Here is a 67,620-nt window from a genome sequence, read left to right as displayed (position 1 = left end):
AAAATTCGTCAAAAACTGCTAATATGAACCTTCATAAGAAAATACATGGGATTTTGGCGTGATACGCCCATAGCATATCTACTATGTAGATATAATGTACTTATAATGTGTATATGTGTATATCTTACACATCTACTTACATCTTGGATCCGCCATTTTGAATTTTGCAAAATTGACCTCGGATCCGTGATCAACGACCCCTAAAACACCTGTATACCAAACGCGAATCTGTTATTTTTTGAAAATGCGTGATATCTGACCCGTTTTTTTATGTTAGAAAAAGAACCATCAATTTCGACAGCGGATTCAAGTTCGGCGGGGTCTTAACCATATAAATAAACATTTGAATATAGAAAAAACATTTTTTCTACTTTTCCTAGCACTTTTTCGTGAATTTTTGCTATTTTTGATATTTTTTTTAGGCTAGGAAATTCCTGTGATGTGATAGCTCAATCCTGACACCGAATTCGTAATCAGGATACCATACGTTGCATGAAAAGAACAGACAACTTTTTTTTGTGTGGCTGTGTAATGGTCGTATCGAGAAAAAAAAGAAGCATCTTGAAGCTTGAAGATTCTAGTTCTGAAATCTTGAGATGAAAAATTTTTTTGAGCATTACTCTCGCCGCAATTAAAAGAAATAATGCAAGACAAAAATTAAAAATTTTTTTTTTCGAAACTGCACATGGAAATTTGTTTCAAAAATAATTTTTAGCGTTATGATTTCTCACAATTTCGAGTTAAATACTCATCAAAAATCGAAAAAATTCTAATTTTTGAAAAAAAATCAAATTTTGCAAAAATTTTTTGCGTCCACTTTTTTGCAATTTATATTGAATATTTCAAATGTCGAAAAAAAAAAATTTAATTCAAAATAAAAGTTTTGAAAAAATTTTTTTTTTCATTTCAAGACATCAAAACTAGAATCTTTAAGCTTCAAAATCGACACGACCATAATTCACGAAGTTACAACTTTTCAAAAATCACTTAAAAAATTTGGAAATTCTTATGCTCCTTTAACTTATTTACTGAGTTTAACATCAAAACAAAAATCCTGTAGTTGCTATTCAGTTCAGGTATCAAAATTGAATGTATTCAAACGTAAATTGCAGATATGCTTGCATTGACTGGTTGGATTTTACCTTGAAAATAAATTAAAGGATGAGTTGGCACTTGACAGTCTGAAAACGATGATGAAACATGGCTTCGCGGTATATTTTTCTGACAGCGTGATGATATATCACCTCATAAATATGAATTAGTACTTAGCAAATCAAGAAAGCAGCATAGGTGTTATCAAAACTGAAAAAAATGTATCAAGTTCCATCAATTTTATATAGGTACTTACAAAAAAATAGATATGCTGTAATTATTTATGAATATCTATCATAAAATCATATATTTTCCAACAAACAAATCATTTGTCAATCAATTTAACCTCTCGTTTCAACAAATTCAATTTAAGTTTTCCCATAAAAGTTATGTTGCAGAAAAGAATAAAAAATATTTACAGGGTGGTAGAACAAACAAAAATTAAACATTTTGTCCTCATTTTGTTTTTGAGATACAGGCAGTCAAGAATACTTTTTTAAAATCCATCTGCTAGAGGTCGCTAGTTACTATCTCTTCTAGTGACATTTAATGACATAACTTTTTTAAGGTTAGAATTTTTAGAGAGTAGGTATATGTTATAATATAATGAAAAATTTCATTTTGCACCAAAAAGATAACATTGTTCAAATTATTGAAAACACAGTTTTTTTTGAGAAAAACAATTGGCCGTCCCAGAATCAATCAGCTTCTGTTTCATAATATACGAATGGCTATATTTCTTTCGATGAAAATAAAACGAATTAAGACAAAGTTGCCTTAATATAATTTTGTTTCCTTAACAAGCAGGTCTTCAAAAAAGTTTTGATTTCATTAAAGAAGCAAAAAAAATCGGTTTGTTTTCATTCAAAGAATTGTATTATCTCTCAGACACTGTATATTATTATTTAGGACAGTTGATCACGTTTTTCTCAAAATAAAACGGTGCGTATTCACGATTTTTGCAAGAGTACCTTTTTGTGTAAGATGAAGTGCTCATTCTAATACAAGACACACGTATTAAAAACCTAACCTCAAAATGTTATGTCATAAAATGTCACTAAGATAGAGCCAGCTTTAATAGATGGTCAAAAAACTAAAAACACTGACGCAGGTACCCTCAAAAACTTACCTATACCAAATTTCAACAGGTTTTATTTCTTTTTGAAAACTATATGGCTAAAATTTTGGATCCTGTATCACTCACTTTCGCATAATGAATTTTGTCGAATGCCAAGATCTTATTTTAAGTGGTTTCATAGAGGGTAAATGTTAAAAATAAAAGTTACATTTTTGAACGTTTACTGACGCCAACAACTTATCAGAATGCAATTTTGAAATCTATACTTACTGTGTATAAACAAACTAATAAACTCATTATCATTTTGGAAGAGTTTCATGAAACAATATGCTTATATTGACGATTTTAAATGCATATTAACTATGCAGGGTGCAAACATAGCGTTACAATAAATAATTTTTTTAAATAAGATAACGTAAGATGTATATATCCTAGGACAATTTCAATTTTAGCTGTTAGTTGTTGAGGAAATTACTTTAGTGTAGTGGGAAATCCAAACTTTTTATTCTTTTTCGTTTATTTGTGTACGTCTCCCATAATGAAAATATCCATAAATTTAGACATGCAGATACCTACATATGATTAAATTATTTCTGGTATTAATTTATTTATCCGATCTCATTTTTGAAAAACAAAATCAAAAAATTCGATTCATCTGAAGACTAATAAATTTCAAAACAGAATTCTTATTATTTTTGTGACTAGTGATTTCTTACTCACTAAAAACTATATTGAAGCTGTTATCTCAACTTTGAGGCACTGTACAATGTACAATGACTGATAACACGATTTTGTACATAAATAAATAGGCAAATCAAAACTATAGGATGTAAGCAATTTAGGAAATATAATAAATAATTACAATAAAGTATTTCTGCCAAATAATATGTTGGGTAGGTAAAACAAGAGAGATGTACAAGTACTATTGCTTTACATTCATTATTTTTAAACAGTTTTTACATTTGATTTGGGGCTACTTTGGAGGAACTTACAACACTACGTGTTAGTAACAAAAATAATCATAAAATGTTGTGTGTTCAAATTTTTTACAATGCATATCAACGTGAGTATATGCAATACATCGACACTGCCCAATTTTTCATATTTTGGAAACATTATTTGCAAGGTATGTGTTTTAGTACGTCTAAGCAAGCTGCAATTATGTAATTTTTTATAGGTTTGATATGAAATTTATATAGGTATACTCGTATATATGATTTCCTTCCAAAGTGTAAAATTTCATATCAGAAATATTTCAAAGTTCTCTTGTAAAAACATAAAAAGGTATATTATATCATACGCGAAATTATGAAATTTTTCATCTTCTGTAGTAGATACTCTTAGAAAAATTGTATATTTCACATTTAATGATGAAAGATAAATATGTTAATCCAAGAAAATCAATGAACTTGAAAAGAGATATATACACTGAACGAAATATTATCTTGAATCAAGAATAGATTAATTATTTATGTATGCATCACCATACCTATAATCTGAAACCAAATGAAATTTATTCACCAAAAGAAACGCATTCTCGTCAGAAAGGATTTTTATTTAATTGAAAATTATGGTATTACAATAAATATATCCTTGATTCGGGACATTATTTTTGACTTTGTGCGTCGTAAGCAGCGATTGTTAAATTTGTTTCTAATCACAATGACAACGTAAAATTCTATAAATGTGAAACACAAACAGAATTTTAATGTTACGAAAGAAAAAAATGTGATTGTTTTATTACCTGAGTTATAGTTAGATGACTGATATTAATGCACTAAAAAAATATTGAATTGTCTTCCATTTACTTTTGGTACCTCTTTTTTCTTTTCTGTTATTGTTTACTGACACTTTGAGTAGAAAAATTAATTGATATTTCTGTAACACTGAAAGAAAGAGAAATTTTAAATATATAAAAACACATTAAATGTTTTTTAGTTATAAAGAACTGAAATTTTGTTTCTTTTCGCTGTTTGATCATGAAAAATTAAGATTTTGTTTCTATTTGTTCTCTTAATTTGTACTAGAACTCTACTAATTTGAAATTTGAAAGCTCTTGAATATATAAATGTTATTAAAAAATGTTATTTTCACACTCATAGAGTTTATTGCAGCAAAATATATCTGCAAAAATATCACTCAGTCCTTTACATTTTCTCTTTCTTTTTAATTCAAAATTTATAAAATGAACCTACTTTTGACGCGAAGATTTATTTATATAAATGTTCTTTTTCTTTCCAGTATGACAGAAATACCCATCAAGTAAAAATATAACAAAATAATGTCCAGAAATAAATAATTATCTGGTTTATGGGGCTGTCAGTACTGAGCCGCGGGACATAGGCGTGCGTATTATTTATTAAAAAGCAACAAATTAAATGTAAAATAAACCACCATAAACACCAACGGATAGGAATTAATTACGCAACATACACACGATAAGAAAGCAACAGTATACTGATGTGACGTGAACGTGAAAAGCATTCTGAGGCAGCGGCTTACGCATGTCTCGGTTGACCCGCTTGGCACGCCATTGAATTGCGGCTCTCTCTGACAGTTCTATTTATAAAGGATTTTTAGTATAGAACTGATATGGTCGTTTATAGATATAAAAATGGCAAGATTAAACTTAACAATCGCTGCTTTATGTAAATAATGTATTATTTTTGTAGAGGAATTCATAGTAGTTTTGTGCATTAGTTGGTCAGGTGCCCTGACAATAAAGTAGATTTCTTTAAGCTGAACAATAATTCCTATATTAAATAGAAAAATGAGAATTTTGTTACAAATAAAGAGAGATGATTTATTACAGAAATGTGTTGTGACTGTTGTAAAAATAAATTATTTTGAAAATTTCGTTTTGTCTTGTCTTCCTATTTGCTACTCATTCAATACATTGATGTATTTGCTAAAGATTCCTTTGCTGCTTGATGCTCTACTAATGTTATTGTATGTTTTAGCCTTCTATAATAAACATAATATGATTGCAAAGAGAATTTAATAAAACACTGCTTTTTTCAATCTGAAAAAGTTGATGTATAATTATTACTATAAGAATCTATGTAGTTGCTGATGAAAAAATATTTGTTTAGAAAAATTAACTGAATCCCCACATCCAAAGCATTTTCTTTGTTACGTAACTTCCTTAATAATGTCTTCACCGGTAAATAAATTATTAATAATATTTATATAGTAACGCATAATTCATTTAAACAATCGTAAATCAGTCTTAAATGAAATCATGTGATCTTGACGCTAACAAGGTGAATCTCGTACACTACTGTATTCCCAGTTGCATATCCTAGCACAAATCCTGGGAGCGATTTCTACTGTATCTAAAGGACACCATACATTAGACAGTTTTAGTTGTACCAATCAAAACCGTATAAACAAAAGAAATAGGTCAGGGTTAAAGTTAAAACTATTAGGTCGTCAATGTAAAAGAAAATGGAGACATATTTTTTTTCAAAAGCATTCTTCGGTGCAACATTTTTCTCAAAAAAAAACAACAAATAAATTATAGAAAAGGAATAACTGTTTCTGAGACTTTTAGCAACTTCTATGTTACATATTTTTTACTTTACTTTAAAAGTATCAAGTCAATCCAAAAATTTTTGTATTTTTTTTCCTAAAAAAATCTTGTTCTTTGATACCAGAAATTTAGGTGTGCAAAAGATACCTAAACCCCCAGACAAGATTCATAACTGCTGATACCGTAAGAAGCAACCATTCTATAGATTACATGTCTCAACCAACATTGAGTTACAATACCTAGTAAACAGCTTCGCAACTGAAATAATCGCAAATGCGCGAAATATTTGGAAATATGTAGATGTGGCATGAGATGAAATCAATATCGTAAAAAAATTTTTGCAAACCGAGAAAAAAATATTGAAGTTGTAGTACTTTCAACCAATACACAGCTGGACAACTGTAGTCTCTAGCGTCATTCGTAATACGCGTGGAGAGACACATAGCCTCAGCGATTCCGAATACTGAAATCCGATTTTACAATCGTCGTTGCGATAGTATTTACAATAGTTTTTTAGTAGTTAGTGTCAAAAATGGCTTGCGTGTATAACAACTGGGAGTTGATGGATGGATATCGTTTTAATTTATGTTGAAGCAAGACAACATTTGTGTTAGTTCGTAGAAACTGTGTAAGACGGGTCCAAATGTGTTTACACGTCGGTGGACAAAATTTTGAACAGTTGTTATAACATCTGGTATGTCATATTATTTTATTAAGTAAATCCACAAATTAATTTTATTAATTAATAGTAACAATAGCGGCAAAAGCAGTTGAAATTGTTGATATAAAATAGGTGCTATAAAATTTATTTCTTTCCTTGCGAAATTCTTGTCCATTTTATCACACTTTGCCGCCATGCTGGTCGCATTGTGCAAGGTCAGGTTTTACAATGGACCACTTTCCAGTGCCGTGCAGAAGTGTATTTTTAAATCATTTTCGAACTGCCCTTTTTGATTTTTTCTTTACAAAATTGTATTTCATATCATAATTTTTTTTCTTTTTGATAAGTTCTGAATCACCCTAAATTCCAGCTGAAAAGATAGGTACATTATTTATAGTCAATACATCGATATCCCACGTATGATTGGAATGTAATGTATGGGATCCATAAGCTCGGTTTGCTGGTCCTGGCTCGAATACATGACCGAATAGACCGGAAGACTAGTCCATAACTCACTAGGGTACACAAGACAAAAAATTAAATATGTACAAACCGAAATGACTCATATACAGAGAAGTGGACGGTAAAAAACCATGCCCGCATCATACGAATGGAACACCAACTTACCAAGGAGCATGCGCATACTTTCTAATTTAGAATTAGTCAGTCTAAAGCCGGCTCGTTGTTGAGTAACACGTACGTCAGCAGGAATAACCTCAGTTATCATTTTTCGCCATGGGAAAATCGGTAAAGTTCTATTCCTAAACCATATTTGAATAAATATCAATTGGTACTTTCTTCTTCAGCCAACAGTTCGTCCTTACGAAAACTTCGATGACGAAGAAGACGCCAAGGCACTAAAAGAAGCATTCAAAGGTTTTGGTACCGATGAGGATGCAGTTATTGAAATTATTACCAGGAGAACCAATGAACAAAGACGACAAATTGCAACCAGGTTTAAGACCATGTATGGCAAGGTATGTCCAACATTAACAATTTTCTTATTAGTGTAGAACAATGATATGCAAATTTTAGGAAATGGGTAATAACTTATCTTAATCATAGCATTTTAAATTGTTTAAATATTACTGATTCTGAGTACTTTTTAATTGCGTTAGCTTATGATGTGGTTTTAATTCACAATTCACATAACGAATTATTGTAAATCCTTTAAATTTAGAAAATTTGTATAGGTATGTCAAAAAATATTTACTTTTTTTTGGTGCTTTAAAAACTTTTAATTGATTGCTGCACGGAAGCTGCTAAAAAATTCGCCCCTTTCAATTCATTGATACGTCAAACACATCATAATTATACGTTTTCAATAATAAATTCCCTTTTTAATAATTTTGCGTGAAATGTGTGGATTATACAATTTTTTTACGTTAAACTCTGGATAAAAAACAGCAGAGGATTACGTATCGTGTACACTAATTATCATTTGACAGGATTAAAATTCTACGTTTTTATTAAAAAATATGTGTACTATATATCATTTCAGCGTTAACGTCAACTGATAATAGCTTTAATTAGAAAATATATGGTTGCATTGTGTAACCGAGAAAGGTTGTTTTCATAATTTTCTTGGTTGCTTAAAATAATTCTCCTCAATACATTATCAATCAAGTAATATCTTTAAAAAATAAAATAAAAGGAAACTGTTTTATCACGTGCAAATATATTATTAAATACAAATACTTGCGTTTCTTATTAATTGAAACAATGAGTTCATTTCTTGTGTGATTAATACATTTTTCTTGGTTGTACTACCATGATTCATGGTAAATATATTATAAAATATGGTGGATAAATAAACTAGTCGTGTAACGTTAAAAGTAACGAAATACTTTTCTTTAAGACTTAATTTTATGGATCAAAAACTTTGCTTATTACAAGCTTTTAACAGGAATGGGAATTTGCAAAAATACAGTTGAAAATAGTTTCGCCGAGAATGAAGAATCACTAATTAATTTACTGAAAAGTTATGAATTCTTAATTCCATTTATACAGGTATTTACATATTTATGAGAATTATTTACTATAGTACAATTTTATATAGCTATTAGATAATCGCATCTTAGTTTTGGGTTTATTGACCTTTGCCTCTGCCTTTCCAGTTCTGTTCAGTGTTCCGTCGTGTCTACCTCAGTGCGTAACTATGTAAATACAAGCAAATTTCTCTTTAAAAATCGAGTCGTTTCTGTTTTGGTTCTCTCAAAGATTATCTTATTCTTAGATCGAATTTGGTAGCCTGCATAGAACATGGAACATGACCTTCGTGTTCAAAATCTTGGAAATTCATGAATACATTGCAACGGAATTAAGTCAAGTTCCTTTTTCCATTATGTCTGGATTTTTATCCAAAGAATAAGTTCTACGAATTGTGGTCAATGCGATTTTGAATCATTTTTTGAAACGCCCCAACTTATGTGGCGCCTACAGTTGACCTTCAAAAAGTGGCGCTTTTTCGCTGCAATCAATAATTCACAATGAAACCCAGGACATTTGATTTAAATAATACGAGCTACTAAATACAAGCTTTCTGGCTGGATAAGGCCTCTTAAATAACAACATATAGGTAATGTGTCTGTGAGTTTACTTATTTTGAAATTCAAAACATAGTTAATTCTTTGCATTCAGCATTCTCATAAATTAAAATTCATACCAATTAAGCTGTAAATTGGTCACTTGATTTAAACGAATTGCTATTATTTTCGGACTTTCCATTGAAATACTTATTTCAAAACTTAATTAAATTTTTGTATAACAAAGTTTTATACTTTTTTAAACACTAATAAATTCGACATTATGTCAACACTCACTTTTACGTGATTTGAACTAATTCCAAGATATATTGTCAAATACTTATTTTTGATATATTCGAAACATTTTTGTATATTAGATGTTTGGGCATGCATTCTCATAATTCGAAATTAACAGTTAACAGTTAAATTTTTGCATAACAGATTTTCTTTATATCCTTCAGTCAGTTCTAAATTATACCAACACATTCGTTTAATTTAAACGAATTTCTGTTATTTTAGAACTTTTCTATCCATGAATATTGTCGAATACTTATTTTTTAGATATTGGAAACATAGTTAAATTTTTGCCCAACAGATTTTCGGTCTATCTCATATATTCGAAATTGTAAACCAACATTGACTTGATTTAAACTATTCCTTATTTAAAACATATTTATCCAAGAATATTGCCAATTACTTATTTTTGAGATATTGGAAACATAGTTAAATTTTTGGATACAATTTTTGAAGCATCTGCATAAATTCGACAGTATGCCAATGTCACTTGATTTGAACGAGTCCATGTTATTTTAGGACCTAATAAAGGAACTGAAAAGCGAGCTCAGGGGGAACTTTGAAGACTTGATAATAGCCTTAATGACTGAACCAATCGAATTCCAAGCTAAGCAGTTGCATAAGGCCATAAGTGGCCTGGGAACTGACGAGAGTACCATTGTGGAGATTTTAGCTGTGTACGACAACGAAGACGTGATCAGAATTGCCAACGCGTATGAAGGGCGTAAGTTATTGATAATTCATCTAATAAAAAAAATTCAACATGTTGCTTTTTTTTGTTTAGAAATTCTACAACACTGAAACTTGGCTACCGCAAGTAGCTGATTTCATTATTTTTCAAGAGCTTATTAATATTTCATATGATTTTTTCATTGTAAACAAACCAACAGGAAACAATACTTTGTTTAAATATAGACTGTGATATATTATCTGCGGTTTTCTAATCAGTTTTCCGAGGGCAGGGAAAAGTATTAGAAAAAGTTAAGGAACGTAATATGACGTCATGTTGATCACATGCTTCTATTAGCTTGTATGTATATATGTATTAATTTTTTGGTGTAGTATGGTGTAGTATTCCTAAATAAACATTATAAGTAACATCGTTCATCATATACATGTTTACAGTTGAATTTAGCGAAAAGAAAGGTAAATAAATTAATTGCGTACTACAAATTCCTTTCTGTTAACCTTTTTTAGATTCGTAAATTTCAAGAATCATAAAAAATTTACTGTATACTGTGCATTGTGATATTATGTATTGAGTACATGGCTATTGTTTTTTTATTATCTGAATTTAATTTTTATGCAAGGAGTTAAAACAGAATTAAAAAATTAATAGTTGTAACACCAAATAAAAATGAGTTGCATAATGAAGTAAATAAATATCGTGGTTTGTAAGTCAGTTATAAATACTATTAGGCTATTGATTATATCCAAAAAAAGGGTTAAAAGGAACTATGACGTTCAAGCAATTTTATTGCATGAATCGTTCAGTCATTTTAGATGAAAAACTCAAAAAACTCAAGTTGTGAAAATCTTTATTTATTATTAACAAATAAAACTTTTGTAGTATATTTTTATTAAGTAAAGAACCAATTTGTTGTATCTAAAAAATATTGAAGTTTGACCGGTTATATAACTCAGTCAATATTAGTCCAAAATCTTTTGAAGACACATCATTTGGAAGGGAATCTTATCTAGTTTCTTTGTACAGCAATTTTCTTTGCCTACTTTCTTTGCAATTGCCTACTTTGCCTACTTTCTTTGCAATTTTCTTTGCCTACTGCAATTATTACTTCGACATTTCCATCAGCTTGGAAGCATTCCACTATTTTACCGCTTGCAAAAATATCTACTCCATCAGAAATTTCTCATTTACGTCCTATAAGCATACTGCCGGTTATGTCAAAGATCTTGGAAATGGTTATATATAAACAGATCAATGAATATGTTTTAGCACATAATATTATTCCTCCAATTCAATCAGGGTTTAGATCAAATCACAGCACTGTTACAGCTTTATCTCAAGTAGTCGATGATATACTTCGTAATACTGATAACTGCAAAGTCACCTGTTTAATTTTGTTAGATTTCAGTAAGGCGTTCGATACTTTGGACCATAATCTATTATGTAAGAAATTAAACTATTTTGGGTTTGATACACAGTCCACCGCTCTCATAGAAAATTTTCTTTATTCTAGAACTCAAAGGGTACATCTAAAATCCAAAGTATCTAAACCATTACCTGTTCAATATGGAGTCCCACAGGGATCTATTTTAAGCCCGTTGCTATTTTCTATTTATATTTCAGATTTTTATGAAGCTGTTTCTTTTTGTAATATACATCACTATGCAGACGATACTCAATTATATTCTGGTTTTAGTTTGGACGATCGCAGAGATGCTAATACTAGAATCAATCAAGACTTAAGCTCACTTTATAAGCTATCTCTTGAGCACAGATTAAAATTAAACCCAAATAAGTCGCATGTTTTATTGTTTGGCCCTAAACAAAGGAGATTGGCAGTGGAAAATTCCTTAAAAATTATTTTAAACAATGATACATTGGATATAATTGAAGAATGCAAAAATTTAGGACTTTGGTTCGATTCAGATCTACGTTTCACTAAGCACATAAATCAGTTGTTAAAAACATGTTATAATACTTTAAAACAACTATACCCACAAAGACAAGTGATGAATCAAAATTTAAAACTACAATTATGTGAATCATTAATTATTTCTAAATTATCTTATTGTGATGTTGTGTATGGTCCAAATCTATTACAGATTGATAGATCCAGACTCCAGAGGTTGCAAAATTCATGTTTACGTTTTTCTTATGGTATCAGGAAATTTGATCACATAAGTCACAAGTATAAAGATGCTGGGTGGTTAAAAATCGTTGATATGTTCAAATATCATTTTATATGCTTTACACATAAAATACTCACCACTAGTACACCTACTTACTTATATAATAAATTAATTAAATTTGGTAATGTAAACAATAAGAGATCTTCACGTAATAGAAATACCCTGGTAACCCCCAAACATAAAACTGCCACCTTTACTCGTAGTTTTTCATATTTAGCCCCAAAGTTGTATAATCAGTTACCAAATGGGATTAAAAATTTTGCTTTAATTAACTTCAAAAAAAGATTAAAATCACTTTTTGGAGACTTACACCTTTAATATACGTTGTATTTTATCACCGAAATTTTGATATCAATGACTTATCTGGCTAATTTAAGATGGGCAAATATATAATTTGTGTAACAGGAGCACAGGACTTAGAGGCAAATACATTTATTGTTGTGTAATATTCTTAAGGTTAAGTTGAAAAGCAGCTGTAGCTGAACTTCACCTGTCATTCCACTTGTTCTTTTATTTTTGTATGTTTGTATGTAATGTTTGTTATCAACTTTGTAATGGAATGAATAAAGACGATTATTATTATTATTATTACTTCTACTGAAAAAAAAATAGAGTAAAAAAAGTAAAAAAAAATCGAGAAATCTTATTTGTTGCTTTTTTAAAATTGTTTATTAACGATTTTTTGCATAAAATTTCTCTTTTAAATTTTTTAAATAAGCCATTTCGATGGAAAATTCAATTCTCTACAAAATTTTTCCTATGAACTACCGAAATTTTCGTGCTATCTTTAAAAAGCTGCAAAGTGCATTTTCACCCCTGTCTTCAATTTTAACCCTCTAATATCACACCCCGCGGTTTTTTCATTTTTAATTACCCTTGAACGTCTTATTTCCTTTTATGTAAAAAATGAGAATTAAAACGTATAAGGATCGAAAAATTGGCTAATTGTAAGTTTGAGCGGCCATATATCAGTCAATTTTCATCCAAAAATACTTTACAACCTCTTATTTTGAAGGAAATTTTATCTACTTTTTTTATGAAGCAATGCCTAAGAGTAACTTATCTTTACTCAAAAAAACTAGCTGCAAAAATGTAAAAAAACGATCAAAAAATCTATTTTTATTTCAAATTGTTTATTAACGATTTTTTGCATAAAATTTTCCTTTTCAATTTTTTAAATAAGCCATTTGGGAAATTCTCTAAATAATTTTTCCTATGAACTATAGCGAAATTTTGCTTCGTTTTCGAGTTACAATTAAAAAACTGAAAGGGGCGCATTTTCACCCCTATCTCCAATTTCCATCCTCTAATTTAATAGCACTCCGCGGTTTTTTTCATTTAAAATGACCATTTGAACGATTCGTGCCTATAGATTTTATGTTCAGTATTATACTTATTTGAAGTACTGTCTATTTAAGATTCTATCGAAGATACTTGCTGATTCATAATATAAATTTCTTTCAGTTTATCAAACTTCTTTGGAAGCTGATATTAAAAGTGATACATCTGGTACTCTGAAGAGACTATTAGTTTCACTATCAACCGTAAGTACAATTCATAGATTTTTAACATGGTCGTACTATTTTTATATGAACTGGAAGGTTTTGGAAATAAAAATTTTTATCATCATTTTAAATTAATTTGTTGCAACTATAAAGTGTTCAAAAACTTGCTATTTTCTACTGGTATTGTGATACTAGTTAGTTAGATATTGATCATAATAAAAATCAATATTTATTACCCAAAACTAAACTAAACTAAATGTTTGATACTGATAAATATATAAGAACATAAATTCATAAAACTAGTTTATGACTTGTTGATTGAATTATGATGGCAAAATAGATTATTTCTATCATTAAATTGAACTTAGGCTTTTTTAATACTAGGTTAATCGTGTATTTTACATACTTATACAGGATAAGGGAGAACTATTTTCCTATCAACTCATTTTAGGGATAGCTAGTGGCTAATTAAATAAATAAATATATATTTGGTATGAATATTTGAACAATTTCCCAATTGGTTGCCACGTCATCCGTTAGAATTTTAGACGTTTTTAGAGATATATCGGACTCTTCAGAAGAAAAACAAGGAAAACCATCTGGAATATTTAAAAACTTTTGTAATGAGATAAGGCGATTCTGTCTTTTTGAGAAATGTAATTTGGTTTTTGTTAAGGATCCTAGATTTATTAGTGTGCAAATTTCTAGTATTAGAATTTCGTTTTATTGACGTTAATGCAAGTGTTTTATTTGGAACAGATATCTTATGTTTTGAAAATATTTGACGATATTTCGAATTTCGTCATGTGCACCAACAAAACATTAACTAAATCGGCAAGTACTTGTTTTGAAAATGTTTAACTATGTTTCCATTTTTTTCACGTGCACTGACAAAACTTTTAACTGAATCAGCAAGTACAGGAGCTTCTATCAATAATATGAGAAAATAATATTATGTACAATGAACTTTCAGACTATTCAGAACCAAAATAAAATAAGAAATTAGTACGTCGTGCAAGAACTTAACAAAACTGAATATTTAAGGGCAACCGCGACGAATCCAACGAGGTGAACCCAGAAGCCGCCTTCAAAGACGCCCAAGCGCTCCTCCAAGCGGGAGAACTCCTCTTCGCCGGTACCGACGAGTCGGTCTTCAACGCCGTCATGTGCCAGAGGAACAGACCCCAACTGAGACTCGTCTTCGACGAGTACGAGAAGCTCGTGGGCCACACCGTAGAAACGGCCATCGAAAACGAGTTTTCTGGCAACATAAAGGACGCCCTACTGCAGCTGATCCACTGCGTCAAAGACAGAAGCGACTACTTGGCCACCAGGTTGCACGACAGCATGGCCGGCATCGGCACCGACGACAGGACTCTGGTAAGGCTAGTTGTGGCGAGGTCCGAGATCGACTTGGAGGAGATTAAGGAGGTCTACGAGGCCAAGTATGGAAAGAGCCTTGCCGAAAGGATTGCGGTTAGTATATATTTTTAATTTGAAGTTTTTCATTATTGTTGTTTCGTCCGCATAGCATGGAATTCACTTACGTTTGATTGGTTTGAAAGATTTCAGTCATTTTTATACAGAATGTCCCAAAAATTAAATGTCAAGCCGGCAAGCTAGAATAACTAAATTCTGCCTTAGCATTTTTTTGTTTCGAAATATTGGCATTTTTTATATACAGGGTGGTCCAGATTTTAATAGACAAACTTCAGGAACGTACTAAACAACAAAAATTAACATCACTTTGCTCTATGATCATAGGGGCAGAAAGTCACCGTTTATGAGATACAGGGCGTTGAAATCATCAAACACAAAACAATTTTTTTAAATATCTGGAAAACCGCTTCATCAAATTTATCCAAATTTGGTACACATTTTTTTTCGAATATTTCTCCTAGTTCTGTATGCGCACAGTTCAAATCCAATAACCAGTGGCGGAGAAACAAGGACGTTGTTTCCTTATTTAGAGTAAAACTTCTACGCCACTGAATTAATTGGTAATATGAGTACATTTTACAACGGTCTGAAATATTCCGGATGAAAAAACATTCTTTTATTTTTGTCGAAAAGTGGTTGGTTTACGAGTTATGAGACATATTATCCAAGTAAATAAAGCGTTGAAGTAGGGAAAAATAAAACGAATTTGGGTGGTCCAGATTTTTAATAGACAAACTTCGGGAAAGTACTAAACAACAAAAATTAACATCACTTTGCTCTATGAACATAGGCGCAGAAAGCCACCGTTTATGAGATACAGGGCGTTGAAATGAACAAAAATAAAACAATTTTTTTAAATATCTGGGAAATCGCTTCGTCAAATTTAACCAAATTTGGTACAAACTTTTTTTTCAAATATTTGTCCTAGTTCTGTATGCACACAGTCCAAATCCAAAAACCAGTGGCGGAGAAACAAGGACGTTGTTTCCTTATTTAGAGTAAAACTTCTACGCCACTGAATTAATTGGTAATATGAGTACATTTTACAACGGTCTGAAATATTCCGGATGAAAAAACATTCTTTTATTTGTATCGAAAAGTGGTTGGTTTACGAGTTATGAGACATATTATCCAAGTAAATAAAGCGTTGAAGTAGGGAAAAATAAAACGAATTTGGGTGGTCCAGATTTTAATAGACAAACTTCAGGAACGTACTAAACAACAAAAATTAACATCACTTTGCTCTATGAACATAGGCACAGAAAGCCACCGTTTATGAGATACAGGGCGTTGAAATCATCAAACACAAAACAATTTTTTTAAATATCTGGAAAACCGCTTCATCAAATTTATCCAAATTTGGTACACATTTTTTTTCGAATATTTCTCCTAGTTCTGTATGCGCACAGTCCAAATCCAATAACCAGTGGCGGAGAAACAAGGACGTTGTTTCCTTATTTAGAGTAAAACTTCTACGCCACTGAATTAATTGGTAATATGAATACATTTTACAACGGCCTGAAATATTCCGGATGAAAAAACACTCTTTTATTTTTGTCGAAAAGTGAATGGTTTAAGAGTTATGAGACATATTATGATGCGGTTTTCCGGATATTTAAAAAAATTGTTTTATTTTTGATAATTTCAACGCCCTGTATCTCATAAACGGTGGCTTTCTGCGCCTATGTTCATAGAGCAATGTGTGTTAATTTATATTGTTTAGTAGTTTCCCGAAGTTTGTCTATTAAAATCTGGACCACCCTGTATATTTTGGATGTCACAGGTAACAAAATTAGGAGTTCGCGAATCTTGTTATTATGAAATGTTGCAAAACAATCCGACTGTCGAGCGTACGCAAAAATTTTTATTACTACTGGTATTTTTGCAGTTCTAAAGTCTTCTAAATTGATCATCACTCTACACGGCGTTTGTTGTAAAAAAATGTACTACCCCTTTTGTCTTAAAAAATGCGCATTTTGTCCAGATTTTTAAATTGTATTAGACGAAATTCGAGAGTATTTAAAGATTTTACTACACTTCATCTAATGTACACTGAGGAAAAGGTTCAGAAAGGGATCTTTAAACTGGGAGTATTCGGTTTCTACCTGCTAGAGGAATACCAAAGAATATATTTTTTTTACCGCCAAACATCAAATGTTCTACTATTTCTTTTTAAATTCACTTTATTACTATCTCGGATTTTTTGTTAACTTGCTTAAATTTGAAGTCCCGAGATCTAACAGTCGACTTTACAGTGTATTTATGATATGTCGAGCTTGTTCTAATATATTAATTCAATTACCACCACATCAAATATTAAATAGATAATTATCATGCTGTTGAAGATACTTTAGACAAATTATCATGTACAATGTACATTTCGCGATACCACAGCGTTGTCAGTAATCTATTCTGTCATATTGTTTTTATTATCCATTATCTGTTTGTATTAGGTACATATTCTCGTGTTTTGTTGTTTAATCTTGTTTTGTTAATTGTTTATTTGTTTTTTGCGTACTTTATTGTTACTTGATTTTGCAATTTTCTTTGTTTAAATTATCGTATGTTTCAGTTTTTTGCATTGTAATATGTTCTGCAATTAAGCTTTGCCCGTTGGATATATTACTGTAACAATAAAAAAAAAATAAAAATTCGAAAACAGAAAGTATCTTTATTACATTTTGTTTTCTGTCATGGGGATGTATTTTTAGTAATTATTACTTACATATACATGAACAAAACAGTGGCATTTTTTAAATTTTACAAAAGGGTCTAGTTACTGTAATAGTATGCATTAGCAGATGATCAACTTTGAACTAAAATAATGGAACTTTTCTAATGTCACTTTTCATTTCGTATCCCCATTTTCAAAATACAGGGTGTCAAAATTAAAATGATTGTTATTAATAACTCGGGTGATTGTAGATATTTATTTGAAATTTAGGACAAATTTTGATCTTAAATTGGCACACTTTTTGTGTAATTTTGGTTTAAAATATCAAAGTGCGAACGGAGGGGACGGGAGTTGAAAAAAGTCTCATTACTTTAGTCCAAAGAATATGCGGTTAACTGCATGACCTACTAATTTGTAACACCCTGTATAATTTGCCCAACTTTCATAGTTCCGTCTCTATATTTCAACAACCCTGTATATGAGGAGAAAAGATAGTATTTTTGTTCATTCTTGCAAAAACGTCATTTTCTAGTTGCAAAATATGTATGTTATTTTATTTTCTTTTTGGGGCATTCCCTAGAGCATTTCTAATTAATAACCGCTATTAAAAGTAGAGGACAAATTTTGATCTTAAATTGGCACACTTTTTGTGTAATTTTAGTTTAAAATATCAAAGTGTGAACGGAGGGGACGGGAGTTGAAAAGAGTCTCATTACTTTAGTCCAAAGAATATGCGGTTAACTGCATGACCTACTAATTTGTAACACCCTGTATAATTTGCCCAACTTTCATAGTTCCGTCTCTATATTTCAACAACCCTGTATATGAGGAGAAAAGATAGTATTTTTGTTCATTCTTGCAAAAACGTCATTTTCTAGTTGCAAAATATGTATGTTATTTTATTTTCTTTTTGGGGCATTTCCTAGAGCATTTCTAATTAATAACCGCTATTAAAAGTAGTGTTCTATAACCAGTAAAAAGTAAAAGATTTCCATGATCTATGCGTATTTTCCAGTTGGGTTATGTAGTGCACGAAAAAACTCTATTTATCTTCTGCTGAAAGAACCTACAGTTTGCCCAAAAATCGATATCAAGAACAGTAATGTTCCAACGACATCCTTTGCATATTTTTTATTAAATATGTCAATGTCCTAATTACTTACAATTTTTCTCTTGTCATCATGTCTATTTTTTCCGTTTGATATGACTTCTAGTGTTTCTTCTTTGTCTTTGCCATTTTTCAAAATATATTGTCCTAGTTACTGTTCTATTATAATATTCTTTAAGGGACATTTTCAGATCATACTGCTTATTAGGTTATTTTCAAAAATGAATGCTTTGTTTGATTCTTTCAGCTTCTACCATCTGTTATTTCGAAATTGTATCCATTTTCCAAACTTTGACTAGATTTTGTCTTTTCAGACTGTAAACTAATAAAATTTTGAATATATTTTTGTTCATTTTCTTCGAGTTTAACAAATTTTTAATTATTTGTAGTTTCTTAACTCAAAACGTTTGACTTGTAATAATGTGAAAACATTTTTTTACTTTCCAAATCTCGTAACCAAACAAATTGTCAACGAAATAAATGTTTTGCCAACTTGTTTTGCTTATGCATGCACTGCTACCTGATGATTTATCAACAGTGAGCTGTGATTCGTTTGTTTCTGTGTTATCAATATTATGACTACACTGTGGTGTCGAGCTTACATCGCAAATTTTTAACAGTAGTTACTTTACTAACATGGGCTGTACTGGTTTACGAACCACAACGATTGAATCTTATTCCTTTTTATATTTTTTCAGGATGATACCTCAGGAGACTACAAAAAAGCTTTGCTTGCGGTAGTTGGTTAACCCGAAATAAATCAAAATTTAGCCAAGACTTGAAAATTTTAAATCTCATTGTTCGATTTTATCATTAGTTTAGTCGCCGAAAAAAATGTCGCCTTGATATTATTTTTTTATATTCTTTTTCAGGATGAGAATTCAGGAGAAGTCAAAAAAATTTTGCTTGCCCTTGTTGGTTAATGTGAACTAGTTTTAAATTTACTCTAAGATTTTTTAATTATTGTATGTTGTATGTATTCTTCCTATACCAAATTTAAAAATAAATACATTTTTACATAATAGGAATTGTTTTATTTTCTTCAATTACAGAGTTTAAAATACGGTAAATTATTTATCAATGTTTTTAGTAGCATAACCAGATAAATAAAATATGTCATGATTTTAAAAATTCAGTTTAAATCAGTAGGTATCAAAATTATATTTTTTTAAATATTAACTTGCTAACATTTTCTGAAATACACTAATGCAAACAATTAAAGGGGCAAAAGAATGTCCGAAATTTATCCATGATTTTTTACAGTCTGTATTTAGGAGAAAAATGGTCGTATCGGGAATTAAAAAAAAGCATTTTGAAGCTCTAAGATTCTAGTTTTTAGACCTTTCGGTCAAAAATTTTTAGGAGTGACGGTTTTCATGCAAATCTAAGAAATAGCGCGACAAAAAAATTTTGCAATTTTTTTTCTGAGCACGGACTTGAAAAATTTTTTTTCAGCAAAGCCATTGCATGGACCAGGTAGCTTGTCTATTCAGCTTCAATTTCCTTTTTTTAAATTTCGATACAACCATTTTTCATCGAAATATCGGAAAAGGATTCTTTTGTCTTCAATCATCGATACCTTGGCAATAAATGGTCGTACACAGAATTGAAGGGCAGTTTCAAAAACGAATAAATTTCCTATCTTTTACACAAATTTAAAAAACAGGAAAAAATGGTAATTTGTGGTTTTTTAGAAAATTGACGGCTAAATTGAAAATATTCACGCAATGACTAATGTTAAGCATGACTTTTACAGTTCGATATACCCAGAAAAAAGAACCCTGTGAAGTTTCATCTCGATCTAGCGAACCGTTTCTTTGTTTCAAACTTTTGAAAAAAATTAAAAGGTCACGTTTTTTGAGCTTAAACACTTCATAATCATGATTGAAATGGAAAAAAATATTTTTTTTCAGGTTTTCTCACACTTTTACAGCAAATAACGTTTAAATTGATGAAAAAAAAAAATTGAGGTTTTCTCACATTTTTACAGCAAATAACGTAATAAATTTTCGAATTTTTTTTTTTGGAAAACCTTCTGGACATTGAAGAAAAAAAAATTCAATCGTTTCCAGCACGATTCGGCTTTTCCGTCCTATGGTTCTGTTCAACAACTTTTAATTAAATTAAAATTAAAGTTGATGACCCAAAATAGATTTCGACCCCGATTCATACCGTTTTTTGAGACAAATTTTTAATTAATTTTTGTTTAGAATCACTTAAAAACAGTTTTTTCAAAACTACCCTTTTTCTTCTCTGAAAAAAATTTTCGAAAACAATTTTTTTTTCATTTGGCAAAATTTTTTTGTCGCGCTATTTCTTAGAATTGCATGATAACCGTAGCTCCTAAAAATTTTCGACCGAAAGATCTAAAAACTAGAATCTCAGCTTCAAAAAGCTTTTTTTTTAATTCACTAAACTACAGTCAAAAATCACGGAAAAATTTCGGAAATTCTTTTGACCCTTTAATTGTTTGCATTAGTGTATATTAGCTATTTCTCTTAAAATAGATAATGAAAATGGAAGCTAGTGTAAATTTTTCAAGTAATGAGAAAATCCAGTCTAGAATATTCGACGAAATGTTCAAGGAAAAACTGAATTAGAAATTAATTACGAAACCTTAAAATTTACTTCGTAATGACAATTTAATTTCAATCAAGTTTTATCTGTTAATGAACATAGTACGACGAGAAAATGACTAAATAATGTTTCATTTATCAACAGAAAATTAAAATCGTTTTTAATAAACTAAAGAAAATGGCACTACATAAATATAGTATTGTAAAATAGATGCTGTACTTGGTTAATACTGGTGCTTCGATAATAGTCAAACTGATCTCTAGTAAAATGCAGAATTAACAAAAAAAAACAAAAGTTACAATATTTATATTGCCTGTTAGAAAATTAAATAAAAAAGTATATATCCTTGACTAGTTCTAAATATCGCCAGTTGTTAAAGTAACATAAAAAAAGGTCTTCTCATTCATTATTTAATAATCTGTAACCGAAAACTGGTCTATGTATAAAACCTTAGCAGCAACTTAGCTTAGAAGTCGAACAATATTGTTAAAGAAACGGAGGCACGAAATACAATAACCAAAACGTCTACTTTTTATACATTGTTTGCTGTCTGTTACTCGTATTTGCAAAGATTCATCTCACTCTACCATGCTGAATACACTAAAATGATTTAAGAACTGAAAAATAATGTGAATTTAAAACGGATGTCACTAATCTTGATTGCCACTGTTACTTCCGTCGACTTTGATAAGCTAAAAAGCCACGTTGTCAAATACACTCGTACTTTGGTCACCTACATAAGTTTATATGCCAATATGTATGTAAATACAATATTTATTTGCATATGATTAAATTAACGTTGTTCTGTATTTGATGTTGATCATAGTTGCGATAAGCAAAAATCAGTTCAGGTACCTTAATTTTCCTTCTTCGCAAAATCCAAAGATCAGTAATTGCAACATTTTTGCATTTTTGTACGACCAGATATGGAAGTTTGTAAACAATCGTCCTAAACTAATGTTGCAATAACTGTGTTTTATTGATAACGATATAATAAACAGAATAAGTCTAAACAAATAATAAATAGGATAGAGTGAGTAAGCAAGATATGTTAAAATGTTAAATCTGAAACGTTAGACACTATGCATAACATTTCAAATACAGTTGGGCACTAAAATTTAGTAAACTTCACAGTTTTCTATGAAGAATTAATAAAAATTCCATTTCCTTCAGATGACAACATAAATTGAGTGGAATAAATGGATAAATACTCAAAAGATTTTTTTTCATTTTAATTCAATTAATATCATGTAAGTACATTAATTTAAATTTCATGTTTATTAATGTATTTTTAAATAATAATAGTCAAGAAATAAGGTGATCAAAACAGAAGTCTCTATATCGCCTATGTTATCTTAATTTGTATTCGGAAAAAATCTGATTGTTTTTTCAAGTCTCAAATTAATGAAAACGAAGCGCGGGAAAATGCACGGAAGCCATGTTGTGACGTCACGGCACATAATATCTCTAGCTATGGGAGCAGACGAAATCAAACAAACCTAGCTAAAATTATTTTAACTTTTACAGATTAAAAAAAAATACTTATTCCCTTATTGCACCAGTATTCAGTTGAAGTTCGTGCTATCCTATTTTTACTTGTTTGCTTTTTTCAGTGTGAAATTTTTGATTAGGTAAAAGGTTTATTAAAATTAACACTGGATGGAAAAATACCAACAGTGAAAAACTGAAACAATACCACAAATAAGTAACTTGAGTCTATAGCCATGAATACATTCAGTTTTGAAGTATATTGCAAAGCACCGGCTCTGCAAAATATCTTAACCATTGTATCTTATGGGTTTTGAGGGGTGTAATTCACACTATACGCGCAGCGACTTGGCAAGCAACAGACTTTGCACGCGACGTTCTTCCGAAAGAATATTTGCAGGGCATGTGCCGTGCATGTTCCGGCAAGTGTGAATACTCTCCAGGCAGTCAACTTGCAACCATAGGATTTTTAGTTACGTTTCGTCAGAACAAGATGAAATTCTTATTGAATATGTCAGAGAAAATGAGGTTATTTACGATTTTTCTCACAAAAAATACTCAAGACAGTGTACAAAAACATATGGAAAAAAATTGGCGAGAAATTGCAACAAGGTAGGTATTTATTAAACATGTATTAATCTATACAGATATATTAAATCAAACACAATTTCATAACAATAAAATTTTGTAATTTAAAAAAACGTCTTTTTCTTTTTCGGGAATTTTTATTTTCTTGCTCTTCTTCATCTAAAAAGATTAGAACAATTTTTACCAAAATGGAAGTCGCGAACAATATTTCACAAAGCTAGGGAACTACTACCTGCGAACCTGCGGCATGTCGCAGTGTGAATTGTCTCTGAAAACTGGGCCCATGCCGAGTATGTGCCCTGCCGTTGCCGATCCGGTTTCTTGCTGGTCTAATGAGAATCGGCCTTTATTTAACGATTACATAGAACGCCGTGCTGATTTGATAATCAGTTTTGAAGTAATTTAAAATATAACTAACTACTGTTTTTAGCTTCTAGCATTTTAAAACAATTTGAAAATAATTTTTCGTGGAAAAATAAAAACGCTAGATAGGTATTTATAAATACTTATCAGACTTGTATATTACCTTTCAACGTCTATCGAGGAAAATAATGTATATTATTATTCACAGTACACTTCTTTGAATTCTATTAGTGTACTACAACAGTACAACATCGAAACAAACAGGGAAGGGATTATAATACCATTAATACCAAGTACAATTAACTCAACATTGCGCCACTTTATCCCAAACGTTTCTGCCTACCAATAAACGAAGAGAATTCTCAGTCATGTGCACTACACGTCAGATAACCTTCATTGGTTGGTGTTGGTTTCTCACTTTATTATTTAATGTACTGGGAAGAAGCATCGTCAGCGTCAAGGCACTGCGAAGTATAGATATTAGTAAGCGGAATTCCAGGACCATAGAAAACACGTAAACAACTCCAATTTGACGTAAGTACACTTTTCAAAATATCTGTATATATAATTAAGCGACTGAAAAAAATCAACCAGTCGTAATCCAGACCGTCCAGATGTACCAAAGAAACAATCAAAATAACATGAGAGGTGTGGTTATTTCTACCGGCTACAAAAGTAAATATAGATCCCGCGAAATATAAACACTTCTTTACCCGTTTGAAAGCGTATTACTGTTAGTCGGTGTCTTATTTTATTAATAATTAAATGTTAATTTGTTTCAGGTGGAACCATGAGTCATTCAGGTTATAACCCATATCAACAGGTAAGTGAAAGTTTCTAGATTTGCTTAATATTCGAATACTTAAATCAGTCTATAGATTAATATTTTTAAACTGTGCTTAAACATTTAACTGCGACTTTAAAAATATATACTTATTAAATACATATTATATTTGTTCATTATCCTGAGTATAGATTACATATACAAGTCAGAATCAAATTGACCTCGTTTGTGAATAAAATGCACTGTTAAAATTTTAATTTAATTCAGTATCACAAGATTTAAACATTAATCAATAGCTATGCTAAAGACAGACTTGTAAACTGACATTTTACCTAATTAATTGTTGGTTCACAGACGACTATACTAAAGTAATTTGAGAAGATTTGTACAAATTCGAGATCTCCGATTAAACTATTAATACTTATTACCAAAGACAGTGCAATATTCTTTTATTGTTTGGTCCTCGACCTTGACCTTGAAGCAATTGTTAGCACAGTTTATGAACTGGTACGGTTTACAAATATCTACGTTTAATTTAACACCATTTCAGACGCAGCTAAAGAAACAATATTCATTTCTTTAACAAGGGAAACTGTGATTAGATATTTTCTGTACACCTTTCATATGAAATTTAAAAAATAATGCTGATTCGGTAATTGATAGGTATTGATTTGCCCTACTTAGGTACCAATGTGGGATCGTTTCAATTATTTAAAAACATAGCCTAACATGCTGTGGTCGTTAAAATATTTAATTTTCTGTAATTCTATGATTTTTTTTTAAATATGGAAACGCCTTGCCCTATATACCTGAAAATACTTTGAGTAAAAATAAAAATAAAAATACCAACTGCTTTGCTTTCAAGTAAGTAGCATTTTCAGCTTCCAAAGCAATGTCTTTTTTAATGGTTCTATCCAATGTTTGCAATTTTTATTATTTATAAGCTAAAATTATTTTATATTCTAAGCACAATGTTTGTGGACAATTATTTATAGAGCGACATGTTTTCACCTCACTATATGTAACAAGGTCGTACATTTTTGTTTCATACAAGATAAAAATAGATGTTAGTACCTACTATTATATTTATGCTGATTGAGAAGACACTCAAACTAATGCAAATATAGCTGAACAAAAGCACCACTGCTAACGTTAGTAGTTGGCGACTTTTATTCCTCACCAGAGAAAAATAAAAATTCTTGCTCTAATTTTTGTATTCTTTAATGTTACGTATTCTGAGCTATCCCAATTAAAAGAAGAGTATTAATTTTTTCAATATCAGAGTTTTCATCAAGCATCTACCTACATATTGAATTTGATTATAAAATTCCCCGTCTTTAAAATATTCAGTTTATCAGAATATGACTCGTATAGGTCTTATAAATAATAAATATTACAGACTTATACTTTACTAAGTAAATCTTTGGCAGATGAGAATTTGAGAAAAATTTGTAAAGGTATTAAAGTAATTCAAATAAATTATAAAAAAATGTTTCCTAAAATATCCTGTCAAGTCAAGTCAGTGTTCTTTGATACCAAACATTTTTTAGAAAACATTTTATTTGAATTACTTTTATGAAAAGAGTAAAAAATGCGAGGTCTAATAATAAAAATTAAAAAAAAAACTTAATAACTTTGAATGTCAAAGCAGAGAATCTAATACCTATTAAAAATGTATAATAAAAAAAAGTTACAAAGATATGTTGCAGGTATATACTGTATATTTATTTATATTATAAATTGTTTCGTTATCGACATGTTTTCTTAAAAGATAGATATTTACAATCAGTGATTTACTGCCATTATTATTTATAGTAATTGACGGTTATTTATATGACCTATTGGTTATTGGTATTGGTTATATTGATTTATTATACTGTAGATAGGTTGTTAAAAAAATTAGACTATTTAATTTTTGTTCCTGGCAAATGAAAAATCTACAACGTGTTTGTAAACAATTCTATAAAATAGATGGTGTAAATTTATTTTGTACCTGAAAAACGATTGTATTTTCATGTTTATGTAAAAGTCTATTCTTAATCGTTACTATATCACTGGATAAGTTTATTTTGTTCCTAAACTGAAAATATGAAAGTATCTTTTAGCACTCGATAATATTTTATTAGATACAATATTTTTATGATGCTTATAATTCGATAGAACTGTTAAAAAATATCAGCGATTACTACAAATAGAAAACAAGGTTTTCCAAGTAAGATATTTTTGAAATGTTTTAGTTGTATAAACAGTAATTAAATTACGGGGATCAATAATATTACGCAGGCCAATCATAGCTATATTTCCTTATTTAAGTATTAGTCACTAACAAAATTCTGCAGAGTTTTTTTTTTTCAAGTGTTTTAAATATTTATTTGTTGATGTTATACGTACTCCAAAGATTAGTTTCTTTGTTGTTATTTACAATGGTACCTATATAATAGCAGAATTTTATTTTAAGAAAATTTAATAATTGTTTCATTTTGAAATTGATTTAAAAAAACATAAAATATAGTTCAATGGAAATTGTATTTTTGGATCGGCGAAGATTATTTGTTTATTATCACGATTAGTCCAATTTCACACAAATTGTTGTTTTAATTGGGATGCAAATCCATAAAAATCACATTCGTCACGGGCAACAATTCTGAAAACTATTTGTGGATATGTACACCAATTGTGTCTAAATAAATGACGTATAAACAAATTTTAATTATAAATAGATCTGACTAACCGGAGGAATAACAAACTATAACAAAGATATTCAAAATTAAGTTCGCGAGATATTGCACTACAGAATTTGTAATCGTAAACAATTGATGACTCAAAATTGTGACGTCAAAATGAATTGCGTCCGAGGGTTTTCTCTTCGTCAAATGACGATATCCCTCGCCAGAATTTACCCATGATTGTACCAATTTTGGATAAACTGAATCAGGAAGACTTATTCAGTACAGTATTATTATTACAGTTATTCAGTACAGTATTTTGAAAGTATAATTTTTTTCGTTTCCCCTTATGCGCGCGACTGATACTATCGATTTATCTCCCTGCCGTTTTGGCGCTGAACTGCCTGAAACCGGACAATGGGACGTCACGGAAACAAAATGTAAACACCCTAAAAACATACTTTTAGTTTAATTAATTAGCGGAATGACAATTAAATTAATGCCTGGTAATAGATTCAAACGTGTAAAACAGTTCATTAGCAAATTAATTGGTGGGTGATGATAAAGGTGATAAGGGGTCAAATGCTATTTTGTCACGATCACGAATAACAAAAAACAGCGGAATTGTAGCGGTGATGAACGTTTTTACACAAATGAAATGAAAAGTCGAAACATAACAGGCGTTTGATATATGTCGAGATATAATAATTTTGCAATGATGTTATATTTAATATGTAACATAGTTTGTTAAGAGGCTCTTGGTAGGTTCCAAATCAAGGTATCATAAAGCAGTACTACAAAAAATATTCATAACTACATATGTATAATAATAATTATTGCAATTCTTAAACAAAAAAGGCCATGAAACAGTTTTTTAACTCCACTGAACAATTTGATCAAATACACTTGTCGCATTTTGAAGACGCAACGACGAAATACAATAATTTAGGAGAAAAATTAGGTTATTTCTATAATTTTTTTGCAAATGATTGTGGAATGACGAGATGTGTAGAAATATTTTACGAATTTAATTTTAATCACTTTATTTGATTAGGTATTTTTACCGCGCTAAATGAATTTGACAAGGAATATTCTGATAATTAAATCAGAAAGTTTTTGAAACATTAACTGTGTTGTTATACAGGGTGTTTATAAATATTTTAGGGGGTGGTTGCCGAAGTTATTTTGTGCAAAAAGTTCATATAAATATAGGTCGAAATGTACTTCATTTCTGAGATACAAAGTGATTAAATTTTAATTTTTTATTTATTTTTATTAATTATTTCAAATAGTTTTAGCGACATTAACTCGAAATTTGAAAAACGCTTTGGAGGGATGAATGTGCATTTTTTGAGGTGATCCGAATATTTCTACTTGCACCTTTAGATAAAAGATTAGCAAAACCTACAAGAAAATATGTTTTATTTTTTCCTCAAAACCGGTGCATCCTGCGAAAAAAATTGAAGAGACCAATTTCATTTAGAATTAATGGCGGATTTCTAAAAAAATGTCAAAACGGAAAAATTACAGTGGCGTACCATTTTTTAAAAAAAAGGTCGTGGCATTCCCGCACGAACGCCACTGGTGGAAGTAGAAATATTCGGATCACCCCAAAAAATGCATATTTATCCCTTTCTTTATCTTTATCTTTAAAACTCGGAAATAATTCTGGAGCTTGGTAGAAAAAGGGCCAATGTCCATTGCAGTGGACATTGGTCGTATGTCAAACGTTTTAAAAGTATTTCAAGGACCAAAGTCCATACATTGGCCCTTTTTCTATTAAATTAAGATGGACTTAGGCCATTTTAAAATTTAAATAATTAAGGCTTATAATACTTGTTGACATTGGCCCTTTTTGTGATGCAAATATGTAACATGGGTAGTCTCCAATTTTTGGACATTGGCCCTTTTTCTACCAAGTTCCAGAATTAATAAAAATAATAAAAAATTAAAATTTAAACAGTCTGTATCTCGGAAACGAAGCATATTTCGACCTTCGTTTATATGAATTTTTTTCACAAAATTACTTCGGCAACCACCCCTTAATATTTCGCATTTATTTACAAACACCCTGTATTAAATTACAGTGATTAATGTGAGATATTTCTGGCTGGTAAAAATTAAATTTATAAAATCCACCCACCCCTTGACTGATGCTTTAGTCCGAAGGGGTTATTATTTAAAAGTTTTCTTTTCAGTGTGACAAAAATACTCAATCAGATAAAAAAAAGTAACTACAAGTAATAACAAGCAAAAAAAATTCTAGATAAAAATCAGCGCTTTGATACATTAGCTTGTTACTCTGTACTATGTTTGCTCAAAATATTTGTTTCTTCATAAAAGATAGTATCTCGGATATTTTTCACAATAGATATAGAAAAAATAAACTTATAAAACAGAAAACTTTTATAGTGTCTGTGTCATTTTACAATTTTATTCCCTGAATTATTTACACTTGCCTGTTCATTTTTTATATACACAATAGCAGGGCATACACATACATAGTTTTATCTGCGGACGTAAATTGTACAGAAAAATCTTTGGATTCGATAATAAAAATTAAAAGTGGTCATATTTTGATAATGAAGGGAGTCATACCTATTTTTAAGGGATGATTTCTGTGCTCACATAGAGAACTTATTTCGTGGCGAAAAAATTTTGAACGAAATGCAAAATTAAAATTAAAGTTGTCGAGCCTCAGGGTTGAAAAGATTTGCACATATCGTATATGTGTAAAATACTTTTTTCTATAATCAACTATAAGTGCAAACAGGTTTTTACATTTCACAAAATTATTTTTTTGTAGTTATACGTGCTTAAAGTTTAATTCGCTGGTAACATTTTGGTTTTCAGTCTTCATAATGCTGTAACTTTAGGAAAAAATAAAAATTTTGAGAAAAATAAGTCACTAAATAAGTATACCTTTCTAGATTTCAAGGTCGCCTATCTCTAATTTATCTTTTTATTTCACAAGTTTCTTCCGAATTTTTTTCTTCATGAAAGTTCCCTATATGGACCTAGAAATCATCCCCTACAAAATCGTTTTATTAACAAAATATGATCACTTTATTTTTCACCAGCTGCTACTGGTCATTTCCGAGAAGAAATCAGAAATGTTTATCATAGAAGAAATGGTTTATCTTAGAAGAAATATAACATATGACTGTTAAAAGAATTAGAATTGATCATTGGGTTCATATTATCCCTATGATTTCTGCTTTCTGAAGTTATTAAAATATTATCAAGTTGTACTATTTATTTGTGTTAGTTACTAAAGAAGTGCTGATGTGATTAATCCATTTTCCGCATTTGTCCCATAGTTTTTAATAATAATCTTAATTAAATCTGATAAAATTCTTTATGTATGCTCTGCTATAGCGCAAATGTGAACTTAGTTTCTTCTCTTACCAGCAATACTCCTCACAACACTCATAAGTTCAAATGAGGATTGATTTAATTTATTTTCTTTGGCCAAACTTCAACTGTTGCAAAATTAATTGAAAACTTTAAATTTTAATAAATTCACATTTCTAATTATTTCCTACTAGGGATCAGCACCAGGTGCCCCCTCTCCACACCCACAACAAGCACAGGCCCCCTACGGGGGAGCACCATACCAATCACACACCTCCCCATATCCTTCCGGAGGGGGTGTGAATCCAAACAGTTTTGGATTCTCCTCAAACACCCCCATGTACATGCCCCAAGCAATGCCCATGCCTGCCTACCCACCCACTGCTGGTTATCCCCCTGCCTCTGGAGGATCAACCTATCCTCCAGCTCCTGGGGGAGCTTCCTACCCTCCAGCTCCCGGGGGAGCTTCCTATCCTCCAGCTCCTGGGGGAGCTTCCTATCCTCCAGCTCCAGGGGGAGCTTCCTATCCTCCAGCTCCCGGGGGAGCTTCCTATCCACCTGCTTCCTCCGGAAGTGGATATCCTCCAGCTTCAGGAGGTGGATATCCTCCATCAGGAGGGGGATACCCGCCAGCCTCCTATCCCAATGCTCCTGGTGCTCCTCCCAGTGGTCAAGCGTATCCATCTAGAGAACCCGATAGAGGACCTTACGGTGGTTTTTCGTATACACAGCACAGTAGCCCACAGATGTCACAAGGACATGTTGCTGCGAAACCAAAGGTATAACTACAAAGTTTTTATTGTGAAAGTCTGAACTGTCTCTTTGACTAGCTAGAGTTTGTAGAGCACTGTTTGGTGTAAATGGTGATAAGCTTTTGGGTAAAACAAGGGAAAGGTTGTTTGATAGAGATTTTTTTTAGGAACATGTCGTAACTTTAGGAGGTTTCTTGGGTCACTCTAGTAGACCAAAAAGCCGTAATGAACCAATAATGTAAAGTCTGTTTTTAAGATACAGTACATTGAAAGTTTAAAAAATACATTGTCATTTATTTATATGTCTGAAGATGTTTAACGTGGTTCGATGAAACTTGGACTAATAATGTACTTAAATTAAGGACAACAATTGGCTCAAAAATAGAGATAAAAATATGGAATTAGTTACCAAACTAATGATAGACAATAGTAGAGTTTCGGATTAAATGAAACTTTAGGAAAAACACAATTTTCTGAATGTCCATGATGCGTATCTTTAGAGGAGAACAGAAAATTATGTTTTTCTAAAACTATTGACCGTTCTTCGCAATATAGGTATGAAACGGATAAAATTTATTTATGTTGTGCAAAAATGTTTGCTAAATATACACTTTACTTATTTGCTAACATGTTAAAGTTGAAATAAACATAATATATATTTTTAGTTTTAAAAGAAAACAGTATTTTCAAATTTTTAATTTTCATTTCACTCGATATACAGAGTAAGTACCAAAGTAGGTATTTCTATAGTAATTTTTTTTGGAAACCATAAATTATTAGATACATTCTACTAAGAAACGATTTTAATGCTAAATTTTATTACTTATATCTTTATTATAGAGGATGAACCATTTGAAATGTACCTACAATGCCCTTAATAAATATAATAATACATGCCAAATAAACATAAACATGCTCTATCTGTTTAGTGTTATATGTTGCATTTGCTGTTATTTTCTTGTTACAAATTTAGTATACACGAATATACTTCAACAAATAATCTAAATGACAAGAAAAATAATAATGAAAATTATATGTAATACAAAACATTTAAGTATTGTTTCTCTTTTAATTTGAATAAATATTTGCCTACCTATTTGTTCAACGTAGAAAAATTATATGTATACCTGCCTTATCAGTAAAATAATACAATGGTGGCACTTCAAAATTATAATTCCAAACGTCGGCTATTGATAAACAGGAATTTATGCAAATAAAAGTAAAATAGTACAAATTTCTCTTTTAACGTACCTTCCAATATACCGTAAAATCGTTATTTCTCTCATATCTTTAACAGTATACACAATGGTAACACAAGCTTTAACCATTATTTCAGACATTAATATAATTTTCTTTATTGTTTTTTTCAGAGGACACCTACGGTGGTTCCAGCCAGCTCCTTTAACCCACGAGCAGATGCAGAAGTTTTAAGAAAGGCTATGAAAGGTTTCGGTACTGACGAGAAAGCCATCATCAATGTGCTCAGTAAGAGGTCCAATGCACAGAGATTGCAAATTGCTGTGGAATTCAAGACATTATATGGAAAGGTAAATAATTTTTTACAGTAAATTGGAAATTGAATAGGATAAAAAGGAAAATATTCACTGAAACAAAATTGATAACGTTAAATGAATATTTTACTCGAATTTTTAAGACCTTCCTTCACTAACTAAAATTTGTGATTTCTTGTATGTTACTGGCACAAGACATTCAAAACATGGTTTACATTTTCTAGGATTTGATAAAGGACCTGAAAAGCGAACTAAGCGGAAACTTTGAGAATCTGGTGGTAGCGATGATGACTCCCCTACCCGAGTTTTATGCCAAAGAATTGCACGATGCCATGAGTGGTTTGGGAACAGACGAAGATGTCCTGATCGAAGTCTTGTGCACTATGTCCAACAATGAAATTAGAGTTATAAGACAAGCGTACCATTCCAGTAAGTTGACCAATACAAAACCTAAACGAAATATTTATAACTTTCTAATTGTGTAACCCACAAGGCTACGGTACGGTTCGAAATGGTTTGGAGTAATAATAAACTGATAATGTAAATCAGCCGTGGGAGCATTATTAGCTTTCTTAAATATTCATGATAAAATATATAAATGATACATGTATATGTTCTAACATTTACCTCCAACATTTCTGTACTGTATTGCAAAATTTTCATAAGTAATATGTTTGGGGCTATTTTTAATTAATTATCGATAGCTTTTTAATGGAATTTCCCTAATACAGATATATGAAGTTTAGATAATTTAATGAAATAGATAAAAACATAAATTTCTGAGGGTCAAAGAAATAGAGCTCCATATTCTTGTAATCTCAAGATAAACATTTACCTTAGAACGGTCCTAGAAAGAATACTTACACTAAGCTTTTATAAAATTCCTCGGTAACCCATATATAATATGAAAAAATTTGTTTAATTAGATATAAGTACGTTCAACTACGTTTTTATTAGGTTTATATACGCATATGATAAGATTTTATTACTCTATCTGATTTCGGAAAGGGGGTTGTTAAGGAAATATCAACTTCTGAATAAAAAGCGTAGTAACTAAACAATTAACAATAATATCACGAATATAGTAATATCTTACAGAAATCAAGTCACCTTGGATAAGATTTCCTTAAAAGCTTTTAAATTTATAGTCATTCAAATGAAATGTTGTAATTAGACTTTGCCAGTTGTGTTTAATTAATCAAAATAATCTTACCAGCATCTCATCTTGTTACAAGTGAAAGGTGAACCTTGGCTTATACAGGATGTTTCAGTTCGGGTGAATCAAAGTTTAACCACAAATAGAACTCGATAAATAATTCAGAATTGCCTTATAAAGCAAAGGTTAGACCACCTAGACCCTACAAACATTTGTAATTTTTACAGTAAATTATGCACATGTGTAAATGTTAACACTACACATATGTTATAAGCATACCAAAGATTTCATAGATATGATTTTAAAAATCGACCAATGCGGTACAGTGAAAACGGTGAGACTGAGACCTTTGCTTTATAAAACAATTCTGAATTATTTATTGAGTTCTATTTGTAGTTAAAGTTTGACTCACACGAACTGAAACACCCTGTATATTTGTCAATAACATGGACCCCTAAAATATGTACCTTTATAATTGAAAAGCTAGTTCTGGTCATAGTATGTCAATCAATGGTGTAATGTATAAAGGAATCTGAAGATAACACTTCAATTTATTCAGAATAGATTCCTACTTTTGATTTCTCGTCTTAAAAACCAAGCCCTTATACTGGAAGTGGATGGAGCGGACTATTTTACATTCATATACGTAAGTTTTTGCAATATTTTTTGGGAAAGCAGTTATAACAAAAGATTATAATTGAAAGTTTTTTTGTTTGATGGTATCATACAATGATGACCTTGACCATAACCCAGAGATCAAACTTGAAGGTTCTTTGAAGGTCAAATAAAGTTACGAAATGGGAGAACCCTGTTCGCCTGAATTTAATGGGACTGCAAACAGGGTTCTCCTATTTCGTAACTTTATTTGACCTTCAAAGAACCTTCAAGTTTGATCTATGGGTTATGGTCAAGGTCATCATCGTATGATCCCATAAAACTTTCATCTAGAATCCATCGTCATAAGTGCTTTCCCAAAAAATATCGCAAAATCGTATTCAGAACCTTATTTGACCCTAAAATAACCCTTTAGGGTCACTTTGGCGCATAAGAAAGACATTTCCGAACGTAAAATTTTCCGCTCTATCCATTTAAAGTGTCAGAAATACATCTATGATATCTAAAAATCCAAGTACACCTTCAAATGACCTCTACGGTTGATCTTTGTGTCAAGGTCACCATCGACTCTTCTTGAAAATATATATCTTATTATTAGCTCTTTTATTTGTACTTTATTATAAAAGTATTAAGTAAATAAAAAAGATCCGTAAAAAATCCGATCAAATGAGGACAAAAAATGTTCCTCGACACCAAGAATCTAAGCATGCAAAATATATCTAACCTCGAATTATACTTCAAAATCTAGTAATCGGCTAGTGACAAAGGCAAAGTGAAATGTTGAGTAATGAAATCATTAAAAGAAATATCCTGAATTTTTGTTCTTGCGATATCACCATTGACAAAAGACCAACACATTCTAGAATAGCCGCTATGGAATGATTTGTATTACCATTTCCACATTTTACTCAGGTGGCTTCCATGTGAATAGAATGAATAAAATAAATTCCTTCGATTGTCAGTTGTCTCTGCATGTCGTCAAATCGAAATAGCGCCCATCGAACTTCATAAAACATTTGTTATATGCGAGGGGCAGACGAAAACTGCAAATCGGCCCAAGAGTAAAGTACCCTTAAATGTTTTAAGGAAAAGTTATTTCCCTCTAAAAGATTATCCCAAATATAAAGTTTCAGTTCATTATGTTGAAAAAGCGATTCCTAACAATTTTATAATTAAAACATTATAATTCCTGAATCCTTTAACATAAACTAAAGTTTACACCAAATTTGTTCTTATTTTTTATAACGGCCATATTAATTCCTGATTCAACTTGTTTTCAGGAATTATAATGTTTTTCTTGTAGAAGCGTACTAAAAAGAAGTTACTTTAGTAAGTAATGGATATTTTCGCTTGAATTATGGTACGAGGGAAAGTTGGAAAAATGTCAGGAATCGCTTTTTCAACATAATAAACTGAAACCTTACATACGGGCTAATCTTTTAGAGGGAAATAACTTTTCTTCATAAAATTTTTTCCTTGAAGGTAAGGGTTCTTTACTCTTAAGCCCATTTGCAGTTTTTGTATGTCCCTCGTATATAACACAAGTTTTATGAGGTTCGATGGGCGCTATTTTGATTTGACGACAGGCAGAGACAACAGACAATCGAAGGAATTCATAAAATTTATACATAAACTTTTTTCCCATATGGTGCAAACTTTTTGGATAGCACTGTATATAAAAAACACAAGACTAAGAATAAAATGCCATTTTGAAAGGATAGTATCAAGTGTTGAATATGACTAGATTAATATTATTTGTTTTTATACTTTTTTTTATTTCATTTGATTGGATTTTTTAGGAACAAATATTTTGAATTTATTTGAATTTGCTCTTCTTTTGTTTTAAATTTTATGTTTACCCTTAGAAAGCAAAATCTGGCTTTTCTGTCTTCAATCTTCTACTGCAAGCTTTGTCACTACTGTTTTAATTTTTTTTTTTTATATATATAATTTCTGGATTTTGAGGTGCCGTGGTCAGAATTCTACGTTAGTTAAACGAAAGTTAAACTTGATGTGACTGCTTTTGTTTTTTATTGTGTATTAACCAGTGTCGGTTTGCCATCTTGCCTCAAATCATCTTCTATAGTTTCTTGTGTTGTTTCCAGTGTATCACAAACCCTTAGAAAGCGACTTGAAAGGTGACACTGCCGGAACCTTCAAACGCCTCATGGTGTCACTTTGCAACGCCTGCAGGGACGAAAGCACCATAGTCAATCCCCAGTCCGCCCAGGCCGACGCGCAGGCCCTCTTACGCGCGGGAGAATTGCGTTTCGGAACCGACGAATCCACCTTCAACATGGTCTTGTGCCAACGTAACTACGGCCAATTACAGCTGATATTCCAGGAGTACGCTAGAATCACCGGGCACGATATAGAACAGGCCATTAAAAATGAGTTTTCTGGTGACGCCGAGGACGGATTCTTAGCTGTGATAAGGTCGATAAAGAACCAGGCAGCTTTCTTCGCCAAGCAACTGAATAAGAGCATGAAAGGCTTGGGAACGAATGACAGACAACTCATCAGATTGGTGGTGACTAGATGTGAGGTCGATATGGTTGAGGTAAAACGAGAGTACCAAGCCAAGTTTGGGGAATCTTTGGCTGATGCTATCAAGGTAAGTGCGGTTCATATTTTTTAATTTCGTACAAATATACTTCAAGTAATTATTTTAGTGATATGGACGGAATTCATAAAAATTAGTTGTACCTTTTTTGTTTTAGGGTGACACATCAGGGCATTACAAAAAGTGTTTATTAGCACTCATCGGCGAACCAGCCAGTTAAGACTTGAAATTTTTTCATATTTTTATATTCGTTTTACTCCATATAACGTGCATGTTTGTTTAAAAAATAAGTTTCTATTACAATGCATCACAGTATATTACGGTCTTGAATAATACAGATCTGAGATTACATACTTTTATATTGTTCTATGTTTTTAAATGTTTGTTGGCAGTTTGACCATATATTTTTATAATGTATTTACCGGGTCAATAAACGCCGTTTTATGCACTAATTAAATGTGTTTTCTTTGCCTTTAAGTAAAATATGTAAGTTCCAAAAATCAATGAAAACCGAATGAAGAATTAAAACTAACTTTAAAGTTTTTAGTTAAAGTTAAAATTATTTGGTGGATTTAAAAACCAAAATAAAATTTTAAACCCTAGAGAATATACAGGGTGTTCTCCAGTCAGAGATAGTCTGAAATTATTTTTAATCAAATGGTCGAGGCATAATTCGTATTTTTAGACTGCACTCTTGTCTACGCCGTCACTGAACAGCTCTCGAACTCTGTTGTATCGGCACACTTATAAACATTACTTTTGTATGATCTCCCCAAAATGTTTTTTGTCAATGGGGACGAAACGCTAAGTATTAATAAGGGTGTTTTCATAAAATTTATAATTTTTGGGTGAATTACAAAATTTAACTTTTTTTTGGAAGCAGAAACTTGAATACATATTTCCGAAGGATTTAGGTGCGCTGAATCCGAATCTGGCAGCAGAATTGCTCTATCACGTGAAGTTTTTAAGATATCTTAACCTAAAAGTGCAAAAAATACTGTTTTTCGTCATATTTGAGGTTATGTAGTAATGCCGTCTATTCTTTTTCAACTGCAATCAACTGTTTGACCTCTAAGGGATCCTTAGTAGATTTTCGCACATTAAGAAACTGATAAACTTAGAAATTTCAACATGTGATATCTCAACAAAAAAAAAAAGATATTTGAGCAAACTCGACGGCATTCGAAAGAGGGAGTCTTGTACTTTTAAATTATATGTATTTGGCATTACATAACCTCAAATATGAGGAAAAACAGCGTTTCTTGCACATTTAAGTTAGGATATCTCAAAAACCTGACGTGATAGAGCAATTCTGCGGCCAGATTCGGATTCAGCGCACCAAAATCCTTCAGGAATGCATATTAGTCTGTCTGCTTCTTGACCCTTGTTGACCTGTGTTATTAAATAACTAATATTAGTATGTGGATATAGATACACCTCACTAATTAATTGCCGTTTTATATCATATAAGACTTAATAAAAAATACTTGGAAATTTGATAGATTAAAAATATTATTTTAATTTTTAAATAAGTTCAAGTTTTCAATAAAACGGATTTGTATAATTTTTTGAAAGCAGGTTTAGTTTGAGAAGTTCAGTGTCAATGACCTCTGAGTTTAAATGAACTACATAATCCACGTGATGGGATATGACAACAGGACACTAGATGTGCAAAAACAAAAAAAAAAACATTTTATAACATTTACTTTAGTTTCAGTATCATCAACTCACAAGAAGGTGTTTGTAATTCTGTAAGTAATATTGCAACTTTCTGCATAAACTATTAGTTTCTTACTGGAATCGTAATAGAATTTGTATAGTGCAGTTTTGTGTTTTTATTAAATTTAATTTCATAGTAAAAATAAAAGTTGTATTTAGTGAAGTGTAAATGTATAACCTTGTAAATTTATTTATTTCAGTGTTTACTGTCCAGTACTGTGTGTTTGTTAAAATTCTATGTAATATGAAAAAATATGTATACGAATCAGGAAAGATTTGACAACAATGCATGGTACCTATATATGGCGTATCCTCCAGTTGGATATGCGCCTATAGCTGATGCGCGCAGTTTTTTGAGGTTTATACTAATCTGACGAGCGGAGGGTTTTAAATGAACAAAAAAAAAACGGTTAAAAAATCAGCTTTCTCAATGGAATTTGAGAAGACAAGCTTATGATATATGTTTCTAATGGTAAAAAGTCGCCTTTGTATAATTTTTTCCTTGATTCAAAGATACATCCTGTATATAAAACTCAAATCGTTGCTCGAGTTGTTGTTACTGTAAAATATTCACAAATATAGTGCACAACAGCTTGCAGATTTAAATATTTTTCTACAATTATACAAATAGATATAAACATGTCTAACATATTTTACCATTAAACAAAAATAATAATAACTACAGATGTAAAAGTTTTATATTTATAGCTGTTTCATGGCACATAACAATATTTTAATTTTTCGCGGAAAAATGTTCACTCAAATAAAGCTGCCAATAACATCATAATGTATTGGCTAACGGCAGTATATTTTATTTTACACCTACTACAATAGGAAACATCAGCACCTACTGTTTTGCTAATAATAATCGAGAAAATACTGATTTAGCTCATCTTGTTTTACTATTCACTTTTTAGAAACCACCTCCATAAATCCATTCATTTCAAATATACACATACAGAATGTAACTTTAAATGGGCATCATATGTAGGTATATGGAGATGGAGGCTATCTTAAACCTTCTGGTGGACTGATAGCACCTAAACTAGGTCAATGTCTGGTGTCATTTCATAAACTAAACACAGTGCTTTAAAAAATTGTTACAAATACTGAAATGATTTTAAAAAATATTTCAAATCAGATTAGTATTGTTATACAGTTTTTATGTACATTTTATAAAACAGCAAGAGTAATTATTTTAGAATATAAGTTAGTTTTATTTACAGTTAGTGAACGTATGTCTATCCACATAACAAATATTAGTTAATATTTAATAAATCATGTTAAAAATATTAATTTTTTATAGCAACACTCGGAACATTTTTTTAATGTTCGATGTTTCGTCCCCATCGACACCAAAAAAATGTGGTGACTTTAAAATAACACGTCTCAAAGTCGTACAAAAGCAATCTAATTACACAAAATTATTTTCCATTTGAATTTCATTCTCTGTCACTCCGTTAGATTCATATAGTTGATTTCAAAATGTAACAACAAACAGCAGATAAGTACGGCTGTCAGAACTGAGCCGCGGGACGTAGGCGTACGCATAATTTATTAAAAAGCAACAAATTAAATTGTCTACAATACACTACCATAAACATCAACGGATAGGAATTAATTACGCAACATCCGCACGATTACAAATCAACAGTATACTTAGGTGAACGTGAAAAGCATTCTGAGGCAGGGGCTCACGCATGTCTCGGTTGATCCGCTTGGCTCGCCATTGAATTGCGGTTTTCTCCGACAGCCTTACTGCTGAGTGCTTACTATATACAACTTAGATTGGAAGCTGTCCAATGGGGGTGTAAACAAGATTTTAAATGCAGTTTAGTAAAAAAAAAACAGGCAACTTCCGTGTAAATTTAATATTTAATAGATTAGATGTAAATAATAATGTACATAAATGAGCTAAAATATATTTTTTGTTCTTCATTTTATAATTTTTATTTCAAATAATTACTACAAAACTAGATTTTTTAATCATGAATTAAAAAAACATTCATTTAACATAGTAAATTTACAGTTAGTTATAACAAAGTTCATTTTAACCAAATTTTCCCCTATCTAATCTCACAAGAAAAGAATTAACCCACTTTTGTGCTGTTTTGTGCTGTAATTTGTGTAGCTTAATAATAACTAGGAAGAAACCCACTAAACACGAAACGTAAATGAAACGTTGCAAATGAGATGTTTTACTAAACATTTGAAACATTAACTAGAAACGTTTCTGTTTCATTACAGAAATGTAGCACTTGAAAACTTATTTAGTGAAACATAGCCGAAACGTTACAATTGAAGAGAGTTTGAAACATTACTCAAAACATTATCTTTCGATCTCGGAAACATAACAGACGAACAACCCTTTGCTATTTTTGTTTATCTTATGGAACAATCGGCATTAGTTAAATTTTGCTCTCAATCCCCAATCCTTCTCAAGCGTTAGTTCATCTGCCTTTGTTATATAGACATAATTAGAAAAAAAAATGTGGTAGCATATTTATAACACAAGTCTAGAAAAAATTCGTGACTTGCGTAGACTGCGCGTAACAGCCCGAGTTTATTTGTTTCCCGTGTGTCGTTTCAATTCGTATTATGTTAGGTTAGGTTTGCGGTTTGTCAGTTTGCTTGGTTTCGTTGTTATTCATCTTTACTTTGACGCTATTTTATGTGATAATTTGTAGTGTGTGCAGTTGTGGTTATTGTAAGGTGCATATAAAATAATGAATATTGATGCAAAATGTTTAAAACGATATGTGTGAAGAGATTTCCAATTTTGCGTCACATCTACCTAAATATAGTTATACCCACTACCTATTACAGACAAGAGGACAAGGGACAAGAACTAAGAAAATGGAACAACAACTATACGTTTTGATATAATTTGAAGAGCAAGTACTTAGTCAGTGAAATATGGATGAATCAAGTGAAATAGATGTCATTTATTTTATATTTTGTACAAATGTTTATATTTGTTTATGTGTATAGGCATGCTTAAATAAAAGAGTTTAGGTATACCTACAGATATTTACTTTGTCAAGATATCATTTTGTATCCTTATTTCTGCTGTATAATTTATTATTATTAAAAGGATATATGTAATATTGACCATGCGTAGAAGAAATTATAACTTTATATTATTTTTCAGTAATGTTATTTGTTTTTCATGTAGGTACCTACCATTTCAACATTCATAATCATAACTAACTTTTTCTAATTATCAGTTCGTCATTGTTACCATATTCATGATGGTCTCAGCATTAGAAAATTTCCATTTCAGAAGCGTATTTGAACAATATAAAATGTGTAGTTTTTTTTAATGCTTCTAATATTGTTTTGTGATATTTTTATTTGTACGATGAATGGCAAAATTCTTAATCCATATTAGAAACTTTTTTCAGTGGCTTCTCAAAAAGAAAGAAATTCTTAGTAAAAGTTGCCGCATCCCCAAACTAGAAGAGCATATTTATTTTTTTTAATATACAATGTAACTTTTTTTTAGTTCGAATTAAGTCATTCACAATACAAATAAAAATATCACAAAGGAGTATTAGAGATATTTAAAAAAATACTCACACTATTTATACTATTTCAAAAACGCTTTTGAAATGAAAATGATCTAAAGTTGAGAGCAATCAAATTATTATGTTACTCAAACATTTCTGAAAATATACTGAAACGTAAAACAAAAATATCGAGGGCATAAATGGAACATAAAAAGATTGTTACTGAAACCAATTTTTTGAAACGTTTCATTGGAAACGTATTTTGGGGAGGACATCTTGGGCTTCTAGAACATTACCAGAACGTTGCATGGGTTTTTTATGAAACGTTTCAGGGAAAATGGAAACGTTTCTGAAACATGTCAGAAACTGAAAAATGTTTAGTGGGAAAGGATCTTACAGACTAGGCGTAGTGTGCAGGCAGCATTATTGAAACAATTCATTTTGTCCTAGACTAACAAAAATGCTGCCTTACAAGCATCAAATGTGAAGTTAGATATAATACCTATTTATACCTAGCTTCACTTTAAATATTATTTATTAAATTCACAATCAGTTACGTTGTAGTATGTGGCCTAGCATCAGTTTAGTTGTTACTACCAAGGGACTTGTTTTTATCTACGCAAAAAACCTCATCGCAAATAAAATCGATGAGTGTTATACCATAAGGTGATACCTAATTATATATATTCCAGTATACTACAGACCCCTAGAGGAAGACTTGAAAGGCGACACCTCCGGCACGTTCAAGCGCCTCATGGTATCCCTCTGCAACGCCAACAGAGACGAAAGCATGATGACAGACATCCACCAGGCGCAAGCCGACGCCCAATCCCTCCTAACAGCCGGCGAACTACGTCTCGGTACCGACGAGTCCACCTTCAATATGATTCTCTGCCAACGCAACTACGCCCAGTTGCAACTGATTTTCCAACAGTACGCCCAAATCTGCGGCCACGACATCGAAGAGGCCATCAAGAGCGAGTTTTCCGGTAACTCTGAGGATGGATTTTTGGGCATCGTCAGATCCATAAGGGACAGGCCCGGATTTTTTGCCAAACAGTTGCACAATAGTATCAGTGGTATGGGCACTAATGATCAGCAGCTGATTAGGTTGATGGTCACTAGATGTGAGATCGATATGGCAGACATCAAGAGGGCGTATGAATCCAAATATGGAGAGTCTCTCAAGGAAGCTATCAAGGTAATTGTTATTGATAGTTATATTATTAAATTGTTACTAAAAGTAGGTACCTAAAAACATTATTTATTGAATACTCCATGGAAGGTTATTCCAGTTTTAAGGTTTCTTTTAATCGATTTGCGAATGATTTATCAAATTTCGTCTTCGGTGCATGACGTCAGTAAAGAGATGCAGATCTCGATGCAGACTTTCGGTTTTGACGCATATAATACCTATTAATATATAAACCGACGATTTAAGTCGATCATGATACATATAACATAAAAGGTACAATTTTTACATTTACGAATATTGTTTAGAAAGTTAGTATAAGAATGTATGTAAAGTCTAAACTTTATTATTTTGCCCTTTTTTCATCGATTATTGTCATTTTGCAACATCAGTAATAAATTTAAACATTTTTAACTTACTAAATTAACTATTTAGTATATTGTGCAAAATTCAATTCTAAAATTTTCTTTCCTTTTCAATATTCTTTCAAAATGCAGTTTATTGCCGGTTCTAATAGCAATAAACCGGACTTTTGATGTTTTATTTGATTTATTTTTAGGATGACTGCTCTGGAGATTACGAGAAATGTCTACTGGCCCTCATTGGGGAATATTAAATATAGGAACAAAAAACATTTTAGATCAAATAATTCATCTTCTAACTCTCAAGAAACACACTTCTCACACTGATTGACTGATTAACGACATTTTTAACTAGATTTGAATTTTTCATGCGATATTTAAATAATATAGAGAAAAAATAGACACTCAGTGGTAAAGAAACAAATGTGTTTACAATTTAAAAGCAGTTCTGGCCACTTCGTCAACCAGGCCCGGATCCAGAGACTGGTTTTGGGGGTGGCGCAAAGCACTTCTTTATCATTATTATTATTATTATTATTATTATTATTATTATTATTATTATTATTATTATTATTATTATTATTATTATTATTATTATTATTATTATTATTATTATTATTATTATTATTATTATTATTATTATTATNTTGTTATTATTGTTGTTGTTGTTGTTGTTGTTGTTGTTGTTATTTTGATGACGTAAGGTGTAGGTTAGGAAGGGGGACTTGCATTAATATCGACTAACTGCCTGTTGTCGTTTGGAGAAATTGAAGGTCTTTAAAAAATGTTTTGCTTTGGGGGTGGCGATCGCCACATCGCCACCCCCTCTGGATCCGGGCCTGTCGTCAACTAGCTATTGGTTGTCTGAAGAAAAAAATTACAAACAAACGTGACAACATCAATTTATATTACCCACTCATAAAATAACATGACAATCTTTGAATCCACTCTGTTTATTTGTTATGTTATTTATTTATTTAATTAAAATAGTTATTGAACCATTATTTCATATTAGCTTTGTTCCTAGTAGATTAGAATGTCTTAATATAAGGTTCAAAATTCATTGTCTGAATACAATTGCATCTTACTGTTGAAAACTATATCTAATGCACTAGGAGCAAAGCTACATTAAAGACTTGGACTTTTATCTTTATTTATATTGGTTACATTTTTTGAATAAAAAATCCTGAATGAATGAATTGTAAAATAAAATTATAATAAAAAAATACATATTTTTGTAGCAGGGTTCTCCTGAACCGCGCAAAATTAATTTTATATTATGTTAAGTGGAATAGAAATAAGGTTATAATTTGTTGGTTATTGCTGTTATTAGTTGTTTTGTTATCTAATGCAATTATTATTAAATACCAAAAATATTTGTTAATATTAACCTATCGATGTCAGAGACAGATGTAGGTGAGTATGTTTGGAACAAATTTTTCTAAACATAAATATTCTCTTGAAATTTTATTAGCATTTGTTATTTTGTAAGGTAGTTTTAAACTTTTAAATTAATCATAAATATTTTCAATTTTTTTGTGGCTTTTCGCACTGTTAGTAATAGTTGTCAATTCGCTTTAATCATTTTAAAAAGATGCCTTTAATATTACCTTTAGTTTATATACATATATACAAATAATTATAATCTTTGTAAGTAAAACTCTATTTTAGAAGAGTATTTTTAAAAAGTTCGAATATTGCCAAATTTTATCATTGTGTATCTAGATGTATAAACTGTTTTAATAAATTTATTGTCTATTAAGTATGTATATACATTTTTTTTACTGTTTCCCCGTAATTTGCCTTGTAACAAAGCAAATAAGTATACAATAGGCGGTATCTGTTTTGGTTTGGGTGAATCGTATATCCACGGAAATTTTTGGTTTTTTTTCTTTCAAATATAACTGGAAATGAAAATTTTTCTATACGCATAAAAAAAACGTGGGCTTAACTTCTGGCGGCACAATATGTTAAAAAAAAAACAGAAAATGTCATATTTTTCTTCTTATTTAATTATGTATATTTTCTAGAGTTGATTTTAGGCGAAAATGAAAGAGGAAAAAAATGTTTGTAATTAAATTTACAAAATGTGATTAGTTACAAATCGAATGAATCATGAGTATTATTGTAAAAATCGAAAAAATCGTCAAAAATGAGGTTAAAAACATTACTTTTTAGGGAATTTCTTTGAGGTCTTTAAATTAGGTATAGGACCTTCATACTTGGCTGAAGAGATAAATAAATTAAAAAAAATAAATAAATAAAGTTGATAATTAAAGGAAGTTTAAAGATAAATCATTATCGGACTGTTGAAAGACCAATAATTATTAACGATAGGCATTTGAAAATACGCTAATTGTTTTTTAAATCTCGAGACATCGATTTAAAAAAAATCAAAATCGGACCTCTAGAAGCTGATATTAAAAATTTTAAGCGCGTCGCGGTTTTGAACTCGCCGATTCAATTTCGAGCAGGCCGAAGCGGCCGCGCTCTCTGCTTCCCCCATCACCACCACCCGTACGATTTTCTTGAATTTCTCGCTTGCGTAAATAACTTTAAACACGTTTTAAAGTAGGTTGCCAATGAAGAAAAGTTAGACCTGCTAAGTACTCGGAATACCAAACGTATTTTTCGAAAAATTAGACCGGATGTCCCAGTACATTTAGTGTAAATGACGGTTAACTTTAATCGGCTATAACTACGTAATTAATTGACCAATCGATATGTTTTTTTTAAAGAAGCGTCTTTCCAAGAACTTTTAAAGCCTATTTTAAAAAATTTGATTTGGTTGAATATTCATAAAGTTATTCTAATTGTTTATAAGTACAAAAATTCGACCAATGTTTAAACAAGCGCCAGAGCTCTCCTAATTGACTGATTCGGATTTTTCAAAAAGGGTTTGAAAGCTTGAGAGCCCTTCTATGTGATTAAATTTTCAAGTATCTAAGAGCCTCGGTTTTTGCTGTGCAAAATTTTGAAAATTTGCAAATTTTTATTCAATATCTGGATTGCAAAATTATTATGCAAAATCTATCGAACCGATTTTGATGAAATTTAGTGTGATGATTCTACATAACATGAAGTTGTTTTCTTGAGCCAAGTATAAAGGTCCTATACCCAATTTAAATACCCCAAAAAAATTCCCTAAACATATTGATTTTTAACTCCATTTTTGGCGATTTTTTCGATTTTTACAATAATAATCATGATTCATTCGATTTGTAACTAGTCATATTTTGTAAATTTAATTACAAACATTTTTTTCCTCTTCCATTTTCGCCTAAAATCAACTTTTGAAAAGATACATAATTAAATAGGAAGAAAAACATGACATTTTTCGTATTTTTTTAACATATTGTGCCGCCAAAAGTTAAACCCAGGTTTTTTTATGCGCATAGATTTTCATTTTTAGTGATATTTGAAAGCCAAAAATCTGCGTGGATATAAATTCACCCAAATATGGACTTTTTGAAACAGATACCGTCTGGACTAGTAGTAGATAAGGCACAAAATTAAATCTAATTCTTAAATCCAATTATTTTATGCAAAATGGAAGTAAAAAAGGAGTAGGTACATAATATATTGAATTGATATATTTTTTAGTAACGTATTATTGAAATAGGATCAAAACATTTTCTAAGTTTCCATCTAGATACCTACCTAAGAATATTCGTGTCTAACAAGAAAGAAGAACAAACAAGCAGTTAAAAGGCAAGTATGCACATATTGCACAGTAGACGGTGGTAGTTAGTTGGCGTTGCTTTTATGTTCTTACGTTATTGTCGAAAAACATGGTAATGGAGATTTGCATGCAGTTTCACCATAAACCTCTACATAGATAAAATTGATATTGTACATTTAATCATTATAAATATATATAATAAATCACAAAAGTTATGGATAAGAATGCACTATGATATATGATATTTAGATTTAGACGAGGAATGTTTACTTATCGCCGCGATCAACCTGTTGATGGGCTGCCCAGTATCACGAATTTAGGCTTGCCAGGTCTCCGGGTTTGACCCGGAGTCTTCGGGTTTTGATGGTACATCTCCGGGCTCCGGGTTAATATGTCATTTCTCCGGGTTAAGACGTCCTACCCCCGAAATTTATTTTCCTGAGAGATCTGATTGTTTTCTGAATGTAGACATCAATTTGTCCATTGAGCTGCTGTAGACTTTTTTTTAGGGATCGATTTCCTCGTAAACGATTTGACTTCAAAATTTCCTAAAGACCTTTTTTTTTGACATCAATTTCTCCGGGTCTGTCATGAAATAGATCTGGCAACCCTAATCACGATACATAAAACGTTATCCCCCAGTATCCATCAAATAAATCACAAATCATTAAAAAGTTCACTACCACTAATATTTATCACAGCGCGAATAAAATATTTACAAATCCAGTCAAAATTCACACAAAATATAAAAAAATTACACGACACGACGCTACTCCCTAAAAATGTAACGTTTGTTGTTCTTCAAATGTTTACAAGGGTGTTATGGGTAAGCAAGCATGCGCAATGACACGAAGTTTTCTTGGAACCGGTGCACTGACCTACTTTAATTTAAATGGTTAGTATTTAAAACAAAAATTTGAAATTTATTTTATTAGTTCTTCAAAAAATAACGCTTCTATAATTAAATCTACAGGAGTAGGGTTCAGGTATAACCGAATGAAATTTATTTAACTACAAATTTGTACTTAATATGTATTCTTTTATCATTTATTAATTAAACTAGTAAACTATACAGGTAGGTATATTATTCTGTCTATTTCTATAGAAAAAAAGCTCTAAGCTGTTTAGAAATGCCTTAAGTAAATTTTACACGTAGGGGTTTGTATACGTAGTAGGTAACAGTACCAACTAAATTATTTTAACAAAAACTTATCAGTTGTGCTTATGCTAACGCTGTGGGAAAGGACTGAAGTTATAGGTAAAAAGATAAAAAAATTACCGTGTTATATTAAAATATGTGTGGTAAATTTTGTATCATACTTTTCCAAATTTTCATTATCTTTTTATTTCTTTCCTGCAATATTTCTCTTTAATGTAAAAAAACCTGTGATATTGATGCTTTTTCATTTATGTATATAAATATACAGGGAAAATATTAACATACATATATTTTACTTCGTGCATAATAATAATACGCGATGTAATTGAGACAAATGAAAGTAATTTTTGAAAATTAAAAATATTTACATAGATACACTTTAGGTAGTAGATATGATCCGTAGATTTAAGAACAGGAAACTAACTGGCTAAAAACAAGTGGACATTGGTTTACAAAGTAAAGATATAATGAACTATACGGAAATTCAATTAGTAAAAGTGTATAATTCCATTGCTTTCTGTCATTCAAAGGTACGTTAAAAATGTCTGGGGCATTAATAAAATCCTAGTAATTCTAATTACGTGGGTGGTCTTTTAAATAAGAAAAGTGAAAATTGGCAATCTCTCTCACTTTGGCCGTTCGCCACATCTAATTAGGTGTTTTTACACCGGTGCAATGAACGATGTTACCTACATTTTTAATAAATTTGACGAATTCATCAAACTTCCTGATTAAATACCAGGAGCATAACAACAGGTGAGGATATTTTTGGAGGACGATGTTTAAATTTATGTGTTTACCGCCATGATTTTCAACAAAATAAAAAATTGAACATTTGCAGCATTTATATTGAATAGAAATGCAAAAGCGCAGGTAGGTATTAAATCTAAAGTAGCTTAATATGTTGCTATTATTAAACTTACAAACTAGGTATTCCTTTTCAAAATACAGTTCAGCTCATGCATGAGATATGAGATTGCAGTAAGTTTTCTGATAACAGTTTGTATATGTGTAAATGTTTGAAGTAGAATTTGCGGAATCTAGAAAAGAATACTTACAGAAAATGTGCTTGAAACTGACAACTATCTTTTTAAGTGATGCTATTGCAGGAAACAATTCCTTTACGAACTATATCTAGCTACAATATCTTTTTTCAGTTAAAGGTTTCTAAATCCGGTTCTGTCTCATTGCAGGCATAAACTGCGTGTTAAACATGGACTATTTCTAATTCATTATTAATAAATTTAGACGTCCACTTGTATTGTAACTCTATATCTAAACCGTTTTAAGATGTCTTGAAAGAGGAACGGGAAAAGGTTCGGTTTAGTCAAAAATCGAGGAATGCCCTGTTGTAGCTCGAAAACGATAACAGATAGAGAAATGCGGTTTGCGTCATTGTTATTTTCTTCAAAATAAGAGCTCTAGACTCAATCTGCTCTATCTATGATAGATTCGCAGTGTGACTATGTGGTTTATTATTACATCCTACTGATTGGGAAAAAGCCAAATTAACCTAAAATGAGACAAATGGTCCTTCTAATGAGGCGAAGTTAGTCGACCTGCTAGTAATGACGGCCAACATCTCGAGATGTAATCGCCCACTTAAATTTTCTCTCAGGAGTAATATTTCAGCACGCAGCAATTAACTAATTTGTTTTTGACATGTACTTAGTTCTTCTCCAATTAATTGATGTTACGAAAGTAATATGCAAGTCACACTTACTGTTTAGCTGAAAAAACATTTTCTAACCGACTACGCGACGGTTTCTAATAAATATTCAAATATTTAGGTACCTATGGTAGATTTTTAATAAAAATGTCGATTTTAGAGAACTTGGCAAAGTCTCACATTCTGTATGTACATACCTAATCCTGCCAAAAAATATTATACCTATGTAAATATTTAAAGCCATTGAGAAAGTTGTTCATCAATGTTTTCGAATTAATAACATAAACAATTAGAACTAATACACTTATATGATAGTCTAAAATCTATCGAGAACAACGATTTTATTAATTTTTTAAGTACATTATTGAATTTCTTTAATTTTATGGGTTATTCTTCAAATAAAATAGTAGTGTTATATGTTGACGTGATTGTAATTTTATCCTCTATCTGTTACTGTCAAGATCCAACATGGCACGCGTAAGAAAAAAAAAACAATTGAATGTTGCATAACGGAAACTAGTGGCCGTAAAAATTTTCTTTCGACGAAAATGGATCCCTTGTAACTTTTTATCCCCCAGTACCAAATTAAAGCTCTTTGAGTTGTGAAATAAGGACGCTAGATTGCATTTTCTAAAATTGCTATTTTTAGTTATTTCACAATATTTCATTAACGGCGGCAGATATCTTTGATCTGTTTGGTTTACTTTAATGATCCTGAAAATACGCTACCTTTTTTCTAATTTGAGCCACCATGTATATCTTACGGTTTCCCAAAAACCAATGGTGAGCCATGAAAAACGAATCACCCTGTATTGTAACTGATATTTATTTTCATGTATCGATATGTGTGGAATAAATATCTCAAGCAACTTTAACCATCAATGAAATGTGTTAATATCCAATATTAATCGTACATAACTATGTTGACAGAGATTTTGTTAAGTACCTACATATTACTATATTTTATTTTGACTGCATTATTAAATATTAATCAATGCATTTCCCAACGTTTAAAAAAATTGAAGCTTTAATTATAAGAAAAGAACAAAATATCTCTTTAATATAACTTTCAGTTATGGTATTACTTTTCCAATCTTCGTCCTGTTTCACTGTGGACAAGGAACTGAAGCTGATGCTACTTCGGGAGCTCCACAGGGATCAGTTCGTGGCCAGCTATTACTCAGTAAATTAATTAACAACATTTGTGATAATCTTATAATCTTCGATTATATGCAAATGATTTCAACCTGTTTGCTTCTGTTACACACGTTGATGACTGTATTGTGTTTTGGAAAGATTTGTCAAGAGCAAACGAATAGCAAAATATAAATTGTCCTGATATATTTTGACGTATAATGATCAACATTTCTTGCTTTCATTCTTGCTATTTCACATATAGCAATGTAATGCAATTTTCACCAACTCCTGTTATGTGTCTAAATCGTAGGAAATTATAGACGCATTGATTTATTTAGCACTAGTTTTAAAACATTAAATATAGAACAGACTTCCTGATTTTGCTGGTAGAAGAGAACCCACAACATCAGTTAAATCACTCGTTTTATTAAATTACAAAATGTTCAGTAATTTGTCAGTAAGTAGATACAGAGATACTGTTTTCACTTTGACACAAGATATCTAACAGTACGTAAACAATATCTATCGTCAACGAATCTGCTTACTATTTTCAAGTAACATAATTAAATTAAATTAAATAAAAATGTCGGTTTTATCGCATGGCAAATATTCATATCTAAATTTTTGAAGATCCTTAACTGATGCCAGCATGTCGTTCGGATCATAAAACATCATTATGGTATAAGCTATATTATTCACGATTAGTATCATATTCATCACTGCTATTATTATAACATGCATATTTATGATACTTAAAAAATAAAGTAAAGGTATTTTGTATCGTTATTTTTTCAACAATGTAACACATCTGTATTATTCTGTGAGTCTGTCTGTATCAATTTTACCAGTAGGCAATTCCTTGTTTTTTAAAATTTTTCACTCCAACGAATAAAAAAATGAACCGAAATTTATTCTATTAGTTGCTCATTCCCTCTCACAATTGTACCTATCGGTTTCCAAACAGTTTTAAAACACAATGCATACATTTTCCTAAGAATTCTAAATGTTCCATAAAAAAAAACTTATTACGCGGGCCGCGGGCCAAAAGCGAATCCCTGTCAAAATTTTTATTTGTTTGACTGGAATAATGAAGTGATCCCTCAATTAAAAATCACAAGCGACAAAACGAGCGTCTAAATTTAACGGTCTTTGTCCAAAATGTAAACAGAAAAGAATTGTGAAATACGATTTTTAACATTTTAACCAACTACATTTTCTATTATTACTTGTAAGTATCAGCCTGGGAGCTGACCAGACTATACCATTAAACTTAAGAAATACTCACATATACAGTGTTGCAAATCATTCGGCGCGTAAAATTTATTTTTGGTTGATATATAAAGCAGAAGAGATTGCATTACAAACAGTAGCTGTCTACTCCCCCAACCTTCTGGTGATACGGTTTATTGTTTGGTTTGGTTTTTAGTTTACGCCGCAACTATCCACGATGTCAGCTGTAAGTGTTAGTATCTTTAATGAAATAGGACCAATTAATATTTTCGCTTGACAGTTATTGTATGGACTGATAACGTAGTGTCGACATGTCACTCAGTGCATGTAAAGTTTTTTGTGTTTGTGCCAGAAAAATAGCTTCAGTGAGATATGCAGATATCACGGCGATGTAGCGAAGAAAAACTAATTTGTAGTTCCACATTTTCTTTCAATTATCATTTTGCGGATGTACAAAAAATTAAGTTAAGAGAAAAGTGGCATAGTGGAGATAAAAAAACTACAACGTGTTTAATTAAAATAAAATAAAATTTGTAAAATATAAACTATTATTTATAATTTGAGAATTCTGCTACTCAAAGAAACATTGTTTTTATGTACTAAGAGCTTTTAACAACATAAAAACTAAATCTGTGAGCAATTCAAATTATATTTATCAAAATAATTTTGATATTTCCTTCACCTTCTTTTGGCCATACTATTCTAGTCTTTAAATTCAAAATGTACTTTTGTTTTAAACATTTCTATAAACTACATAATACCAAAACTTGTTAACTACATCTTCGCTCATTTCACTGACCTGAGTGATTGTTCATATTTGAAAAATATAATCACAGAGTTTGTTTGTATGCATGATGTGGAAAGTGGCTTTATTTTTATTGCAACTTTCTAAAAACGAAGGATGAATTTTTTAACTGTAAAGCAAATGTTTTTGACGGTTTTCTATATAAGGAAAACTATGTTAGGGTTCTTGAATTTTTTGTGACGCATCACACATTATAGGTAACAAACATGTTATAAAAAATATTTTCGTGTTCGTTATGCCTATCACAGATCGATCTGTTTTTGACAGAGTCAAAGTATATTTTTGCTGAAAGTTGACGTAGAGTTAGATATTGTGAGTGATCAACTTAAAAATCGTTGCCAAGCTAGATATTATTATCTACAATTAATCTTTATTTTTTCATGTACGAACATATTTTGTTATCTTGAACCCATGTACCTTTATTTTAAAATTTAGAAATCTGTAATATCGCAAATCTCCTTAAATTTGTTACCTAAAATACAGAAATAGCAGAAACTTATACAATTTTTTTCCGATATAAATTTTCGAGGTATTCGGTATGTTCACATTTATCTGGTCAAAAATTCCTACTAGTTGGATAACAATAGAAGAAAAATTAGCCTTTGACTGTGATCGATCGTTTTGGCGGGTAGATTTATTTATTCTATTTTTCAGATGCAACATTTCCAAATAAATGTATCCAAGCAACACCACAAAGACAATATTACAAAAATAAGCGCTCCTATTATATTTAGATCAATGTTAACTGTCGGGTTTCCGTCCTCAGCCCATTTTATTAATCTTATTAATTGCAATATTCGGGTTTCTACAGAGTTCGTTTTATATATAGTGCAGTTCAAAAGGATTCTATTTTTATGCGGGTTTTGACCCGTGTCAAATTAAAGTAGAAATTTTGCCAAGTATTACAAAAATCGCCTGTCTTACGGAATAATTAGTAACGCTACGACAGACGAATAATTTAATTACGTGTAGATTTATGCGAATGTATTTCCGACTTTTACTGTCCAAGGAACGTTTCAAATGTCGCTTTAGAGATCATAAAGCGTGATTTATAGTATCCCATCCGAGTTAATTTTAAAAAATCAATTAATATATTTGCGCCGAGAGTTATATTTATCAACTCTTGATGGAGAGAATAATATTTCAAAAGTGAGACATACTTATCACCAAAATTACTTTTTTTACTTTGCGGATCTTATAAAAAGCCATGAGAACCCCATAGAACTTGCATCCTAGTCCTATTTAGCAAAAGTCCTACACCCATGTAAAAAGCTCTATTTGAAATAAAACAAAAGTTATTCTAGCTATCGCTTTATAATAAAAATATAATACAATACTTAGACAATTTAACCTTATAATGCTCACATAGAACGACTTTAGTTAGGTGCTGAAGAATTATTTGAATATTTACTATTTTGTTCGCCAGGATATCCCCAACTTTCGATATGCACAATCCTAATAATAAATACTAAAGGGTATAATATTACGCAAATATTTATTTGAGATCAGACGGATCTGGAGTGTGAAAATAGTACGCTTATATACGCAAAACGATTCATTTGTTTATTTTCTCGAATCCAGCGTAATATATTGAATTACCCGAAAAATTCTCAGACAGAAATATAATAATTTTTTTCAGTTTATTTACGCCTACGCCGTCTGTCATTCACCCGCTCCAATCATATTCAGAAGTAGACCCGCCAGTCGACATCTGCGTCCTGTGTGTTTTTTTACTCTGACAGTTTGTAACATTATTTATATTTAGGAATCTAGGGTTAGTAACCAAGACGTGAAAGTCAGGATCAGCCTGTAGATTAGGCAACTCTTAATCCATATCCCGAGAAATCCAGTGGTCTTAAAAATTTTGACTGTGGGCCTTGTTTATGTACTTGCACACAAACAAGGCTGTGGGATAAATAGCAGGATACTCAATTGCAAGTTCATGTTCACTGGACATACACATATGTGCAGTAATTGTTGTTAACATTAAAATGCCGCATCAGCTTTAGATTTAATTATATATTAACTTTCCCTTTAAACTTTCCGTCGCTTTTTTCTTCTCACTTTCTAAATATAAAACAAAAATCATTCTTCTTCATATACTACTGGCCATAATTTAATACCTTATTTGTATGAAAGACGAGTAAGACATCCTAGCTATTGCAATGTTAGACATAAATTTTATTAGTTGCTTTAATAAACATTTTTCTTGTAGTCAGAATATCTTGCACGCTACACTTGACAAGCTCTGTGGACATTTTCGTTTGCTTCGCCATAAATTATGGGCATATCATAATATTCGCAATTACTAAATAAATGCGCCATTTTCATAAGAAAACTTGGAAATACGGCTATTAAATGTACTCTCGAAAAACAGCACAGCAATTACTACAACAATGTATTACAAACTGTCTTTTCGAATATAGTCCGGCTTCATAAGAAACCTACAAACTCGTAAGAAGTGTTGCAAAATTTTTTGTGAGTACTCACCACGATAAAATACATGTATTTCAGCAGTTCCAAAACAGTTTTAAACACATTTTTAATTAGCTTTTTTCTAAATGACCATAAATTTCCGGTACAAGTTTGTGACATCAGTTTACTCGGTTTTTGCTCCTTTTTCACCCCTTGAAATTTTTGACATAAGTTCATTAACTCCCTGTAGAAACATTACTCAAATTAACATTTTCATTTATTACTGCTTTTACTTTTACTTTCAGTTTAATCCTTTTATTGTAGAAGAGTAAAGTGTATCAGTATTACACTTTTACTACAATTTCGTGAAACATACAACACACTTAAGTAAAATAATAAACACCTCGTAAATTGTATGGACAGATTTATGTTTCTGTTAAGAGAGATTCGAATGTTTTATCTAACTTGGATGAGATGTCTGCACTGAAAAAAATATTGTTTTGAACAAGAAATACATTAATTTATGTACGTATGTTTGTTGATATAGAATAGTACGATATTTTATGTAGAATTCCAAGAAGACCCCTGCGTTACTTTCTTGGGATTAACTGCATTCGACACCCGTGGTAGAAAGACATTGGCGGCGTGGCGTTTCCCGTAACAGCTTGCAATGCACACTGTGTTTTGCAGTTAGAAGGCGTGTTTCTTCGTAAGTGTATCGCCCTGAACATTTTCAGTGTAATTTCTTATTAAAATAAATCAATGGAGGTGAAAAATAAAAGAAAGGAATTTAATTCACAGTCGAAGAGTATAAATATACATATATTTATCTTATATGATATACATTTTACTATTCTGAAAATAACGCGGAAAATTTCAAAGCGCCCCTGGGGCGGTAAATTGTTACAGTAGTTCCGATAACAGAACTTTATTGGCTTATTATTTTCTTGATATTCTATCTCGGCAAATATTGTACGGAGTGTAAATACGGAGTGTAAGACTACTTTTTATAAATAATAATGTTGAACTAAGTAAAATTTCTTCATTGTTTTTTAAAGACAAGAGAATTTTCTAATTCAATATAATAGTAAGCTCATGTCCATAGTGTCCGAAAACGAGTGGGATATACAGTGCGATTTTTTAAAAGTAGACTGTCCTGTGGGATGCTAGTTCTGACTTTATTTAAATGAAACACAACAATGGTATATATTAACACGTTTATGAACGTCGTTAAGTAAGTTATATCAGTAAAATATAGCCCATTCTCTTCCAAACACCCTGTATAAGCAAGTATATGTATCCCTCATTCTAGCATGTGTTGCAATATTGTCGAAACAGTAGGCAAAGCCAAATAAAATCGTCTAACTAATCGCCAATTTTTATTTAACTTTTGTCTAATAAAAAACGCCTTGAAAACCATAAAATAGCAAAACACTATAATTTTGCCAATACTTTCGTGTTCTATTTTGACAATGGAAACTGTGGTGAAATTCTAATTACACAAACGTAAACAAAACTTAGTTTGTTGGTTTCAACGAGTTGCCACCAGTGTCAGTCTTTCTAGAAACAACTGTTTTCTGAAAAATTTAAGTTTTTTTACTAGACAGATAGGACTTGAAAAATAAACAGTTCGGTTCTGTAACCAATGAGAAGTTGAAGTAAAAAGTAAATTCGTCACTAACTACTAAAGAATTGCGATGGATATACGCGTGTGCGTGCTTTTTGAAAATGAATTGGTCCAAGAATAATAAATAAGAAGCATTAGTTGTTTATAGTCACAATAAAATTAACATAAAGTTAACCAGGAAATAATTTGCCCTCCAAATTTATTATTCTGTTCTTGCCAAATATATTTGTATTGTCTAATGCAATATACAATTGCTTAGTATCAGTTTTAGTCAGTTTACAGTCCGTTTCTATGTATGTGGCGTTGTAGATTTTCTTGTGCTTAAGTCCAAATCCGAGTCTAAAGATATAATCGTTGTTCTGTTGGTCATTAATCAAAACAATTGTAAATAAAATCTAAAATTGAAATTCCCTATTTTTTTAGATACACATACCAAGTATGTATATGAGCATGACGTTTATGGCATTCCAATCAATTTATTTTACGATACTTGGTACCGTCGTAAAATCGTACATCAGTGTTTCTGAAATGTTATTTTGAAAATATGCTTTCTCGAACGTTTATCTAGCATGTATCTATAAATACGTAGAGTAAGAAATAACTGGTTTTTAAAAATACGGTAGTACTTGTTGAAATTAAGATTGATGTCTGAACGTCTGGATGTTCGTATAACAATGACGTTTGTCTGGAGATATTAATGCTAAGTGGGTTAGTCCCCCTATAATTTTTTATTACAGCGATTGTCTAAACAATTTTGGATTAAAAATAGAGAGCGGAATATTTATCTGTACCTTCTTATAGGTTTTTCCAACATTTCTTGGAACTATTTCAGTTAAACCTACTTGAAAAAAAAAATTCCTCCAGGTTTTATTTAGAATAGAACACTTAATAATTTTTCAGTTTCAAAATCGTTTTTTCTTAACGACTTCCATGATTTTCGAGATAGTAAGTTCAACTTTGACACGCATGTTATTTATTTCATTACAAATTTTGCCTGTTCATGTAGTTTTGTGCACTTCGAAAAAAAAATTAATTAAATACAGGATTCTCGTGCCTCCTTACCCTCCCCAACTTTGCGTATTCAATTATTTTTTGGATTTTCTAGTACAGTCTTTCAGAAGTCAGTTGAACATGTATAAAAACGCCTAGCAATACAATTTAATGAGTTTCATAGGCGTCCCTAAAAAAGTTTTCTGCTAAAGGTAAAAAATTATAATTTGTAGGCTAGGCAATTTGTCAACTACTTGTCAACAACTAATATTTATTGCCCAGTCGCCCAGTGCCCTGTGTTATACGCCGTTTGCCCGCGCGGTAATTCTTCAACTGAGAGTATAAATTTCTACCATTTCCACGTTTAGTTCTGTATATGGGTATGGCTAAATAAATATGGGAACAACTTGGTACATACTGCCAACCTCCTGGTTCTTCAATTGGGATCGGAAAGACTATATATAATATCTTCTTATTTTTTTATCTCTCATTTTCATTTGTTGCACACTTTTGGAGTAAAATACAACTTTCGAAAATACTACACACAGTCAAACTGTGGAGTTAAAATATTATTAAAAAAATTATTTGTATAAATCAATTATTAGTAAAAGTCTTATATGTATAAGAAAAAAAATAACAAATGTCATACATGCAAAAGTGACATGTAACAATGTACTTTACCAGCTTCTAGCATTTTTGTTGATTTTATAACAAAATAAATCGATTTTTATCTACTGACTAGTTTTTTTATGAGGAAATTATAGTGGCCATCACCATCTCTAGATTTTAATACAAAGCTTTTCTCTTTTTGGAGTAGTATGAAGGATTTTGGTGAAAAGGATGGTGAAAAATTAACATTATACATTTTAGACAAAAATCCTTATGACGAGCAACAATATACCTTTTTAGTGTGACGTCACATATTTGGACAACCCCCAACAAATTGTCATAGTTACTATAGAAATGAACAACTTCAAATTAATTTATTTTTACAAGGATTTAGAAGTATTTAAGTATAACCAACACGTGTTTCGTAAAATAGATACATTAATGTGCTCAGAACTTACAAAAAACCGATATAAAAGAATATTCCTAAATTTAAATAAAGTAAAAATGTAACATTAGCCGTGTTATTCCTAATGCGCATTCTCGGGAAGAATACGCAGGTGAGATTTTGTTGATATATCATCGCTGTCATCATTAGCGTATTTTCCATTCTTTTGTTGTTTTTCTTGGTGCTCTACTGTGTCACTGTGTTTATCGAGAGTTTATTTCTTCTGGTTTATTATAGACGTACTCTTAACCATAACCAAATTTTCTTGAATGATATCCTGTTGCGAGGCTACTTCACTTACATAAAAAAAATTATCTTTAATGCGCATAACATTGATATAATTTTAATTTATTAATTACTATAAGTCAATATTGTTCTATAAATTTAAATTTATGAATTCTATATTTCTTTTAGTTTATCACTTGGGGTTTGAAACTCCTTAAATATTTCTAATGCCAGTATATCGTGATATTTAAGGAAGACATTTTTTTGGCACTTATGTCCAAAGTACATAAGGTCGAAAATCGATCTGGTAAAAATACTGAGAAATTCTTCATGACAATGTGTACTATGGGGTTACCTATTATTTGGCTTATGTGACGTCACTATTAAAAAGACAAAACTCCTAATTGTTAATACTCAAGTAAAATAGATTTTAAATAGTAAGCCACAATCTGGATGTCGGCATATAAAGATTAGGCAAAGTTCAATATGGTTACTATTGATGTTTCTCATACTCTTCAATAAGTTTAAATGAAGCTGTACCGATATAATTTACACAAAGTCATATTTACTTACCTCGGTATTTATTCATAACATTATATTTAGGTAATTAAAAATGGTGTACTATTACGCCACAAATGAATCTAAACATACCTACTGAACTAGCACAATTCTCTACACACGCGCGGTAACACCCCACCGGATGAACACATGATTAATCTGATTGGTCGAGCCAAATCAGGTCTTGTAAACTCCTATATTTACATCAAATATAGTAAAAATGCATAAAGAATTAGGATTAATACAATTTAAAATGTAAAAGTAAACGTAAAATGTAAGCATACATCGCAAAAAGAAAAATGTTTAATTCGTTTACATTTTTCCTGTATAAAAACCATCACAAATATGTAAAAAAGCTACGTGAATTTCCACAATTTTTATCAGTGTATATATTATTAAATTTTTGTATATTTTTTTATGTCTGTGTATTATTATGTTTGCTTCGTTCTGTTGAATTATTATTGTACCAGGAATTTATGTCTGTTAGGAAAATAAATAAACTGATACTGTTAACATTAAGGTTTTCTGTAATTTTTGGGAGTTTACGAGCACCCTGTGTTCAGGTCCGAAATTTTTTACCATGTTCCAGTCATATATGGGTGTTTCAAATTATACATATAATAGATCAAGAAATATTTGCGTTACGTGAATAGTTAAGTTTTCGTAGGTACACACCTACTAAAGCATAATTTCCGAAATAGAATTTTATTTTTATCGGAACCGAGAGTGACGTTGACCTCATCTGTTAATTCGACACTGAAGTTTCTTGCAAAAAATGGGAGAAAGGTAGACCCTTGGTGCGTCATATAGTTTCTTATTTATAGATTCCACTCTTGGCATATTGAGGAAATTGGAGAGCGTTACTTTTTCCCGGGAAACATAAATTTAACACGCAAATTGTGTTGAGTTTCGGTATGGGCTGTTTGAAAATGCCCATAAAATTTATTAGTGTTATTGGAGGCAGTAGTACCCTTAAAGCGATAGTCGATTTTTTTTCAAATTTTTTTGTTATTTATTATTGTGCAGATTTATTTTCTGAATCCAACGATGTATATGAATTTCATTTTTGTAAAGCATTTATTACAGAAAGACGACAAAATATTAGTCGATACCGCATTCGGCGCCCGGCGACTAATTCATGACAAATGCATTTTAAATACTTTTCTGGCCATGGAAAACAAAAAATAATACAGCAAAACAAATAAACTTAAAAGAGAATTTTGTAGTTAACAGAAAAGAAACAATACAATGAATATCAATTAAAAGAAAAACAATTTAATTAAATACATTAACCATTATACAAAGTTCAACACAAAATAACATTAATTAAACACAAAACACATTAAACGAACAAGAAATGCAAAGCAACTAAAGAAACAAATTGTAGCCGTCCTCTATTGCCTGTACTTTTTGAGGAACGTGTGGCTTAAATTTGTGTTTTTTCAATACTGCATGTACAGTTTTCTTTGATGCTCTATTATTATTAGAAATTTCCCGGATGGAAGTTCTTGGGTTTTCTTCAACGTTAAGAAGAGCATTGAACTCAATGTATTCATTAAATTGGCGTTCCTTTCGCTTTGGTTTCTGAAAAGCTCCATAGTTTCTCAAATTTTCTTCAAATCTTACAAATCTACGTGGTTCTGAAACTTCTCTGTGAGGAAATAGTTCTCTGTAAAGGCGGACTTCTGCACCACGATTTTTATTACACCGAAGAGTATACCTGTCCGTCAATTGATTATTACTCATAATTTGCACTTATTTCAATAAATAACCTACTGTAAATCCCACATGAAAGAGTATAATGCGTAAAAAACTGAGACGCGAATGCTAAAATGACATTTACTTGCTTTGTTGTATTTGTGTTATTTGTTTTTCAGGCATACATGATTAGTCAAAATATGTTTGTTGTCAATTAAGCAACCGGGCGCTAATAATGCGGTATTGAGTGATATTTTCATGCTTTTTCTGTAATACATGTTAAACAAAACTAGACTTTATATACATCGTTGAATTTAAACTAGAATTCTGCACAATAATAAATAAAAAAAACATGTATTGCCATTTGAAAAAAAAAGTTGACTATCGCTTTTCATAATAAAATAATAACAAATACGATCCAATAGGATCATTCTATAGTGTATTTAGAGCCATTTCATATAATTTTTTGTTTTTTAAAATCAGACTATAAATGACGGAGTTATGGCTTGCGGCGTTTTTTAGGAGACATCCTGTATACAGGGTGTCCCAGTGTCAGCGTACAAAAATTTACCAGGGGGTAAACCAGACCAATTTAAGATTAAAACTCTTATAAAATATTTTTTGCGATACACTCTCACTGAGTTACAGGGTGTTGTTTATAAAAAAATAATAACGACTTTCCGCAATAACTCAAAAACCCTTTCAAGGATTTAAGTAATTTTTGGGTGAAGTGTACATCTATTAAAAGTCATTAAAACTACATGGTGCTTATTTCGATCTGACGCCAGGGGCGGCCTAGGCCAACATGTCCTCCAGGTTATATCTTCATAACTTTTGCATATCCTATAGTTTTATGTAATTTGATTACGTTTTCCTGAACCTGCAATCGATTCTGAACAAAAGTGTGCTCTTGTTTCATAGCTCAAAAATGAACCATTTTCGAGTAAATTGGATCTAAAATATCGACTGCATTAGTTCATAGAAAAATGCATTTAAACAGATTCCACTAAATCATATCACATTCCATATACAGGCTGTTACAAATTCGCTTCTGACTATACATATACAATCAATTTTTATATGTAATATTTCCTCTCTCCAGGACTATCACCAACTTCATTTTTTTCATACGACCCTAGAAATTTTATTACAGTTTTTGCAAGCCTTCATGATCCCCATTGCAATACTGTACTCCCTCAGCCCGAACCAGATTCAGACGTTTTGTCTCGAAAAATTCATCTTCAATGTATTCGTTCCAAATATATATATTTTTTTTTTAGATTTCTATCTTTATTGAATTATCGTACAGTCTAAGTGTCGTTAGATCCTGTGAAATCCACCTAGTTGTTTAAACTATTACCATCATACGCACACGTTACAATAAAACATTATTAGAGTTTTTCATCAAACAATTACTAAAATTAAATGACTTTTTTATATTTTTTTTATACATATTAAAAGTGTTTTTGTTGAAAACGACAAAGTTTTTTGAAAATTAACAAAGGTAAGAAAAGTTTTAGAATTAAATTCCCCATAATATAAAGTAATTTTTTTATTCCGCCAACGGCCTAAATTATGATTCTGTCACATTTTAATGGTGCATCACCCCTTATCAACCCTTTAAAATCCTTCAATTGAACTCTACTGACTGTGGTGTACTAAATTAGTTTTTTTAAGTTTACATATAACTGACATATTGATTTTTTTTATTTGAAACCCACTTTCAAGGCCTATAACTTACTGCATATTGCAACGGACTAGTAATATTACCGACTATATTTCCTGAAATACATCGTAAAATTTAGATGAAATTTCTTCAAATTTAACACAAAATAGCCATAGAAATTAATATTAATCGTTAAATATATCAAATATGTTACCATAAAAGGAAATCAAGTTTATCGAAGTCATGTAAATGTGTGACAAAAAACTGACCTGCCAACTTGCCTGCAGTAGCGATGAAACTTGGTGAATATTTACCCTCACACAGTCTACTGTCAATAATTGAAAAAACTGCTCTGAAGTATTATTTTTATCTTCGATCGTTTACATATTCGAAATTTTAAATTGATAGGCAATTATTACACCTAAATTTTAACCAAAAACTGAAAACAATGACATTAGAAAATTGTTTACCTTTTAAAATAAAAATTATAGCACCGAGGCACATGATAGCAAAGATCAGGGTTACATATTACCAGTTTACTTTATTCTTGTTTTGATAACGAAAATAGAAATACTTTCAGAAACAACAAACCGTTGATATATGTTGTTATTTCGTTTTAATATTTATGTAACTGGTTTCAGCTACGAAATCCTTTAAAAAAAAACGTGGGACCGAAAAAATAATAAAGCAATTCTCGGCGAATTTGCGTGAAAGCGAGACGAGTGCCGATGAAATTCCGCAGAGCAAAATGATACGAAAATAAGCTCCAAAATCACTATATCAAATAGTGGAGGATTGAGGCAAACGCAGCATTTGTTTCAACAATATTCTAAAAATACTGGATACTCGAATTTGCTGCCGTTTTCAAATATCCCCATTGGCCGGGAAACGTTTTCAGCCAGATGCTGTGTGGGAGCGCAACGCCCTGAAAAAGATTATTCGAAATTATAGGAACCGAGAATGGAGTGTAGAAACCCACTATAACACCAACGAAAGTCATAATAAGGGGATCGGACGGGCGAGTACTTAGTTCTTCTGCACTCTCTTGTTCAGTAAAGGGTGACTTGCGACAACCACCACCGAAATGGTATATGTCTTGCGCTCTTTTTTTTTCATTTCACCATCAGTGATCACACGCTTTGTGCAGTGCTTGGGATAGTGAGATAATTTTTACACAGTGGACGGTTTTATACACAGTTTCCATGAAATATGTAAACAACAAATTCTAATGGGATGGTTTTATAGTGCGAATTCGGTTTTTATGTGCTTTTATACGCCAAACGTTCAAATTTATGAATTGGAATGGGTGTCTGTTTTCTTTTATTGCACTAATATTTATTTCTCGGTCCAAGCGAAAAAATAACCCGCGACAACTTGAAAGACTCCATAAACTGTTCGTTCATTTATTTAATTGATCTATTTACGAGCGCTACCAGAAAATTTAACTTTTTATATTTAAGGAAAGTTATTTTTGTACGTTTGAAGATATTTCTAGATGAAGACACTATTTTTCACCACCTAGGCTTATTCAAGCTAATTTTATATAATTATTTTACATACAGCTAAAATTAAAACATGTTTCGTCTTTATGAATGCAGTGCAACTAGATTTCAGGATTTATCTTGGAATTGGGACACTCGCCAACTCGAGTTGTTTTCATCACCGCCAACCGCGTCCATTCGTATATATTTTCTCCAAACTTTCGAATGAAATTTCATATGCTACATTTCAATTCCTCTTTCAATGCTTACACAGGATGCTTATTATCCTGCATTGATTGATTTTGGTATTATATGAATATGTCAGCTTTTGAAAGGGTTGGCATGAACACTCGGCATATTACAAACATTTCACATTAACCGAGATTTACTTGTTTCATCACTCACTTAATAATTGCTTGGCTCACATATCTAGCTGCAATTTATTCACAAGTAAAGCGGAGATACAACTACTAATGAACATTGGTGTCCATTAAATGAAAAAAATCTTTGCCACTGTAAAATAACAAATATAGAAAAAATTGCAGATTTCCTTATACATAAAAAATATATAATTGTACACCTTCAAAAAATATCGGTGTTGTTAGAATCTATTAACGAAACTTGTCCGAAATATATTAAAATATTTTGGAAAAATATACTTAACAGCAAATTAAAGAGGAACAATTAAACATGCACTGGTGAAACGGCAGAAATTTACATTCTCAATTTTTGAAAAATTTATGATGAGGTGTTTATAGTCATATAATTTTTTTGAGTCAGTTTTTCATTCATTGTTGTACCTTTCAAGAAGTCATTTATTTTACTAATATTTAAATATTTTCTCTTAAAAATATAGTCTGAAATTTAAAATACTTTTATTATTGCAAACGTACCAGAAGTAAAAAAAACATACCCGGCATACGAAGAATTTTTTTGTGCAAATTTTTTAATTTACATTCGTTTGGATACAGAATTTATAAAAATTACGGTACGCCTGTGGTACAACGTACTTTTTCTGTCATTACCTTAAATTTGTATTGGGCCACATGAAACCATTTTGAATATATCTGATATATTGAAAAACTCCCTATATATTCATATATTCCCGAATTGTGATTTACTACTACAAATTTTCCTACTGTCAGACAATTTTATCGTAAATTTGGAAGGAGGCAAAAATTTCAATATTAAAAAATTTGTTCTCGCTTAAATATTTAATTTTTTATTTTTCTTTCATAATGTGTAAGACAAGTTTTTAATTCCAAAAAGCTTCGTCTTTATTTTAAATTTAATTGATACATTTTTTGCCACAAAATAATTTTAGGTACTCAAGTTTTTACTAATAATAATTAATTTTATGTACTATTTTGCGTAATATATTTTTTTATTTGTTTCAGGATGAACTCCCTCCAGAACAAATTGCAGGTAAGCCTCACATATTAAACATTAAATCACACATTTTGGAAAAAAATTAATGCTTATGAAATAATAGTCGTCCCCTTCAAATAGTGTAATAAGAAAGTATAAAATCGGAATAGACCAAATCAGGGTTTTGATTTTCTGACCAACCAACGTTTTGATTTTATTTAAAATCTTCATCAGGGCTATAAATAATAAAGATATAAGAACATAGATGAAGAATAGACAAACCAATTTAGTTGAGCATTCTGCCACACTAGAAAGAAAAAATAAAATAGTAAATATTCCTTCGAGCCAAATTCACTGTTTTCGTTATCAAAACTTTAGTAAATTTTTTTCTCGGTGTGGAATTAAATAGAAAAAGAACTAAAAATGACACAAATAAATAATTACTTGCATTATATTAAGATAGACACATATTAAAATTATTAACTAAATTGTCAAATAAGCCAATACAATAAAAATATTTAAATAATAAATTTAAAAAAGGGAAATAGTAGCAGTCTTGCCCAGTAAGATTTATATCTCTAGGTAAGGTGCCAATTCTTTTTTAAATTTAATTAAACAATTTGATTAATAATTTTCATACGCATTTGTTTCTGAAAATATTGGTATATGTTTTAAATATTGTTTTAATGTTTTTTCTCTAAAGTATTGCCTTTTTATTATTATTTATAATCCCGAGGAAGATTTAAAACAAATAGAAACATTAGCCCCAAAAAAACCGGCCCCAATTTCCCTGCCTTATTCTGATTTTATACACTCGTTTACAAAATTCACAATCGCTGTGATTTCTTCAACCGGTACCCTTTTAAGTAAC

At 30.8% G+C, this 67,620-nt stretch overlaps 3 protein-coding genes across 11 annotated transcripts in view; all 3 read left to right on the top strand.

Moving 5' to 3' along the window:
* The first annotated feature begins 7,014 nt into the window (after window positions 1-7,014).
* LOC108904067 (annexin B11) lies at window positions 7,015-19,808 on the top strand. Of its 2 annotated transcripts, none has more exons than XM_018706466.2 (6): window positions 7,015-7,110; window positions 7,170-7,340; window positions 9,702-9,906; window positions 13,524-13,603; window positions 14,609-15,040; window positions 19,659-19,808. In XM_018706466.2, the coding sequence occupies exons 1-6, from the start codon at window positions 7,099-7,101 to the stop codon at window positions 19,707-19,709; spliced, it is 951 nt and encodes a 316-aa protein (XP_018561982.1). In that variant the 5' UTR covers window positions 7,015-7,098; the 3' UTR covers window positions 19,710-19,808. The 2 variants fall into 2 exon arrangements, with proteins under 2 accessions (XP_018561982.1, XP_018561983.1); XM_018706467.1 differs by lacking the exon at window positions 19,659-19,808 and adding an exon at window positions 19,485-19,652.
* Window positions 19,809-24,220: 4,412 nt separating this feature from the next.
* Window positions 24,221-44,374, top strand: LOC108904062 (annexin B11). Of its 6 annotated transcripts, none has more exons than XM_018706450.1 (7): window positions 24,221-24,336; window positions 24,585-24,625; window positions 30,801-31,385; window positions 32,729-32,905; window positions 33,094-33,298; window positions 36,746-37,254; window positions 37,361-37,655. In XM_018706450.1, exons 2-7 carry the CDS (start codon window positions 24,593-24,595, stop codon window positions 37,421-37,423), a joined length of 1,572 nt encoding a protein of 523 aa, XP_018561966.1. In that variant the 5' UTR covers window positions 24,221-24,336; window positions 24,585-24,592; the 3' UTR covers window positions 37,424-37,655. The 6 variants fall into 6 exon arrangements, with proteins under 6 accessions (XP_018561966.1, XP_018561969.1, XP_018561965.1 ...); XM_018706449.1 differs by lacking the exons at window positions 24,221-24,336; window positions 36,746-37,254; window positions 37,361-37,655 and adding exons at window positions 24,404-24,477; window positions 43,124-43,632; window positions 44,183-44,374; XM_018706448.1 differs by lacking the exon at window positions 24,221-24,336 and adding an exon at window positions 24,404-24,477.
* Window positions 44,375-52,929: 8,555 nt separating this feature from the next.
* Window positions 52,930-67,620, top strand: part of LOC108904066 (troponin C) — a 26,265-nt gene continuing 11,574 nt past the window's right edge. Inside the window, exons 1-2 of one of the 3 annotated variants that reach the window (XM_018706462.1) lie at window positions 52,930-53,094; window positions 66,779-66,806. In XM_018706462.1, the coding sequence (XP_018561978.1) occupies window positions 53,080-53,094; window positions 66,779-66,806 (43 nt within the window). In that variant the 5' untranslated portion in view covers window positions 52,930-53,079. Of the gene's footprint in view, window positions 53,095-64,905; window positions 64,988-66,778; window positions 66,807-67,620 lie in introns of those variants that run through there. The other 2 variants (XM_018706463.1, XM_018706464.1) reach the window with 2 other exon arrangements.

The sequence above is a fragment of the Anoplophora glabripennis genome, unplaced genomic scaffold (genome assembly GCF_000390285.2).
Source record: "Anoplophora glabripennis isolate ALB-LARVAE unplaced genomic scaffold, Agla_2.0 scaffold14, whole genome shotgun sequence".
NCBI classification, from domain to species: domain Eukaryota; kingdom Metazoa; phylum Arthropoda; class Insecta; order Coleoptera; family Cerambycidae; genus Anoplophora; species Anoplophora glabripennis.
Note: the sequence above shows the minus strand (reverse complement) of the source record. Positions and strands in the feature narration are given on the sequence as shown.

Coding starts and splice junctions, on each gene's coding strand:
- LOC108904067 (XM_018706466.2), top strand. Junction 7,341..9,701: donor TTAAGACCATGTATGGCAAG/GTATGTCCAACA, acceptor ATGTTATTTTAG/GACCTAATAAAGGAACTGAA. Junction 13,604..14,608: donor TATTAGTTTCACTATCAACC/GTAAGTACAATT, acceptor TGAATATTTAAG/GGCAACCGCGACGAATCCAA.
- LOC108904062 (XM_018706448.1), top strand. CDS start 24,417: ATGTACCAAAGAAACAATCAAAATAACATGAGAGGTGTGGTTATTTCT. Junction 24,626..30,800: donor GTTATAACCCATATCAACAG/GTAAGTGAAAGT, acceptor ATTTCCTACTAG/GGATCAGCACCAGGTGCCCC. Junction 31,386..32,728: donor ATGTTGCTGCGAAACCAAAG/GTATAACTACAA, acceptor TGTTTTTTTCAG/AGGACACCTACGGTGGTTCC.